Consider the following 59,685-nt stretch of genomic DNA (forward strand, 5'->3'; position numbering starts at 1 on the left):
TTACGCTGCGTCAGAAGCACGCATTGAATGCTGCGATTGATATTAAAGGACATGCAATAAGATGCAGTACCTAGCGTTGGCCGGCTTAATGGCACAGTTCTGTCGGTCGAAAGCGATATGATATTATTTAGCAATTCTACAGCAGGATATAAAAGAGCTTACAGCAAATGCAACGCATGCGAAACACACCATTTGTATTACTTCACCTTTGCACGTTTTGAGAACCGCTCGAACTAAAAACGCCGGCGCTTAACAGCAACTTTATTTCAATGCACTGGACGAGAGTTATATGCGCGATATGCGTTTTGCAGTGGACATCGCTATGAGTCGCTACTGATGCCGTCGAGAATGCCTTCGTCTCTCGACCAGAAGAAGCTGTGCTGTTAATGTGTGTGTGCCATGGTAAATTTTTGACAACCGGAAACATGTTCCGCATTTGACGTTTCCATACAGAAATTCGAGCAGGCTCCCTAATCCTGCAAACCGTACTGACAATGCTGAAGCATTAGGGTGACTGCACCATAAATATCTTGGAATATGGATACAACAAATTTTTGAGCAAAAAAGAAAAAAAGGAAATACTATGAAATAAATCCCTGTCCTGACCTATTTTGAGTACATTTTCGATTGTATCTTGTCCTATCTTCGCTATAGCAAATTTGGGTCTTGATGTCGTGAATGGTTGCTGATTTGTATGCGCAACATTTATGTTTCACCACCGTCCAATGATAATAGTGTCAATGGTGTCGAATCGCACCTTCTTGGCCAATTCACAACACCATTTCCGCTGATTATTAGCTTTTTGAAGATGCGGCGCAAATGTCAGCTAAGTTCTCAGCTACAATTTCGACGGTTAGGGCGGCTCCTTCTTCGTTCGTACACACGGAGGCCGTTTAATTCTGCTTATTAACATAACCACCGATGTGAAAATGAGCTTAAATTAAATGAGCTTTTCAAATATCGTACCGTTTCAGTTGAAGACCTACAACTGTCAAAAATTTGTCATAATTCCCAATTTTCTGCAACCAAAATTGTTTTTCATACATAAATGTCATGAATGATCCTTTCAAATTAATATTCAACCATCGAAAAATCTTCAGCCATTTTTGTTATAACGAAATGAAAAAAACAAATATTATATGAACCACCCTTTATCAATGTAACTGGAAATGTTGGCAGAAAAGGTGAATTACCTTTACAATCGAGCTAAATCGAGCAAACCCTTCTAATGTTACACAAAAAGGTAAAAACTCATCCAGCACCATCCCTCACATTCCAAACAATTCAAAAACGCGTGCTATGCGATGGATAGTAGTGTCAAAAGCCAAGCCAGCACTGGCTGGCTTGGCTTTTTGAACTGGCTGATGAATTCTTTAAAAAATCAAATTATTCGAAATTGTGTCATTTAGTTCCAGCATTTACAATCCATTTGGCGCTTCTTCGAACATTCGATTCGATTGAGCATTAGCAAAACAAGGCAAATGAAAACAAAAATTGCAAACCTAGCATATTTGAAACTTTTCGTTCTCTTTTATTTTCTTTTACGGGTAAAACTTTTATATGCTCACATACATATACATAGATGGATAATTGATGTTTTTTTTATTCTCTGCGATTTCCATTTCGCTACACAATATTTTAATTTTTATCATTGCAGTTTGACGACGACACTAATGATCTCGTTTTCATCCTGCGTCATGCTACCTTGTTTTTAATTTTGTTCATTCAAATTCCTATTTTCCAACCAATACTGCTCCAGTAGTCTCACATTTTGCACCATTTTTCAATTTTCAACCACTAATATTTTAATATAATGTGTGTGTTTGTTGCCAGTTTATTTTTTTACCAAATTGGATAATTAATAGCAAGGATTTGACAAGCACGGTATACCGGAAAACTAAAACAAATTACGGAGCGATCACTCAACAAAATAAGTGCAAACTGAGTCACTAGTTGAACATAATTATTTTGGTTTTTCAATATTGAACAAGGTATACGAGATAGTTATTAATAGATATTTGAAAAAGTTCAAAACATCAATTTCAATTTGATGTTGACGTTAAACAAAAAGTTTACGAACGTAGTATGGATGTTTTTAAATTGTCTCAATAGTAATCACAGATTAAGATTTCGTCACACATTTTCTTCCGCATCCTTGGACACAATTTCTTTTTTTGTTTCTAGTACATTTTTGTTGCGCCTTCCGCATTACTCTAACACATTCTATGTCCCACATCCCACATTGTTTTAGGAGCATGAATGTATTTTAGCCTCACCGTCCTATGACTCGTTATAAGAATTGTTGATATAAAGATTTTTTTCGTCTCACGATTCATTTTCACTCCATCATATTAATAAACCCTATCAATGTCATAGCTATTGTTTTACCCTCGTGTATAGCTAATATTTTTGTTATTATCTCTTTTATATGTATATTTAATTTTATGTCGATTACAGTAATGCAATCATTTTACTTTTGTCCCTTTCTTGATTCTTATTCCTTGTGTATCTGCTGAATGCTGAGGTAATTAAAAATGATTTGAATTGAAAATAAATAAATCCAATATGCTATATTTTTTTTCGCCATCGCTGTTGTATTATTTCGTTGTCACTTGATTCGTTTAAAAGTTTTATCTTTTTGATATTCACTGTATGTGACACATTATATACGATAGGCTGCAGTTGATTGATTTTTCCTAATATGCATGGCCTCGCGATGTAAACCTTGCATGCATATATTTTCTGTCTGATCGTTTGAGCTAACACATCATTACTACGTTCGCAGTCATCATCTCTGCTTGTAGTAAAAAACCTTGTAAAAACTGACTTCAAACATATGTGAAACATGAAATCAATTGAATACGCCGTGAAGCTAATAAAGAATTAATGAATATTTAAACTTCGACTGGAGCATTGGCTTGCCAACGAGGAAGAAACAAGGACAAATACATACATATTTAATAACAGAAAGGGTAAAGTAGGAATAAGTGAATATGTGTGAGAGGCGAACATTAGTGACTAAGGTAGCTGTTCTGTTAAGCCTAGTATTATTGGTCACTTTGCTCATGCTTCCAGCAACACACATTTACTGCTGAATGGTGTCGTTCAAACTGTATGTGGCTTTGCACGATCACTGCACTTATCGCTTGACTTAATACTTACGAATAAAATGTATCAACTAACAGCACTGATAACGAAAGTGTTTGTGACGCAACCACAAAATATGTAACCGGTACAAGAAATGTGCCCCGTAGATATTTGTTATTTTGGGGATCCCAAGAAACGGGATTTGTAATTTTTGTAAAAAAAATGTTTCCTTAACGCTTTTTGCTCCGAAATTAGGAATTCAAATTAATGGTGTTAAAGGTTTTTTTTGTTTTGCTGTTTTGCTTTTGCTTGAAGATGGAAAAGCAGAGTATCTATGTAAAGCTAACAATTCTATTTCCTTTGTTGGTAGCTAAAATAGGTGTCGATGATAGGTGTATTTACAGCTCTCTTGCAAGATCTTTTTTGTTCTCTTGCTATTTTCATCTTTTCCTTGCTTTATTCGCTTTTCACTGACGTTTTTTTATTTTCACGAGTTTTCTTCTAAAACAAGGCTAATTTCTACTCATCGCAATACTTCGCACAATCAAACAATACCAAAAATAATATTTATATTTGGATTAAATTATTTTTTTGATGGTCATCACACAAATTTCCCACATTTTCGCCGTTTCTATAACTCGCCGAATGGATTAGTGATTTTGAACAAATCTAGCGATGTGGCTATGCGCTCGTCGAAACTATAAGTTGACACGGAGATTTTGCTTTCATTAATCTTACACATAAGAACCGCATTCATCTTTTGCATGTTTCTCGATCAATTGTTTTCTACGTTGACTATTACAAGCAACGGGTCCCTTTTTGTTTTGTTTTGTCTAAAGCTATTATTTCCTTTTATATTTTCTAGAATATGCTTTCAATCAGCGCCCCCACGTTTGATTGGCATCGCAATGGATGCTCTTACGTTATTCTGTTTTTGGCGGTGTACTGCACGATTACAGCTAGTTACTGAGGGTAAATGGTTAGCAAAGCCCTGCCTTGTTGTCGCTATCGATCAGCAATACACCAATTAAGACTTTTTGTTGTTCTTCACAATCTTTAACGGATGCTGAAATTACGCTTTAGCACCATCACTTATGTTTTTTACAGTATACATCTCCACTGGTTATATACAACAATTGTCACAGCTTATGCATTCTCAATCATTTCTATTCACATGTTCTTGGACTATAAGCTACTCGCAACGATGGTCGGCTAACGAATAGTGCACCTTATTGTGAGATTGTTTTGCTTATAATAAATTCGACCGACCGGTTTCTCGAGATGCATTTCGTGACATTGCTTCTTGCCTTTGTTTGTTATACAGTATCACTATTGAATTATGTGTTTTCAACCATTTTATTTACAGTTGTTCGGGTGTTGTTTCTAGCTATTCGGTGTGTCGCAGTTTTACTTTGTTCTTTAGTGTATGTCTGTGTTCAAACCATATTCAACCCTTCTTACAGAATATAAACGTGCGTTTCCTCGATTTAAGTATAAATCAAATTTGTCTCGTTCGTTCCTTAATTTCATGAATTCGTCTAGCAATTTCACAAATTGATATCGATTAATTAACCAAAGACGGACGAGTGTTTATTTGGTTTTACATTACGATCGTCCGTCACAAGAACATACTATGCAGATTAACGTAGTTTAAGAGAAAGCAAGGGCGTTATCTTCCTTTAAACTATCCACAATACTCAAATACTCAAACATCCGTTAAAATGTAGTAATTTAAAATGAAACAAAAGTGTAGTTCAATTAACTTTTTTTTCATTTCAACGGAGTTTCAACAGTTACGTTAAACTGGGGTAAATAATCATGTGACAATATGTGGGTACTAAAAGTTCAGAATTGATTTATTTTGCATTCATCAAATTGGTTAACGATTTCGTTATTATTATTCAACCATTTCGTAAAAAAACGTAGAAATATGGAAACAATCTTGCGAAACGAATAAAACACGAAAAATATGTGAAACCTTCATAAAAGCCATTTGCTGGCGGTCTGAATCTCTGTCACGGCACGCTCGATTAGTAATTGAATTTCCATCCATACCATTACAGCATAGTTCGATGTGAAACGTTGACAGTTTGTCCTTAAATTGGCTATTAGTACATTACCGAAGGAATCATACTGCAAGAGCGAGCCGCACGGTTTGCTGCATTTATTCAAAGACTCTTACACTCTTCGGCTGAGGTGGAATGCCACTAATCACCAGGATGCTCAGGACAACTGCGATTGACTTCGAACCATTTGTCGATGCATCTAAATATCAATGAAAAGACAACGTTTGTTATAACATTTTGACGAATGTTTAGCTAATGGAATTGTGGTTAATTGATGGACAAAAGCTCGCAGCTTTCTGTTGACGTTTATTCTTCATTATATTTTAAATAAAGTCAGTTGCCTACTAGCAGTTATGTTAGTGATGGCGAAGGCAATTGTTGACATCATAAATTGTACTATAACTATTTCAGTCGCCCCGACTAAGTTGCCGGTACTTTATGTAGGCAAGATGCGACGGTACTAACTAGCAAATAACTTTATTTCACAATACTTACCCTTTGTGATAGATACACAAACACGGTAGTCTAGCAATGATATCACCAGGACACAGATCTTCTAGGCAAATAACACATTCACCTTTCGCATCCGCTAAGCAATCCTCTGGAGAATTATTGGTAGACCAAAAACGAAAAAAGCAATAGTTAATGGTTTAGGTGATACTCAGTTTTAAGTGCATTCATCCAACATTACTGACCATTATACGATAAACGGGGCTTTGTTAGGCACATTACTAGGTGACATTCAATGTCGTCAGGCATCACGAATTTGCTACATACTGGACACTTTATACCTGCAGATTGAGAAAAAACAAAAAATAGAACAAAATATTGTAATAACACTAGAGATAAGCGTTCAAGTCGCTTATGAAACTGGCAACACATTTTTATAGCGATAGAACTTCTGTCTGAATAATTCGAATTAGCTATTGTTCGATTTTTATTCGTTTATAATATCTAATAGTTGTATATAAAAATTCGAAGCCAGTACCGCTCGGCAGTTGTCATAAGCGAAAAAAATTACGTGATCTGATCGGGAAATTAATTACGCCTGACGCTCAGGCGTCTAGAACAGTCTTCGTCGTTCTCATCTTCTCGGACCTCTGACAAAAATGTGTACTACCGATTAAAGGTTACTTCGGCTCAAAGGAACTTCATCAATTGGCACAGTTGACATTTTGAAAGCGCTCGTGCACTTAATTTCGTTTTTCCCTTAAAATTTGTTTAAACAATCAATCAATTTTTTTAAACACGTAAAAATCGGAGACAAGCCAAACTACATATTATCGCCCGTGGGGTGGTGCCTATAGGCTTGCGATGGCGAAGCTGCGCGGCCCGAGTGTCCCTCGTGAGAGGTGCCCGGATCGGCTGCGGGTGATACTGGCCGAGCTGTTCCCGCAACACGAGCGGACGATCTGGCCGCGCAGCTTCGCCATCGCAAGCCTATAGAAAATCAACTAAATAAATACGTAACACATTATACGCATTCGTGCAGCAAGCATTACTTGTTTAGAAAAGCAAAATCATTTATTTATTTAGGCAGCTAATTTAAGAAATAGGCGAAAATTAGTCAAAATCCGCCAATGCAAAGATGCACATCCAAGGGTACCAGTGTTTGTTTATAATAGGATAAATGTGTTCATGATATTCATCAATGGCTGGCTTTGTATTCAAAAGCACATTGTCTTCTAATTCTAGCTGAGAAAAGGATGATCAATTACAATATGTCACGGAATGCTAGCTAAGCAATGCGGTGTTAGCATCTTTCCAAGCTACCTAAGCAATCGATACTGTTTCAAAAGACAAAAGCCTAGAAAATAGTAAAAATAGCCAAGTTAAACGAAACATGAGCAACCGAAATAAATCATCATGGGTCTGTCATCCGTTTGCTTTATTCATTCATTGCCACACATTTGTTGTTACTAAATGTAAAAACTCACCGTTTAATGACCATATGTGAGTAGGTAGTGATGTGGCATACACTCTGCCCAAAGCAAGTGAAGCGCTAGCGGCGGCATTCTCTTCTGCCGAGCTACTATCGGGATCGGGACTAGCTGACGATATTTCGTATGGCGCACCTACAAATGACAAACGGATAAGAGCCATGTCAATTAGTGACGAAGCGTGGAATAAGAGGCAATATAGCGAGGACGATAAACTTGATGTTTAAGAAGATGACTAAGGGCGATTGAAGGTTTTTTTTTTAATTCAGAAGAACGGACCGGGCCGTATTTATGATTGAAGGGGTTGACGGTGAATAAAATGCCGGAAACATTTGGGGAATAGTGCTAACGAAGAAATAACAATTGAAGGTAAAGTTGTGATCCGCAAATTTATAAGAGATAACTGCGGAAGGCTTATCGGTCACTGAGATTCCATTGTAAACGCACCTGTAGAGCCGGATACCACCTCACTGCTGCTGCTGGTGGAGAAGGTACGAGTTCTAGGACTCTGTTGCCCTCCATTCGCGGTGCTCGCCTTTATTCCCATCGCCTCTATTCATTCAAAGCTTCCCGCAGCACCTTCTTTCTACGATATGGACACGTGACGATCGGTATACACTTCCGTCAACCACAATTGTTTGCTCTATTCAAAGCAGTAGGTGTAGCGCACCACAGTTTGTTTCTGCTACAAAAAAATAAAGAACCAAACCCTAATTAATTGTTGGATGTTATTGATAAAGCGCTGAAAATGTCTGGCTCACCATAGGTGCGGTGCTGGCTCGTTTTGGATGCGTTACATTTTCTCGATCGTCGACTTTCCGATGCGGTTTTGTTTCTATTTATTTGTAGGTTGATGTAGGAGCAGATACTGGAATCACCGCTGTATCGTGTGATGTTTTTGGAGTTTATTGCTTGTTGTATGGTGGTTTTATAGTGTTTTGATTGCTCCTTTGCCTATCGTTTACTCTGCTTTGGTGTACAAGATTGTTTGTTTTTTTGGTTTTACTTACCACCACTGAAAACAACTTCTACCAACTTCGGCTGAACCAGACGATGATAACAACGAACTAGCACGGGGCTATTACCGTAAGCCACAAACAACACTGAGATAGAGCTGGAAACCGAAACGGACAGAAGAAAAAAACACTAGCCTACTGCTAGAGCAGTGCACAAACACTGTATGTCGACAGCTGGTTTCGCTGTTAGTAAATCGAACGTAATTTTCCTTTCACGCTGTGCGCTTCGGCCACGATGAATCCTTACTACCGTCTTCCTCTACCTACTTCCTAATGTCGTCCACTTCTTTCGTCTCCTGAGCGGCGTTGGCTTTAGTTTTGGTTTTTGATCACCATTTCTCGCTGGACTACAATGGAACATACACTTGTCTCCGCCACTGACCACGATGACTGCCAATATGATAGTAGTGACTTACGGCGGTATCTTCCGGGCACTGTAGTTGTCTTCTGTAAGTCGTCGATTGTTTTTACACGCGCATTTATACACAGTCTACAGAAGAACGTATAGGCTGACGATCGCAGAACACCAGATGCAACAGCTATGGCAACGGCACCAATGCATCTTCCACCTCTTTAAGAGGAAATGTTCTTTCGGATGCTGGCGGTAGAGATCGTTGAACGGATTCGTCCCGATTTGTAACGTGATTACACACACACACAGATACACCTAACGACGAAAAACCGACGTACCACGGTTGCACAAGACGCACAATCACTTACAACACTCGAGTGTGACGAGACTTTGTGGAAAGAACACGGTACGGCTAAACACAAGCGCCGTGTTGGTTGACACACACAAAAAAACAATGATGAAGACACAGCCTACAACAGCGTACGGTGATCCTTACTGCGACTTTCGTGACCTAGCCGGGTCGGGTCGGTTCTACCTTCATTCAAGGTGATGACGACATAATCTCAATTTTCATCCGTGTTGCAGGCACTTTACGTATTTTCGTACCACATTCACCACTGCACCCTGTGTTTCAATCCTTGGGTTCTAATATGTGTACACTTCACGGAGGATGCAGCGCAATACTACACTGGGAACAGCGAGGGAAATACGCTCTTCACCACACCATGGGCGCAAGCCAAACTTTCCTCCATCGGGTTCGGTGGGCAAACGAGAACGCCAGAAAAAAAGTTAACTTGCTTTCATTTCTGCATCTGCTAATTAGCGAAATGTCCACGGTGCGATGTTTCCTACAGGCAGCGCTTTATTGGTAGAGCACAATTAGGTGGTGATGGGCCGGCCGGCATACTGCCATGTACACTGCCAACGATGGTTTCGACTACTGACCTCGCTGCAGAAATCTGTGACTTCTAGATGCTGGTGCTACTGTGGGAAGAAAGTCGGAAGCAGTTCATGCAGTATTAAGTGGAGTTACGCACAAGAATTTCGAAGCGCGTTTTATGCACAATCGGTGGAAGAATTTTTCCAATTGAATAATCGTACGGCATGGATACACACATCAGCAGCATACTTCTGACAAGTGCAAGAAATAACCATGAATCTGTTTATGGTTCAGCGCCTATACCAACAATTTGCTTCTGTCATAAAGCTCTGTGCCGCAACTAATTCGTTTGTTTTTTCTCATATATTCCGCACTGCAACCGACTACACTGCTCAACAGACGGCAAAGTTCTGTAAATAAAAACGCACTACTGTGGCAGGTCCCGCACTGTCTTCAAGTCGACAGCTATCAATTTTCGTCGCTTAATCGAACACAGCTGTTTGCTCGTCATTAGTGTGCAAGCAAGAGTGTCGTCATGCAAAGAAATATGCGAGACCGCGTTGGTGTGTGTGTGTTTGTGTTTCCGATTGGCTTTTATGCTTGATTTGAACCACCCAGTTTCGAACCTTCTTCGATAGTAATTGCTTGGATAGTAGGCACCTGCCGATATCGCGACGTTGATCTTTGAATGAGATTAAGATTGGCAATATGGGTTTGAAAACGGCGCATCACATAGCGGGCTACGCAATGAAAACTATTCTTCCGTGGTCGAATTCTTTGTCTGTAATTTCCGTATTGTCGTCACCGTCTGATGGCTGGTGCAGTAGTGTGTATGGCCGTCGTCGCAGTGATAGCGACAATGATTACACAGCTCGGAAACGCAAACGTTACCTCTCAAAACACGGTCATTTGTCCAGTTTCCACTCTACTCTTCAAAACAAGCGAATCATGCCCTAATATTGAACCTTCTTTGTAACAATTAAAGTCAGTTGCCTGCTAAAACCGTCACTGTTGAGCTACATAAAGTCCTGGCGAATACTCTAGTGCATTAAAATCACAACACAACGCTAACTTTACACGCGTTGTCATTTTGCACAGCTTAATTTTTTAACACTTCGTTTCTACTGACAACCACCACCATGCTGGTTATGTTGGTGGTGGCGAAGGCAGGCAAAAGTTTGTCTACTGCAACACCAAAGTGGTCCTAATAGTGGTTCTATTGGGACAAGCGCCATCATCCCCATCTGCCTTGGTGATGTCTGTTTCCTCTGTTTGCTGTCGTCGAATTATTCTATTTCTTGCCAATTTCCGTGTAAGCCGGACGAAAAACAACCCAAGCGGAACAGTAAAGGCCTGAGACACTGCTTTTGCTGGCTTGGTCTGCTTACGAGGACATCTTTGGATCAAGCATCAAGCAACCGACCGCTCTGGCGACCAACAACGAGAGGAAAAGCAGTGCGCAAATAATTCCATCGCCAGTTAGCAGTATGCTTGTCGGTGCACAGCGTTGAACCTAGAGGTTCTTTAATCTTGCTAAATTGTACATTAGAGATGTTTACAAACGCTACAACAATAAACCACCTGTTTCCTTCTGCCCAAGCAGTGATTTGTTTAGCCGGACTCGGAGAGGTTGAAGATTTTTCTTCAAGCTACGTTTTAATGCTCGTTCTCGTTTCTTCATGCATCCTCCCATCCTTTGTATACATATTTGTTCGTAAGATGAATGTTTGGCAAGAAAGAACGAAATGCCAACGAACGAAGGCTTTGCGTTTGATCAACAATCTTCGCTACGGAAGCACACACACAACACGGACACACGAGTACTTCACTACGAGAATCCACTAAGAGATAACGAAAAACAAGAGCTGCCGAGAAGCTATCTCCGATCTCGAAGACCTCTACTGACCTGATCCGTTACATGTCAACAGGATCGTCTGCTGGTGGTACTTAGGTTCCGAACCATGTAGGATCCTGTATGCTCATCGCTTTACTAGCGTACGGCACGGTATCGCATTACCGCTACTATACTACTGCCGTTGCCTACTGTTCTGCTACTTCTGTGTAAAGCCAGTTGCTTGCTAGTACCGTCGCACCCTGGGTCCATAAAGCCAGAGTGATGCCGGGAACGGGAGCAGCCCTGTTCGTCAAAAACACACATTAAGAACGCTGTCATTGTCCGTAGCTTCATTTCGCAAACAAAGTCGCCATGCAGTTATATTGGCTATGGCAGAGGCTGTTGTTCACGTTCCCTAAGTGCGTTTAGCAAATAGAGTAACCCCGACTTGGTATTATCAGGACTTTATGTGCGCAAGGTGCGGTGGAGCTAGGTAGGCGACTGACTTTAATCGGAGATAGAGGCTGGGCTTTTTGCGGGCTCGGTCGGGCCAGCAATCGCTGTTTTAGAGAAACCTGAATGGTAAAACGTGGTAAAATGACAACACATCGAACACTCTATTGCGTTTCTTCTCAGCCCGCTAGAAGGCTAGAGGCAGTAGACAGTGTGTTGTACAAGAGCGAAAACAGTGATAGAAGTATGACGGATAGGTGGATGAATTTGTGTGTTTATATATGTACGTGTGCCTTTGCGCATGTATGAGTGCATCTGTGCGTGCGATGATGTTCGTTGTTGCGACGTACGGAATGCATGGGTGATGATGATGATGAACATCGCCACACTTACCTTGTTCTGCCCTTGTACGTAAGATAGCAACCATCGAAGAAATAAGAGTGGTTCCGTTTTTCCCTTTCTTCACATCTGAAGCACTGTATTGCTAACACGATTCCGCCGAAAACCCGGTAGTACGATGGACAACTGCAAATGCACTGCCTATAGCTATTGAATTGATTACCTTTCCAGTTTGCTTTGCTTTTCAGTCTCGGCGACGTTCTGCACTGACAGCGGCTGACAGTATGTCAATAACAGAAGACCCAGCGTAGGGCAGGATGCACAGGCTACGCGGCCTTCGATTTACAACGTTCCCGATTGACAATAGCGAAGCAGTGATTTCATCCAAAGCTGATTTCTATCAAGTCAGAGCAATACTTTGTATGGCGCTACTTTCGTTCGTTAAATCAAAACTATTAAGGATGCTAACGATAAGCCGACTTTAATTTCACCTAAAGTCGGTGGATTACTATTTAAGTAAATGTAACTGGAGGGCCGAAGCGAAGCGAAAATAAACGATTTGACATTAATCTTTTACGTCCAATCGTTTATGAGTCTGCGGATTCGAATCTCATCATATACGATTTGACATAAGCGCGATCGATTTGACATTTTTACGTCCGGATTTACGCTTCGTCTGGCCCCCCACGGGTTCCAAATGACCCACGTGGTCTCCGTGTAGAGATTCTTTCGTGAGTACCTACTCGCGAACGGGATTAAACGATCTCCTGATTGCACCTGGTGCCCTGGATATCCGAAGTCAGCGGTTCACACCATGTTCTGCTGCAAAAAACGTGATGGTGCGTGTTATGTGTAGGGGCGGGTTATCAGAAGGTTTACCCGAATCGGGAGCTACACTGAATACAAAACAACAGCGACATTATGACTGAATAAACTAAAAATGGGGCTCATGTTTATCGAAAAACAAAAGAGCATACTTAAATCTGTTCGGATCTAAGCGTAAGTTGGTTTGTTTGTTAAGCATTCACATCTAGGTATCCTGTTTAAAGTCGTACGCAGAGCATGTGTTTATATTTCATGTTTCGTTTCCTGTATGCCTACCATTTCGCTTCCCTGGGTAAAAGTCACTTCCCTAATAGCACTGGCACATCTCGGCAACATAAAGTCTAACAGCAATAGACTGCTGAAGTAACACGTTAAACCAACACGTTAAGGATGCAAATAAGTTGACTGATGACGAGTTGCTTACTTCCTTAAATGTTTTACCCATTTTACCCTTCATCTACTTTTTCTGACTCCATGGAGGCGAGATGCGGCGGTGTTGCTAGTAGACAACTGCCTTTAGTGTTTGCTGTGGGGGTTTTTTGTTTGCCTTCCCCCTGTTGTATACGTTTACGCTTGCTACGAAACTGTCCCTGAGAACGAGTAGGATGCAAACATTTCGTTCAAGCTTTCCGACAGTGTCCCGGGATCTGCTAAACTGGTTTCCGGGCCATATGGGTAAGGGCATGAAGCAAATGCAGCAAAAGTTAAAGCTGGTAGACTGCGTGATAGAGGTACATGATGCACGAATTCCACTGACTGGACGTAACAGAGAGTTCCACTACACAATCAGCGGCATCAAACCACACATATTGGTGCTTAACAAAAAGGATCTTATTGAGCGTCGAATGGAGGGCCCAATTCGCGACCGGCTCCGGCAGCAAGACGGCGAAGCAATGCACATTCTATTCACAAACTGCAAGAATCAGTAAGTTAGGGCTAAAGTAGCCCCATACCCAGTCAAGCGGTCAACGTTGTTATGCATCTTTCTCTTCTCTTTCCCACCATCAGGAGTTGCAGTGGATTACGCAAATTGATGCCATTAGCCAAACAACTGATCTGCGGCTCGGACCGATTCAATCGCGCCACCCAGCAGGACTTCTGCATCATGATTATAGGAGTGCCAAACGTAGGAAAGTCATCTTTGATTAACGTGCTACGAAATCGACATCTGAACAAGAAAGGAGCAAGTCAGGTTGGAGCAATTGCCGGCGTTACACGTAGCGTGCTTAATCGTATCAAGATTTGCGAAGATCCTCCGATTTATCTGCTGGACACACCGGGAATTCTAGAGCCCAACATCGTCGATACCGAGACGGGTCTGCGATTGGCATTGGTTTCCAGTTTGCAGGACCATCTTGTCGGTGAAGAGTTGATCGCCGATTACCTGCTGTATTCTCTAAACAAGCAAGGCAACTTCAGCTACGTCGAGCAGCTGGGACTATGCGAGCCAACCGATTCGATCGCGGAAACACTGGTAGCTTGCGCGTTGCACCACGGTCAGCGCATCCGTTCCCGACAGCTGGACGGCCAGGAGGTCCTGCGTCCCGATATACTAATGGCTGCGAAGCACATGATTAAGTCCTTCCGGATCGGTGCCTTCGGCAAGGTGTCGTTGGATTACGATAAAATCGACTCTCTCTGAGGAGTGATCCAAGTGATGTGTAGTATAAAACATTTAATAAACAGAGAAGATAAAACAGTTAAGAGATAAACAGTTAAGAGATTTTGGTAACCGGTGATTACAGCCTGAGTCTTGACTCAATTCTACAACCATCGACAATACCAAATTATACCAAAGTAAGGTTCCCCCACTATTGCCTTTCCTTGAAAGTTTGAACGAAAGAATAACGGCAGCATTGTTAAGCAAATTGGAAGGATGCTTCAAATGATCGCCCTCGGTCACTTCTGTTGTCCACCGGTTCATCCTTTTCCCTTATATGCGCATAAAACCATTAACAACCATTGTGTGAGCATAAAGCATTATTTTAATTTAAATAGAGATTTGTTTAGCGCCAACCACACAACCTTGTGCAGTGTTTTCTTTCACGCGATACTTCGTGGCCGTGGTTCACAACCGTGGTGGTTTACTGACGCAAGCCTGACCATCATTAATGTCGAATTTGCAAATTCATCATTCACAGTTCATATAATTATATTTGTACCCCTTTCAGCCCGAACTAAAGCAAATGTGTCGCTCTGTTTGGGGGCGAAATATTTGCTTGTTCACTTCGAATTTAAAATACGCAACACCATTACAGGCGCCCTTGGTTTCGAGGAGGCGGACCGCACGCACGCATAGTGCAACAGGACGCGCAAACCGCGAAATGCAACCTGTCATTCCGTGTCCGGTATCATTTTACTGCCCTTAAGATAAACAACTCTCGCGTTCGGTGCGCTGCTCCGCACCCCCCCCCCCCCCACCCCTTCCTCCCTTCTTCCAAGGGGAAGTGAACGAATAACAGAAAATGCTGACAAAGTATACACAGGCGTGGAAGCGTGGTTTGGTGGTTATATGCTCTCGAAGAGCTGCGCAGCGCGCGCGCCCACCCTTATAAGTATGGGTGAGGGCCTCCACATGTGTGTGTGTGTGTATGTAGGTGGGTGGGTGGGTGTGTGTGGAAATTGCGCTGCGTGAACACAGTCCTCGTCAGTAGGCGGTGAAACGCACAGCGCGTGGTCCCATGTACCATCGTGGTTCAGGCGCTTGGTGGAGCGGCGGGTGATTTTCGCCATTCAGCATGAGCCTGTAGGAGAAAGTGTGTGACAAAGTGCGAGTTCAGTGCGGCGACTGGTACACGGGTCGTGGCCGCGCAGTTGCCCAGGGCACGGCGTTGTTGTTGTTATTTTATCATCGAGTTACTATACTTGGGACGGCGTTGCACGACAACACCTCGACGACGCAGTGGCAGCAGCTCTGTGGATACAACAAGGCGAACACAACGACGCCCACCGTCGGCCGGGTGTTTTATCTGCCATTTTTCGGTGCCACATCGGTGGTGGCCGTGGGCCAGGGCCATTTGCTTACGACCGCTTCCATCCGCGTCCACCGGACCAGGACTGCGGTGCCCGCGTGTGTGTGGGGGGTGGGGGCGCGTTTTACAGTGCACAGTGCAGTGAGTAAAGTCCTCCGGTGCCCGGGCGCTTTCCATTCGGGAGCGTTTTTCTTTTCCGTGCCCTGGTACGTGTTCGTTGGTTGGTTCGTTCGTTCAAAGCCAAGCAAATGGCGAACGTGGCGCGTGGCGCCTTCGATCTGCGGGGCCTTGATCCGGTCGACAAAGCACTGGCACCGCCAGTGGACCGACGCCTCGCCGCATCGTCCAGGACGCCTCAGCCTGCTGCCAGCGATCAAGACAATCAACCGGCCGTAATACACTACGTTAACCCGTTCGTTCACAAACTCGTATGGGACGACCCGATTGACAAACTGAAGGTAAGAGGGACCTGTAAAGAAAACCGACCACCGTCGTCCTGCGTTCTCTGCTTCTCTGTGCTGTTCGGGAATGTGAGCGTACGCTCCGAAAAAACAGTCACAAAACTGTGTAGAGTTTGAGATCGAACCAGGCGCCAGGTTGACAGTTTGAACCACCGAGAGTCGTAAATAAACCGAGAGGTAAATAAATACCACCGAACCTCCCGCACCCGAGGCGTTCCGGCTCACTGTAGAGTTTGACGGGTTCATTTTTCGCAATCGCGCCATGCGTTTCCGCAATTACACTGCGCGCTACCAGTAGTTTACAACAGCTGATGTCCTTAGATGTTTTTTTTGTTTTTAATAATGACAGAGAGATAAACAAACAGAGGAAGAGAGCGAACGAGGTACACAATAAGAAAGACAGAGATTGGCGGAGAGAGGAGGACTAGCCAAATGATTGAATCCCAACACTGGCAGAACGGGGGGGTCCTGTGTAGAATAGAGTGAGATACTTTTCTAACCTCCACAGTGTCAATTCTCTTGGTGGTGGCAAGAATTTTGGTGTCGCTATTTTTAGTTCACCCGAGGTAGTGCGCGATTGTATACACCTACGACTGTGCTTACCGAGTATATCCGCTACCATCATTTGGACAGCTTGCAGCTTTCGATAGTGTCGAACAATGTGTAAGTCACAGCGCGGAATCTCAACACTTTCCCTTCCGTTTGCTTTTTCTTCGTTCCCACAGACTGCCCTGCTCACTGTTTTCCTGCTACCCTTCCGGGTGATGCTGATTCTGGTATGCCTTTCCATGGCCTGGACACTAGCGCACATCGGTCTGTTCGGACTTTCGGCGGAAGACCTGCGGACGAAGCCGCTGCGCGGTTGGCGCCGGTAAGTAATCGACAGCCAGTGGTACTCCGCTGGAGAACTGTCTATCTGCGAATCTGTCGTCCGTGTCCGTGTCCGTGATCGTATTCGGCTGCATGAATCTTTTACCCAGATACACTTCGTTGCACGGGTAACGTGGACAGGTTTTCGACATCTGACGGCGGTCGGCGACCAACGACCCATCGTAGAAGTTTGAGCGACTCGAGGGCGCCGGTGCCACCAGCTAGAAACCCACCCTGCAGCTAAGCATCAGCGCCCGCTGGCAATTTTTCCCCCATTTTTTTCGGCAAGTGATTGCTGGGAACATATGGACCGGACCATCCGGACCATCGCACATCCGTTCCCGTCTACGCGAGGCCGCCGGTCAATGTTTCAGGAGCAAGTTTTCATCCTATCCGGCGGCAACTACAACCGTCCGAGCGGTCCGAGGCCCGTGCAACAGAAAATGCCTCCACCGCTCGCTAAGCCGGTCCCGGTCCGTACCATACGGACGCCACATGCGGCGGGCGGGGCGGCAAAAATCAATCTGTCAGACAGCGTCCGTGTCTCGGATGCGTGTGTGTGTGTGAACTGGGATCGGGAAACAGCATCTGGCGACTGTAGAACGGCTGGTTGGCTGCTACCACTGAATTTTCTCTGTTGCGTCATTACTAGCAGCTAGCCTTTGACCCTGGTGAAGCTCGAAACGAGGTGGAACTTTTGGGCCACCTAGTAGTACGCGTCAGTAGGTCGGTGGCAGAGATAAATTTGTATCTGTCAGAGGAGCTTCCGGTTACTCGTTACGGTAGTCTATCGCCATCACTGTGTAAAATTGTCCCTTTCGGTTCGTATCGCACTCTGATTTTGCTCACGTTCACGTAATCGTTGTTTCTCCCACAGCCGTTTCTTTTGCTTGTGAAGTTTTTGCTCTGCTTTCCTGAGCTCTTGACATTGGCTTAGACTATCCCGCGTTCTGTGTCCCATTGCTTCACGCGAAATGTTTTTTGTTTTGTTTTTCTCACATCTTTCCACACTTCGTCGAGCCAGCCCGATCTGGTCTTTCCCCGGATGCGCACCCAAGACACTTGTTGTTGAACACAGTTCTTAATGCACGTGTTTAGAGTGCTCCATCGTTCGCTTTTCGCATTTCCGGATGAGAAATCTCGTTCTGCTGGTCTGGTAGAGTCTGCCTACCGCACAGATGTACCACGGTTAATTTGTCGTCGATCGCCCTGCTTCGTCGTAGCTCCGTCGGAGCATAAGCATTCAGCATTTCACCTTACTCGTCTCATAGCACGTTGTCGAGGTTCTTTGACTTTCTACGAAAGTTAGCCGCAATGCTACAAAGACGAGTGATCGATTGTTTTCTACCACATAGTTTTACTATTGTATTAGCCATGATAAAAGTATCAATAAACTCATCGTGGATAATTATCATCATCATGATAGACGAAACCGAAGGAGCTCGATTGCTTGCTTCCGGCTTGATAGCGGTTGAAAGCCATTTATGTTTAGTGTAGTTAAAACACCCAGCTCTAGGGATATAAGAAATAAGAAAAAAAAGGGGAACAAAGCAAAGGTGGAAAGTGATGACCATATGTCAAAATCGTCCAATTTGTTTGTAAACAGTTTTCCGACATGCCGACATGAACTGGCGGTGTTTCTAAAGTAACACCAGCGGAACGAGCGTATACGTCGTGCGCTGTGTACGCTCGTCTTGAAGACAAATTCCACTTAACGATCCAATGCGATACGCTTTCACCATTTGCTAGCCCGTCGGCCGCCCGATCGAATTGCAACGTCAAACTTTCCCGCGTATGAATTGTAGTTTTCCCTCAAGTGGGGCATAGAGCGAACCGTGGGCCAGCATCTTGCCAGCAATAATAAAACCCTGTGATACTGAAACCATTAAAGAACAATGAGGAATGCATACAACTACCTTCGCCATCATCACCCTAACCTATTGAAGAGCATATTGTTGCAACAGGCCAATGAGCCAGACAATGTATCGAAAGACATGAGGTACAGTCAGAGCCACACGGTACTCTGATCCTTTGGAGGTCACCCGAGTAGCAATCGTGCAGCAGCATATTCCGGTGTTCCGGTTGTGTCTTCGTTTCGGAAATGGCAGAAACTCTCACCAAATAAGTGCATTCTAGTTCGTCCAACATAGCAAGCAGATTGACGCGTCCAGCAAGTTTGGGGCCACTAGGTGTTGATTTCTCTCATTTCTTTCTGTTACCGTTTCATGCTCGCCTGGTCGTACAACAAACCCCAAAAAAAAACCCTCACCAAAAATTCTGTTGTTTTCTTTGCTGCCCCACCCCGGAAACCCGCGTCCGGAACGCGTGCAGGCAGCTGCGCCACATTACCGCCCTGGTGATGCGCGCCTTGTTCCTGTGCGGTTCGTTCAACTTCATCCGGTACAAGGGAGCGCGGGCGTCCCCCAAGGAGGCACCGGTGATCTGTGTGGCCCCCCACACCTCCTTCTGTGATTCGATCGCTGTCATCGTCTGCGGTCCGTCGGCCGTCGTCGCGAAGTACGAGACAGCGTCACTACCATTCTTCGGAAGTAGGTGCCCCTCCTCTCAGCAATGGACATGTGTGAATGTCCAGGTGGAAGGATTTGGGTTTTTCGGTGATTTTTGGTTTGTTTAAAGACAGTTAACAGTTGCTCCAGCCCTGCACCGGGCCTGGGTTGGTTTACGGGTTTGTGGAATAGTGCAGCGAGGCCGCGAATATATGCTAGTGACATAGCCACATACACGCGCGCGCACACATACACAGGAACAGGCAGGCAGAGTAAGGCACACAAGGCCGTGGGTTGCCGTGGGTGTGTCCACAGAGCAAAACTTTCACTGAAATACTTATTCACCTATTCGGCGTTGGATGGCTGTTATCCTGCGAGAAAGTCCTTTAGAAAGTAACGACCAGCGTACGGTCTTTTGCAACAAGTCGGAATACTCCTCACTGAGGCGTACCGTTCTGCCTTTTAGTCGGTGAGAACGACGGTTTCCACCTTCAATTTGCCGCAATTGAAAGATGCGGAAGTTGGCTCCAAAGAGCCCTTGAGGCTTCCGAAGAACCGTACCCTTTTTCATCGGGCTCTCCTCTCCTTAAAGACATGTGTGTTCCATCGACTCTCGGCTCCATCGACGACTGACGAACGTTCGCGCGCTGTTCATTCCATTCACATCACTCATTCCATGTTCCATCACCTTACTCAGTAAACCTCCATCACCCGTTACATCGCATCGGAAAGTGCAACATAGTACATTCTCTACTTCTGTCGCTCTCTTTCTCTCTCTTTCTTTATGGTTCTGTCTCTGCTTCTTGGTTCCTTGCATTTTTTATTTGTTTCCATTCGTGTCTATTCAATCCCACCCCGGGTTGACTATCTCCGGGAAAGAAAACTAAAAAGGAATCCAATGAAAAACGTGGCAAAGCACATCGAACTAGACTGTGTGCTCATAATTAGGAGAACTGGCCCTGCTGCTACGGTTCACTGGACACTGTTATTACTAGACGTTAAGCATCATTTGGCAAATAATTTCTCAACTCTTGAATTGAACTTTTACTAACACTCCATTCCCCCAAAACGCTATGTTGGCAAAACCCCCCCCGCACGATATGCACACAAGAAAAACTAAAACGCACTCCCCAAATGCTCCCAAAGTTACGGTGGTGCGGCATTGTTGCCGAAGTTGCAGGTTCATGTTTTTGCCAGTGCCAGTTGTCGATGAGGACAGAAATGCTGTTTGCTGCAACTATTTCCTTCCGTACTAACCCACTGTAGTACTTCCAATTCCAATACCGCAGCGGGTCATTCTTCGCCAGGACTGTGTGCTGGCGCCATTGCTGCGGCATGAGAATAACGTATGTTTCTTGTTTTGTGTGGTTTACTTGTCTTTGCTGAACTTAAAAACATTACACACACACACAAACAGAGAGAAAAATGAAGCAAGGCGCCCCTTCCTCCCTTTGGACCGGGAAGACACGGTCACAGCAAAAATATATATGATGAGCTATTGATTTTGCAACGAACGGTGCTTGGCTAGAAATTTATGATCGGCCCCGGCTATCCACAAACACAACAACCAATCCACCAAACGTTGACTAGCATAACCGAAAACAGTAATGTTGGCATTTGCACATAATTTTTTAAATTTAAAATAGGAAAAGAAGCTTCCGACTTCCGACCAAAACCGCAAAACAAGGAAACATTTACCTTTGGTCGTTTCGTAGTTAATTGTAGTTTTTGGTGCGATTAGGTGCGATTTAATAAAACACAAACAAACACAAACAGGTATAAGAAGAAACATTGCAATTATTGTTGGGCTGGCTCACGAAATATCTCGCTTCCCACAATCTCATGTCAATCTGCATTTTCATTTGGCGAACTTTGTTGTTTTTTGTTTTTGCGCCTGGCACAATTACTACGTAATTACGTAACCCCCAAGTACGTACGTAATCGAGTAGTTCGAACTGATGATCGTCGCTTTTTGCATCATTTTCCCCTTTTAAATAGAGAGACTAAATGTGGGATAATAATTTCTTTGTTTTGCATCACACTCCCTTGGCAAAGGCTATCCCTTTTCTTTGTCCCCTTCATTTATCTCTCTCTCTTTCTCTCTTTCTCTTTCTTTCTTTCTCTCTCTCTCTCTCTCTCTCTCTCTCTCTCTCTCTCTCTCTGTTTTTTCTTCTACCTTTTCTCTTGTTATTGTGTCAAACATGTTGGTGAAACAATTCATACTCGTATGAGACTGTCTGTGATTCCACCTGTGGGTGCTTTGCCGTTTCTGTTTCTGGTTATCGTTTCGGCTTCCCGCTTTCGGCTTCGGGTCGGATTTCGAATAATTAAACTTATGTTCCTCTATTGTTTCGATTGCATGTTCGCTCTAACAATACCCATCTGCGTTCTCCTGAACCGCGCCTCATTTCATGCCGTCGCGGTCGTCGCACGGTCGCGGCAAATGCGTGACCATCATCATCACCCCACGACCTCACATGCACCACCGACCGACAACAACACCACCACGCCAACAACGATCACCATCCACGAACCACCAACCAACCAACCAACCAACCAAAAATTCCGCAACTTCGGGGGGTCCCCATCCGGCTGTCGTATTCGCAAAACACAAAAAACTCCCTGACTAACCGCGGGACCCGAACGATGACGATGAACGTGGGACGACCCCTGGACCCCCCTGGACCCCCCTTGGACGAACCCTGCGACCCTTAACCTCGACCTCTCCGCGGCAGACGGCTGAAGCTGCTGCTGAGTGAGTTCGCCGTCCTGATGTACACCTGCGCCGGGCTCGGTATCACGGTCCGTGGGCGGCAGGTGGCGCGCCGCGAGGCGCCGGTGCTGGTTGTGTCCCCGCACAGCTCCTTCCTCGACGCGGTCATCATCTACTTGACCGGGTTGTCCAGTCCGTTGGTGCGGAACGCCGACCGTAACCTCGGCAGTAAGTGTATCTTCATCACCCCTTCAAAAGCTAATCCTCCTCCTTGTTTAATCATCCCCGCCACCCCGCCCTCTGTCACCGACTGCCGCTGACGGCACCTGCCCCTGTCCCGCGACCCATTCCTTACTCCTGCTGCCATTAAACATCCATCCTTTCTGCCATCCTCCTTGCAAACACAGGACTTTGGACTTGGTTGAGGTTCTAGTGTGAGCTGATCGTTTCAACAATGATGCTTACTCTGTGCTGTAGGCTGTTCTCCTGATCCTTTTTGCGAGTCGCGTGTGCGCGTGTGTGTGTGCTTCGCCATACGCAACTGTTGAGCCTTTGTAGAGAGAGAGCGAGCGAGAAAGAGAGCGGAAGAGTAAGTAAGGAAGGGTGAGACAGTGGAGAAGGGTGGTGAGGTACTAGGAAGGGAAGAAATAGACAGTGAGAGCAACAGAGAGAAAAAAGAGAGATAGAGAGAAAGAGAGAAAGAGAAGCGAGAGAGAGAGAGAGAGAGAGAGAGAGAGAGAGAGAGAGAGAGAGAGAGAGAGAGAGAGAGAGAGAGAGGGAAAGAATATCATAAGTTCGGGCTTACTATTTATTCAGATAACATAAAATTTTCTTCTCTCCCTTTCCCATCCCTTCTGCTGCTTCACTCGGTGGCCTCGGTGGGCTACACGGGGTGGGTGGCGCTTTGGTGGTGGACCCTTTTTGCTTACTGATGGACACCAGAGTTGATCGATTACGCGCAGCCGATCTACGTTTGCCGCGAGGATGCGCACTCGCGCCAGACCACGATCCAGGAGATCATCCAGCGGGCCAACTCGCCGGAGGACTGGCCGCAGATACTAATCTTCCCCGAGGGCACCTGCACCAACCGCACGTCGCTGATCCAGTTCAAGCCGGGTGCGTTCTACCCCGGCGTACCGATCCAGCCCGTTCTGATGCGCTACCCGAACAAAATCGACACCGTCACTTGGACCTGGGAGGGCCCGGATGCGTAAGTGGGGCCTGGGCCAGCCCCCCGGGGCTGGTTTGGTGTAGTATTTCTAAATGATAGCGTCTACGTCTCGTACACACAACAGATTGCAGCTCCTGTGGCGCACTCTGACCCAGTTTCATACGTTCTGCGAGATCGAGTTTCTACCGGTGTACCATCCGACCGAGGCGGAGAAGGCGGACCCGAAGCTGTACGCGCGGAACGTGCGCAACCTGATGGCCCGGGCGCTCGATATACCGATCTCGAATTACACGTTCGACGACTGCAAGCTGATGACGTTCGTGAAGAATGTACGCATGCCGTACGCGGCGTCGAGTGCCGACATAAGTAAGCTGCGCAGAACGCTACGGTAAGCCACACCACCGAAAGTCGCGCACTCGAGTTCACGCACATCCCCTTTTTCGCCCCCACTAGTCTGGACGAACGAAATCCCGAGCTGGCAATCGTGCGCCAGGAGCGAGAGTTTAGCGGCCAAAACAGTTTCGTTGCACTGGCGACGTTCGCCCAGCGGCTGGCGATACCTGCGAAAGATGAATCGACGATTGGACTTTTTAAAGTCTTCCTCAAGGTGCGTGCGGCCACTGCTACTTATGAACGCCAGCTTTGGTCACTAAAAAACCCGGTATTTTTTCTCTCTTTCTCTACCAGACCTCAGATAGCAGCGTTATTGACTTCAGGGAATATCTGTTGCTTGCGCTGTTTCTGATCACACTGTACACCCCGAAGGTGGCATTCGTAGAAGGGCTGTTTCACGTACGTTACGGCCCTAGAGCCGCGTTCGATTGTCTCATCTTCAATATCTCAACCTACATCCCGTCTGCTTTCTGTAGCTGTATGGTGTCGATGGGCGCGTCAATCGCGATCAGCTGTACGATACGCTGAAGTATCTCGTGCGAATCTCACGCCAGGAAGTGGACAACATTTTTATCGCCAGTGACTCGACAAACTCGGGATCGATCGGTTTCGGTATGTGATTGCTGCTGTGTAGAGAGACGGATTCCCGTTTTATTCACCACCTTCGTTTTCTATCCCACAGGCGAGTTTTGCGCGACAGTAGAGCGCATGGCGCCGCTACACAGTAAGCTGCAGAAGAACAATGATCCCAACAACCTGCACTTGGGATAGGAAGACAGCAGAATTGGGAACGTGTTGGACCATTATCACCATTAACTCGCAGAACCATCAACCCACGTCCGCAGTTCGTCGCGTACACTGGCACTAACATTCCTTATTGATTGCGTGTTGCCATTGTTTTTGCGCGTTTTCCTCGTTTGGCCGTTTGGCGCTCATTGTTTTCCACGTTCCCCGCCCTCGCGCATTCAATCGGTAGCGGTTTTGGCGCGTAGTGTTAGGCAAAGATATTTGGTAATCTCCCGACAAGTCGGTAATCTCTTTGCTGCGCAGCGGTCGTTTGATTGTATTCTAGGTTCTCGGCCATAACGTTAAGAGCATATAAACAGCTGGTTCCTACCGCTGCTTCATTTTTCAGCTGGCTTGTATCAAGACTCTGGCGGCTCTGGCGGCCCACCCGGGATCTGGCGAGCAGTATTCGCTACACGATAGTAAGACCGGGACACGGGACCAACAATCATTCTGCTCATCCTTCTCTCGGACTCGACTAAGAGGGTTTCGTCAGCTTTGGCTAGAGTCCATGTCGCAGAGGCGTATGTGAGTACTAGGGCTGTACAAGTGCTGGATAACCCCAGCTTCGACCGTCTCGACACGAGATGCGAGCGAAATAGTTTCCTTAGACTGTTGGCTGCTAGCACTCTAGCGTGAATCTCCTATGTTGTGTCGTTGTCAATGCTAACCTTTTATGCTAGATTGGAGAAGCAAAGCCAGCACATGGTTTAGAAGCCAAAACCGCCCCTTATGCACCTTGCAAACTGCTGACCTTCTAGAAATGGTCAAGTTGTAATTGTAATTTGGCCGTTTAAAAAAAACGGGCTGACTGAAATTGGTTTTCATTCTATTTAAAGTTCAATTTTAACACTTCTGTTTATTATTCGTCTAATACTCGGATGTCGATATTTACTGTCTATGAACCGGAGATAGTGGGTTCGAGCATTTCATAAAAGTCTTACACCCTCCGCCAGACTGCTTCCCATTGTGTGTTCTGGGTGTATATGCTTGCGTTGTAAACAGCTTGCAGTCGAAGCTATTCAGACCCGACCGGAGCAGGGGTCGCTGCGGGTTTTGTAAAAGTTTAAGTTATTTAAGTTGTAAGTTATTTTCATTTAGAAATGAGAGCATATGTATGGTAAAATATACAACGATGGACAAGTCGGTTGTATGCCGGAAATTTTGCCGGACAGTTGTAGCCTGTGTTTAGCTAGTCGCCAGAGTGTGTTTCAGTTTGATTTAGTTCGTGCAGCTCGTGTTTATAGGCACACCCGGTGGTGAACTTATAATACACTGTTTACAATTAGTTTATTACAGGTCGACGTTGGGCAGACACAGTTTTTGTTGAGGTTTTCGCGCCTCTAGTTAACCGACGAATGGTGGGCACATCTAAAATCTGGCGATGTCCTATCACACGAAGAACTTACTAAACAACAAATGAAAATGGAAGCACAACAAAAAATATATTTGAAAAACTAGTGAAAGAAGACAATGGGTGTAAATTTGCGGTGCAAAACATAGCGAATAGCGTTGAATTCTGCTTGGGGTTTCAACATATACGTAAAATTGTTCTTTATTTTACCGTTTTTTAAATAGTTTTTCAATTTTTTTTTATTTAGTTTTATTTAGCTTGTTTTTGCAGGGGTTTTCATCAGAATGTACGAACGCATGTTTTTCAATGTGTGTCTGTGTGCGTGTATTTGTTGGATTGTGTATGTCTGTATGGCCGATGGCTGGGGCACAAGGCTGCTAGTTCGTCCGTGAAAAATGCTCAATCGGAAACGGAAGGTGGCGATGGAGAAGTGGGCCGAAAAATAAAAAAATAAAAACAATGCTAGTAACGGTAAAAGGATCACTTGTTAAAGAAGGAATTTATTCACCTAAGTACGCATTGATGAAAGTGTGCGCAGAATTAATGTCGGCAGTCGTAAGTCAAGGAACTCCACTCGCACGCTCCACGTTTCGGGCAAGTATTTATTTTATTAGTTAACTCCGGATTAACTATCGACCGCTGGTTCCATCACCTGCACCGCAATTCACGCTGCGCCATACGCTGATAGGTTGGTGAAGTGGGTGAAAACAAAATGCAGACCCTTGCAGACGGAGGTTCTTTGCTCCACACGCGACGGATAAACACCGGTGGACCCGGAATGGACTGGCCCTTTAGCAGTATAGGATCCAGCAGGCCCCAGGCATCATGGCACACCTCGGTCGATAGCTTAGTGTTAAGGTACAAGTTTAATACAGACAGCCCAGCGGCGTGGTCGTTGGGATGGAAAAAAGACTAGACATGTTGGCGGTCGGACACTTAGCTGGTGACGCGTCGTTGGTGTTTGCGTGCCGCTGTATCGTACACGGCCACGTCGCACTCTTCGATGCGGCAAACGAGCGGTACGTCGATCAGGCGGGGCACGTGGCGCGGCTCGTGTATCGCCACGAAGTCGTCCACCAGCTGGCTACGGTACCGGTGCCAGGCGAGGCCGGTCACGAACCGGCGGAACAGTCGCTCCCGCGACGGTTGCCGCTGCTCAAGGAAGATGCGGATCCGGTTCCAGATATTGCCGCGGTTCTGCGGCTTTTCCAGCAGCCAGTAGCGCGGTATCAGCAGACACTGGACGCGGCTGCGCGCGAACACTACCCGTTCCAGCATTTGCTCCCCGATACCGAACACCGAGCCGCAGCTGTACGAGGCAATGTCGATGAAGTGGTACTCACCGGTGGTTCCGCTGGGGACCGAGCTGCAACGAAACAATGAGAGGCTGGGGTGTTCCAGAAGAACTTGACTATAACTCGACCGAGGGACCTACCGTAACTCATCGACATCCGGGGCGGGTGGCGCTGCGTTACTGCGCCCGTCGCCCTGCGCCGCTCGTCGCCGGTGGAAGCGCGTTATTTCGTCGTCGATCGGACGGCCCTTCGCCAGCCGGTAGCGCACGGTGTCGGTACGGTGGTCGGTGCGCCGCAGTAACCGCAAGCACTGCAGCAGCCCACACTCACCGCTCAGCACGAAGTGCGCATAGTTGACCGTAGCCTGGCCCTCGACGAACACCTGCTGGCCGCCACGGAACTGGCGGATGTGTGCGAGATTGCAGCAGGCCCGCCGCTGCTCCTCCGACCAGCGGTCGAAGTACGCGAAACGTGCGAGCGCATTCAACAGGTTCTGCCGCTCGGGAGTCAGTGTGGTCAGACTGGTGCGGGCCCGGATTCCGGATTCCGCCGAATGCCGGGTTCCACTCGTTCCACGGCAGCAGTTTTCCCGCGACCACCTCGTTCGGCCAGCGCGTCAGTAGGTACTGGTTGGTCAGGGACCGTGGCCCCACCGGGAGGCCCACCACGGCCGACGGCATTGCGACAAAAGCTATCGAACGATTCAATAATGGCATTGACAAGACCGCGAAACATCGCGTGCATGGCTGTCTGTAGTGTAAGCACTCATGCGTGGTGGTGGTGGGTAGCAGCGGCACGCCGATGGCTGATTCCGCTTTGTGGAGCATAATGCTCCGGGCTGTTCCTTAGGCGCCGCTTTTTGGAGGCTGGCTTCGGACCAGGCTGTGGAGGGTTTGATGGCTGATCCTTCCGACGTTAGGTCACGCGATTGAACATCGTGGGTAAGCGATACACAGAAGGGTCACAGGGAGACCGGGAAAGGAGACCGGGTGTTGGTGGTGCCATCAATTCGCTCGCCGATTGGCGGATACGGAACCTTGTGCGAATCTGGTTCAACAACCACAACAACAACAACAACAACATGGTAGCACAGTGTACCTCGTGTACCGGGTTGTTCAATAAGTTTTACGCTTCAATAACAGAGGCCGCTGCTAGAGTAACCAAAATTTTCTCTGTTACATACTTTTCATACGTAGCGTACACTCTTCATATGCACGTATGTCAAGTTTCATTTAAATCTGTCAATTAGTTCTTTGTTTAGAAGCCATCCAGCCATCGACGTGTTACAGTATTTTTTACAATCCAAAAAATCTAATGCAGTGATGACAAAGAACATTTATGAACGAATGAACGACTTTTTGCCTTGAAGACGATCCACGTCAAGGACGTAACTAACAACAGCCACAACACAGCAACCTCTCCGAACCTGGTTCCGAACCTGGTTCTGGTGTTCTCAAAAAGAATGTGCACGAATACCGGGGCGGAGAAACGTATTGTAACGTACTATCGTTTATTAAAGAGCAGCACCTCCCCCCTCCCCATCCGGTGGAGTACACCGATGGGCCCGATTGACAGTGTCGGAGTAAATCTAATTTAATATTCTCTAACAGGAGCCCACCAACACACACACACACACACACGCTCCTACGGGTGTGTAAGCGTCCCTGTATGTGCGTCCGGTTTTGCGTCGCGGCGTACCCTACATACCTTACCTTAAGCCACCGTATATTCGACAGTTTCGACACCGAAACCGACCCACACCGCGACCAGGTCAGCCAACTCCCGCTGTGAAGGTGCGGGTACGGGCAGGCCAAATGAAACCCGTTGGCGTTGGCCCGCGACCGAGACTGCCGAGAGTGCGGCAAGCAAGGGCGGATGGATGAAAGGTTGAACCCGGGGAACCTGACTGAAACGCCACGTGTGCAGTGTCAGGAGGTGATAATAAATATGGCAGAATCGAGGAGGATATGGGTCGCAGCAAAGTCGCCAGTCGTCGCCAGAGTCTGACAGTCTCACTTCCGGAACAGTAGCTGTCGCTGCTGGTCCGGGCTCAGTTTGGCGAACATGCGCTGCGACGAAGCCTCCGGGATGCCGTGGTTCAGGGCGAGCACCTTGGTGATGATGTTGAAGTCCTCGGCCGAGCGCGCCGTGATGCCGGACTGGAACAGCAGGTGCTGCAGGTTCTGGCTGTCGCTCACCAGGGGCTGCGAAGACCAGGTGAAGGCGGCCTGCGGTGGCGGTAGCCCCGGGCTCGGTCCAAAGTTGCCGGTCGGTGGCTCCTGGCGGAACACACGGTGGCGCTGCTGGAGCGGCAGTAGCTGCTGGTCGAACGGACTGGGACCGCTACCTGCGAGCGGGGGCAGGAACGCACCGGGTGCGTGCTGCGGATGCAGCACCGGGAGCAGGTGGAATGGTTGGAACGGCTTGAGCGGCAGTGCCTGATCGCGGGACAGATGTGGTTGTTGCTGCTGCTGGATGGTGACAGACTTCACCTGTTCGACGGAGGTGGTCGGTTTGGGTCCTGGTCCGCCCTGGTGTGGCACTGGTTGGAAGTCGACGGCCTCCTTGAACGGGAGTTGCTGCTCCACCGAGACCGGGATCGGTTTCCCTCCCGGCAGGCTAACGCTCGGGATGAACTGCACGGCCGGGATCGGTCTGGGTAGCTCCTGTATGAAGGTTGGCTGCGGGGCCGCCTGCAGTGGCTGCGGTAGCTGTGGTAGCTGCTGCTGCTTTTGTAGCGCCAGCGGTAGCGGCTGTGGCTTGAAGGCCAGTTGCTGGAACTGTGCTTGCTGTTGCTGTTGCTGCTGCTGTTGCTGTTGTTGCTGGCGAAAAAGGCGTTGATCTTGCTCGAAGCGCAGGAGTTGCAGACGCGTTTCGTCCTCGAGACGTTGCTTCTGGTGCTGCAGCAGCTGCTGCTGCTGGATGATGGCCTGCTCCTGGCCCTGGATCTTGGCCCGCAGCAGCTGCTCCTGGGCGCGCTGCTGTTTCTGCAGCGCGATCAGCTGCTGCTCGAGCAGCCGCGTCTTCTCCTCGAGCGCCCGCGTGCTGAGGGGGGGAGCCACCAGTGGCTGGTTCGTCGGCGGCTGCACTGGCGCCACCACCAGCGTGGACTTGAAGCCACCGCCCTGGACGCCGGGCTGTGCGCTGTGAAAAAAAAAGTCGTCCGCCAAGTGGCGTCCGGTGTCAGTACTTGGAAATCTGGTGCCATTTTGCTTCGGTGTTAGTGGATATTAGCACCTACTTGAACGGCTGAGCGGTTCCACTGGCCGGCGGCAGCGACCCACTCTCGGTCGGTCGGGGCGGCGGGCTCTGCAGCAGTAACGGTATGACGTTCCGTGGGACGCCCAGCCCGTCTTGCTGGACGGTGAAGGCTGCGACGAGCGGTGCCTGCTGGATCTTCACGTCCTCGGACTTGACCTGCTCGATGTTTTCGCCGTCCTCGTTGTGGGTGGGAGCCTCCGTGCTGGGGACGCTCGAGGTCGTCGGCGCCGGTTGGTCAGGTCCGGCGGAGCTCCGGCTGGCAACGCTGGTGCCGGCGACCGGTACCGGTACCGGGGTCCCGGGGGCCTCGGTTATGAGGGCCGCTACCGGCACGATCTCGTTGTCGGCGTCCTGCTTGGCCGGCCCGACCGTCGTCTTCGGTTTAGCGATGATGATCGTTTTGATGATCTCGTTCGCGTCTCGGTTGTCGGTGCTCGGTGCCACATCGTCCTGTGTCTCGCCGCCGTCATCGCTACTACCGTCCGTCGGGGTCGCCGATGCCGCCGCCGCCGCCGCCGCCGCCGCTGACGCCGACGCGACATACGTGTGGTAGTTGACGGTGTTCGGTCGGCCGCTCTCGTCGGCCGCCGTGCTTTCCTCGAGCAGCTCGTCCAGGATGGTGGTCGCGTAGTTCTCCTCGGTCGTGTTAGCGTCCCCGAGCAGCTCCTGCTCCTGGCGCTCCTCCTCCTGGCGCTCCTTCAAGTGGCGCAGGGCCCGCAGGAGCGCATTGCGCAGCGCGGGATCGATGTTCAGCTTGCGTTCGGTGCCCTCCCTGCCTGCTGTCGCAGCCGTCACCACTAGGACGGTGCCCAGCAGGGCCATCAGCCACACGCCCATCATCTGTAAAAAGGGTACGGTCAAGATTAGCACGCACATCACGCATTCTACGTTACGCTACTCTGCTTTCTTCTATCCACTTGCTTCGGCTCGGCCAGAGCTGCCTAACCGTCCCCCGTAAACCAAATGTCAAAGTTTTTGCTAAATGTTTACAAATGTTCCGAATTTGGGGTACAAATTCCCGGGATTCGAATCCAGTCAAGTAATCGGTAGTTAACAATCGAAACACTAGATGGACCAGCCTATGCTACGACTACTACTGCTACTACTACGTCGTTACTTCGAATCCGGAGGGTCCATCGAAATCCTAGAAAGATCTTCCTGAAACGGGGGCGGCAGACCAGAGTCTCATTACCCCCACCCTCCAACACCTGGAACCTGTGTGACGTGACAGTCACCACTCGAATCTTGTTCGCCTGTTGCTGTTGTGGCTTCAGCGTAGAGTCAGGGTGCCCTCCGCAATTATCGGCTGGCCACGTGGTTCGCGCATTAGCTCCCGGACCACCACATAGTTTGACACATTCGGCGGCAGACGGGCGGGGTTCAGTGATTGCACGATTGTTCGCTTCAGCTCCCAATCATTAGCATCACTGACAAAAAAGGGGGGGCCAGATCATCAGAGGTCCCAAGTCGGATGTCGGGAATCGGAAGGTCGTAACCATTAGGGGGGAAGGCGTGCTGGGGAGAGACGGCGGGTTGGCTCAAGCAATTCGCGCTTCGGTACCATTACAGCATCACACCGTCTCGCAAGGAGACGATCGTGACGCGAAGGTGCGATGGCGCAACCACACGTCCATTATGATGGGACTGACCCTCTGCCACGCGCCTGTGTCGAGTCGGCCAGGCAGATGATGCCAGATGCTTTGTCGGCTCTGCTGACTCTGTTGACCTCCCCGCCCCGCCAGGGTCAGATCCGGCGTCGGTCGATTGATCCGCCAGCGGGGAGTGCTCACTCCACAGCTCCGTGACGATGATGATGGGTCGGCCCTTGTTACGTGTCGTTGGACGTGGCCTGGGGCTGGGCTGTGCCGCAAACGCTCCATGTCTACGCCTTGTTTTCGTTTCGTTCAGACCAGGGCAGGGAATTGGGGAACACCGGGGAGGACTGTGTTCCATAAATTTTATAGCCCCATCCTGGTTTCCCCCCGGGCTTCTTCGCACCCCGTTTCCTCGCCTCGGCTGGAAGGAGGAAGTCACCGTTGAATGCACACCTCTCGCGTAAGCCGAAACGTTTCCGGCGCACTCTCGGCACCGCCGCCGCCGCCGCCGCTAATCAAGACGTAGCATGTCATGGCGCCCGGTAAGCGGGCCGCTTCACCGTTCGCCGCCTCGGTGAAGCAATTAATCAAACAACATCCCTCATCAACAGAGTGAAAAGAGTGGCTAAGCGCCGCTAGCGCCTAGGGAAATAAATCCTACCGATCTCTCTCGCTCTCTTGCTCGTCAGCTTTTGGGGGATCTCTCGGGGATGGGACGCACAGTGCAGTGCAGTGTTGGGAGTATCGCTCGATTGGCTACAAAGCCAAAAAACAAGGAGACTATGGCTAGGCACAGACACTACACCCATTACCTAATCCGTGAAAGGTCAAGCCGTCGCTCGGATATTCGATTTGCTACCCAATTATCCAAATATTATTTATACCCTGCCTGAGAGGACTACCTGGCTGGCTTGCTGTTTTTTGGCTTTGGCAAGGAGGATATAGTGAGCTCCACTTATAGCTTTCACACAACGAAGTTTTTATCGCAAAAAAAACACATGGATTGAAAAGAAAGACAGAAGGATGATCAATTCATTTAGTTTCGTCATTGTTTTGATTGACTTGTGACTTGACGGTGCGTTTGCTTGGTGAAACAACATTTTTTTCTTTGCCATAAACCATTTTTTTACCCCTTCAAGAAGCAGTGTAACATTAAAACACGAAATTGTGTTTGATCCGTTTTGATCAATGTGTTTTGATCTTCTCTGACTGACAGTTGAGCTTCCATGCGGAGTTGTTGTTGTTACCCTGCGTCCACACTTACAGCAAATGGGGAAAAATGTATGTAGGCCCAGCAAAATTCACTCATTTTTGTTGGACATCCGTGAGCTACTTTGAGTTGCCGTTGAGTTCCTCTTGCTTATCGGTTATTTGTACCGATTCGGGTTGAGAGGCCATATTTTTCAATTTGACAGTTGGTACGGGCAACTTTTTTCGCTGTCCAAATTTTTGGACAGCATTTCGAGAGCGGATCATATTATGACAAAAATGGCAATAGGAAGAGAAGGAAAACATCATTTGTTATTATTTGTAAACGTAGTTTGGTGTCAGCTGTTGTTTACGTTGATTGCAAGTTTGTGAATTTGAGAAATAAGTGCAAATTGTTCTCGGGAAAGATATGTGCGAAATGCGGAAAATAATTTTAAGAACAATTTGGTGAACAAGAAAAAGTCGTTGTTCATGTTATCCGCAGAAAAGAATGGCGAACCATAACGGAATTGTTGAGGAACCACTGCCCAGCTATAGCTACCAATGGAAGCGGTGCGCCAAAAATCTGTTGCGGTCATTCGGGTGAAATTCCGGAACCCTATTCCATCGTTCAGCTGGTCGGTTAAATGTAATCCGTGGTGTGAAGCCTCCGCGAAGAGCTCTCGCGTCCAACAACATCGTGATACAAGCTTAGCATCCAAATACTGAGCGTATGCAACAAGCACAGACGCACCAACTAAACACATTTTTCGCGATTTAGATTTGTTTTTATTATTTTTAAAAGACATTTTAATATTCGAAGAAGCCTATTCGGTGCAAAACTGCAATTGGCAACAGAATGAAATGATAAACTGCCAAATTAAAAACATAAACAAACGAACTGTCATTTCACTCACTGGAGCTCACAGATTTGACGTCTAGAAATTGCTAGTGTGACAGCAAAAAGTTGGCCCAACTTGCTGCAAGTGTGGACGCAGGGTTATTCTCATCATCAGAGATTTCGAGCTTGAAGCTTCTTTCATCTTTTCCCCACTCAAATGTGTATTTTATTTAAGTCGCTTCGATCTCTCTCTCTCTCTTTCTCTAGATAGGCATACGGGATGGTGAATTTGCTGCTTGATACCGGATTTTGCTGGATTGGATTAGCTGGTACCGTACGCCGCCGGCCGTTGTGTAACAATGTACACACCGGCAAATGTCAAACAGCGCATTCAATTAAACATCAATTCAGCATCCACCCTTCCGCGGTTCTGAGCGGTTTGGCTGATCACTCCTAGGCTCCGCCCCGAGCGGCGTTGCCTGCGACGACAGCGTCCATAAAACACGTCCAGCTCAACAGCATCATCATCACCATCATCATCATCATCATCATCATCACCATCGTCGTCGTAATCATTGTTATTGCAGGCCGTGACGGGTTTGTCTGCGGGTTTGTTTCTCATGACTGATCATTACCATAATTCACAGGTCTGTCGGCGTGGCGTGGACCGGGTAACACTTCGCACCGTATCGTACCGCACCGCTTCTTAAACCAAAGCCGCAGCCGGCAGCGGTGCACAAGATGAGAAAGTTTCTCTCCCTACGCTCGCTACGATTCGGTGTCGATTGACTGCTGTACACGTCAGCTTGCTCACGTCCGTGTCAGCGACAGAGCGTCCGCCGGTCGCATCCACCCCAAAAACACTCGAGCGGTCAAACGAGAGCAACGTAGCATTCTCTTTCTCTCTCTCGCGGATCGCTGTAACTGTTTTTTATGGGCTGTTTATGATCCGGTACCTCAGGATCGCTGGTTAGCAGCGTGTGGGTGTGTGGCGCTTTTTCGCGCTTGTCCGGACGGATGATCCATCACGGATCCACCCGATACGACGCCGTGCGTGGTATGCTGTGTGTGTGTCGCGTCTGGCGCAGGTCACAGGTCGCAGTGCATCACTGTGGCCGTCGCACGTCACGAGGTGGTTACGTTCAGCGGACCAGGTGTTGATGTTGAATAAATTTAATACGTTTCCTCTTTTGGTTTTCGGTCAGCGGCTTGAACTGGATACATGCACCGGAACCACAAGGCTCCACGAATAGTGGTACGTTGGATGCCAGAAACGGCCCATTACGTGTTGGCTTGACTATCTTTGGTTTATGGGCGCCCACCACGATCATCCTATCCCTGTTGAGACAACGTGCGATAAAAGTCGGAGCCTCAGAGATCGGCCAGCTCCAATCGAAATACCTCTCGGACCTCGGCAGCAGCTACACACCGGCGATCGGCGTTTGCATTGCAGTCCGAAGGATGGTCCGATCAATCTGCCGATATGGCCTAGCCGTACGCCCTGAAGCCCCCTCCTGAAGTAGGTTCTCAGTAGCGCCGCATTCGATTAACTGCCAGACCCGGGGCGCTTGCGCTTCTACTGAGGTAGCGCCCCGAGATGCCCCGAGAGAAGGCTGACCCCCGAGGGCTATCCAAAGGCAACTCCAAAGCCGACGTCGGAATCGTGCGCAGCGCATCTTTAACGTCCATTTTGGGTTGAAGTCACCAAACGGCGTTCCTTTCTGGCTGAGCGGAGGATCGTTCAGGCACCGTGTGACCTTTGCGGTCGGCCGCATCCGGCCACTAGACTTGAGCCTGGGACAACGTGAAACACAATAAATGGAAAGGGACCCGACGATGGGATGTCCAAGTGGCCATGTTGTTCAGGTGCAGGAGCACGCAACGGTGGCCGGGAGGGGTGGGAACCGGGAGGACAGCAAACAAATCGAATGATTCGTATACGGCTCGCGTGGGCTTGCCAGCGCGGGCCAGCCATCTCCAATTACGAATCGACTAACGAATCGAATTCCCGGCGAACGTTCGTTCGAGTCTCTCATCTTTCGAACCTCGGGAACCCGGATCTTGGCACCCCGCCCCCTCTCCCCCCGGCCAGCGTGGCTTACCGCCCAGGTGACAGTGCGACAGAGCAGGCAGAGTGGCAGAGACGATCGATGCAACTTTCTCTCGGGATGAGTTGTGTGCGGTGATGCGTAACGTAATCATTTACTTTGTGAGCAGTGTCCCAGCCCGCCTGCCACGAGGTGCCTGCGTGTCGGGACCACCTGGATGCCACTTTCTGCAGCATCCCTGCTTTGCTTTTGATCAATATTTACATCGCTAATTTCGCCGGGCGAGGTATCGCCGGGCATTTGCGAGCCACTTCAGTGCTGTACGGGTCCAGCGTCATCAGCCAGCGAAAGCCTAGTCGGGGGTCTTCCCTTGGAACCACTCAGCGCCCGTATCCGTCACCCTCCTAGCCAACGCCTTCCCAGGTGTCGGTGACTTTCGATTCCTCGACTTCTTCGACTTCTTCCCCGACACGGGCTACTATTCTTAAAACGCGCCGGCAGTCTCTGGAATGCTCTGTGTCTGGGCGCCACGTCCCGAGCTTTCCCGAGCCTGTCGCTCAAGAGATGAAACCTCTGGGTCCAGGTTTCGGGGGGAGGCCCAGACCGTTCTGGAATGCGGACGCCAACGGCCTGGCTTGGAGTGGCCTTCGGCAACTCAGCTACGAAGGGGGCGAAGGGGTCAACAACAGACCATCATCGGCGGTCGTTGACATCGACCGCAAAGGGTTTCATTCTACCAACCACCGCAGGGCAGCGCAGGGCCTTCAAAGCCCGAACACATTCCGATGCAGGATTGTTTCGGATCTAGAGCTAAGCCCATTACCGCAGCACCCCGCGCCGACCACTCTATTCGGGTGCCGGGTGGTACTTGTCGCGCGTCTCCGTTTTGTGCAGTACAGTGGTCGCGTGTGTGTGTATGGATGAATATTATTGATTTTTCTCGAACTCCGAGCTCACTCACTTTCACCTTTTGGGGCATCAACCTGCCTCTGTTGGGTGTTTTGCCTCGCTGCAACCATTTTCTCCGTGTCCATCTTCGTTTACCCCGCGTGTGTGTGTGTGTGTGTGTGGCCGTAACCGTTTTCTCTTTCGCTTGCTTGTTTCGTTTCGCTTTCAACTACTTTTCGGTGGCCCATCCTTGCCGGCGGGTAGGTGGCCGGGGGGGCGACAATCAAGGGTGTCTCAGGGGTAGCAGTGGTTGACCTTGGGGCCCGTTCTGAGCGACCCCCACGACCACCCGACAGTTCCAACACACTCTATTGATCTAACAATTACCACCACATGCGCCCTCAGAGCCTGCAGGCCTCGAGACTCTGACTCTGTGTGTTGGTGTGTGGTAGTGGTTGAACCTCTTGTCGGTGGCCTCCGGCAGAGGCCGGTTCTACTCAGAACGGATTCGGAAACTTCTCCCCCCCCCCCTCTCTCTCTCTGTCTCTCTCGCTGTGTTTCTTTCTTCCATCCACTATCGTACAATGCGCTGTTTTGGCTGCGTGGGACCCGTTTGTTTATTTCTAGAATAAAAGAACGTCTGTGTAAGTTCGTGTTCCCAAAGCTAGTCGCGTCTGCATTGCCTGCCAATCGCCGCTGGAGTCGTCATTTGCGATGCCCTTGCGGACTACTAGCAGGCGATGGAACGTTGCGTAACTCTCTTCTATCAACTGACGGGGTGACTCCGAGCTGCTAGGTAGGACGGAGATGGTATTTATTAATTCGGTTTCCTGTTCGATCAAACTCACAGCTTTGCCATCCATAACGCCAATCGACTCGAAACGAGTGTCAGTGCCAAACCAGCCCCGGTACCCGGGATACGTAAACAAACGCGTTCGGTTCGCACTTCGATAGACAAATAAACCAAAACAAACAGCTGTCAGATGCTGTGTTGTGTTGCGGAGATGCGGGCGGACGGACAAGCCGTTCGTAATAAGCGCGCACTCCGTGCAGCCTACCACCACCACCCCCGGACCACCACATTCGCCATTGGGAGGCAAAAATGAGAACAATATCAAACCAGGACCAGCGGCAGCGGCAACGGCAGAGGGCAACAACAGCAGCCACATAATCGCCATCATCTCGTCATCCACCGCGCTGCGTAATGATCTCTCGGGCCCGGGCCCAGGCCCGGCACGCAACAGCACGCCGTGCGCGCGAGGGTCGCGAAATGAAATAGTAATGTTGGGAGCACAACATCAAAAAAAAAAACGACGACGGCCGACCAGCCTCAATTGGGAAAAAGGAAGAAAGAAAGAAAAAAAACACAAGCGACGAACCCACCCGGGCGGGCGGGCTCGGGTGGCAATTATTGGTGGCTTGGCGCGCGCTGCTGGTGCGTGCGAAGCGTTACGCCACGCTGTTCACATGCTGTTTTCACTGACCTTTCGCACCATCGCCGAACGAGCGAGCGAGCGCGAGCGCAGGGGTGCGAGCGGGCGAAAGAGCGAGAGACCACGGGATTGAAGCGGGATTTGGCGGGCCTGAAGATGAGCCGAGATTATGAGATGTTGGCGTTTTTCTCCCGGATTTTTAACGCACAGACGCGCATCTGTTCCGGTATGTGCGTGTGCGTGTGCGTGTGTGTGTGGGAGGGTATGTGTGTGTGTGTGTCTAAGATTTTCGGGCACGGTTCACGGATGTTTTGGATTCGCGCGTTTCAACGTTTGTCACGCACCAGGAAACCTTCAGTTCTAGTGTGAAAAAGACTCCAAGGACTTACTAACCTACGCTTTGCCTAAGGTTCTAAACCAGAGCCAAACAAAAGGATCCGGTTATGCGCGGCTGAAGGTACTTGTCGCGCTGTTTCCGGGGATCCACGATCAACGGGATCCCGATCTCGTTGGGTTGGGTAATGCCAATGAAGCCGTAGCTCGTAGTAATTGAAACCCAAACGCCAACGGTGAGCCGGCAGAGGGTTAAAGGCTCGGCTTCCGCCGCGGTTTGCCGGGTAGCCGGGGGCCCATGAAAAGGCGCTTCGATTGTTCGCTTTCGGCTGGACCTTTAAACGCCAGCTTCCTCTTTTCTCTTTCTCTCTGAGAGATTGGATCGTCTTGGATGGCGACAATATTTCGGTGGTGCCAATGGTGATTAAACTGCGATCAGATCTCTGCGATCAGATCTCTTTGGTTGCGTTTTCCGCTTTCGGCGATTACACGGCGATTATTCAACAGAAAACGCGAGTTGGCGGTTGCTGGCGCGGTTGCTTGCTTACTTTCCCCGCCGCTACTGCGTACGCCCCGCTAATCCCTGTTACTTCCCCGATGCTTCCCCGTTTCGTGGTTTCGTTTTACGGTTTTTTTTCTCTGTTCCCTGTCGATGATTCACCGACAGTTTAATTGGCAATCGAGCGGGCCCAAATCTTGTTCCGAACCTGTGTAGAAATCGCGCCGTTCGAAGCCGTCCGTGCTAAGTTGTGACGGCTAGTTGTGGCTGCGTTACACGGTTCGTCCCAAAATGTCAGCGGCATCCCTCTCCGGCAAATTCCGGTAATGGGCAACATTTGAGCGCGCGCGCCCGTGGTCACGGCGCACAGCGGACAGCATGCCCTGTTGCCTTGCCTTGCCTTGTTTTGCGCCGGGCGCCGGTGCTTCTTCAACGGCGACAGTGGGGTCCGAAAGACAACATTAAATACCGATCCCCGCCCCCCACGCCATGGTCCCGGATCCCGCGCACAAAAACGTCAACCGAAGTCGTGCTCGCGACAGATGCCCCCCTTCCGCCCCCTGGGTGAGCGTGTTTTGTTTTTCCTGCCTCGTCGGGGGGGTACATTAAAATGCGAAAGCGACGGGAAGGAAAGCCCAATCGGCTGGGAGAGAAAATTTGACTCTCGAAATCCTCATCCCATTAGGGAGGGGGGGGGGGGGGGGGAATTGAACGCACCGTTCTGTGAAATCGATTTCGCTATGGTGGCGCAGGCGGTAAGGTAAGGGGCAGGGATGTGGCGCAATTGCGGATTGCGGCTTTGGAAATAGGCAACACCCCGACGGTACCGACCATGCGGCGGCTCTACCACCAAACAGGAAGGAGGAAACTTACATTTTCTTGATTACTAGGTGAGGGGGAGGGGAGGGGGGGCGAGCGAAGGACACACACACATACACACAAAGGGCAGTCTGTGTTAGGCACGAAAACAAAAAACTGGTAAACAAAACCATCATTTACATTTTCGGGTTCGTCGCTTCGACGAAGAGTCTTTCGTTTTATTGCCCGAATTGGAACGCGGAAGCAACCGAACCAACTACTACTCGTTCTGTGTGTGTTGTGGAGTGGAGATTTGTGGAGCACAAGCAGCAACACGCACGACTTCTTGCGTCGACTTACCAACTTCATGGTTCTGGTTCTGGTGTGGTGCCTGCGCCTGTTGTTGCGCGTTGACACGGCAACGGGTTGATGAGGATGTTTATATTGTTGATCACGCTGTGCGTGTGTGGCAGTGTGCTACGTAATGGAATGTGATCGTTGTCGAGGTTCTTGTAGTTTTTCCCTCCTTACAATTTTCCGCCGAACACCGACCGCCAAGTCTACTGCATTCACACGCAAGGCACACAAGGTATACTGGTACGCACGCACAAATGCTCGACACACCGCTAGCACTCGCCGGATACAAGGATCGTGTTCCCCTGGTCCTTTGTCGCTTTTCGCGCGACACTTTGAGACGGTTCCACAATGTTAGCGTGGTGTTTCACGTGGTGACCGCGCCTGATGGAACCCCACAAAGCGAAGGGACTTGTGGGACAGGCACCCGTGGGGACACTTTCTCGCGTGACGCGCATCAACCGCGGCCCGACGCAGAATGAATCCCGGCCAACAAATGCTACACACCGCACCGCACCACGGGGAAGGCAGACTAATGGTACTTGGAACGCGGAAGGTTCGTCGGCGGTTCGGTTTGCTTCGCGTTGCTTGCACGGCGAGCGTCGCAGGCGGACTAAAACCGGAGCCCAGGTTGGAGCGAGATTTTGTTGCTCTCGCACGCCACGAGGCCCGCGCAACCACCTTCCCCCACACCGCCCTCCGCCAACCACGTGCCTATCGACTTGCGCAGCATCCCGCGCGCGCGCGCGCGCCGCAGCATGATTCGTTTATCCGATGTTGCGCATCCGTGCTTCGTTTTTTTTTTGTGGTTCCATCATTTTTCGGGTGCCGGTCTTCGGGCCAGTGGGTGCGTGGGCCTGCGAGAGCGTCGCTCCGGTTGCCCCCCTCCCCACCCACACCGCCGACCACATTTTGTAACTCCCAGGCAACGGAAGAATCATCAGGTTGATTATTTCAATCAAAACATTCACAGACCGTTCGGTGGAATGATGTGGGTTGTGGCGGGTGGGCAGTGGATCCAGATTAGCTTAGCGTCGATGGCCGTCGGTTACGAATGATCGACTCTCCAGGCACACACACACGCAAAACAACACTTCAAGTCAAGTACACAAAGCCCCAGCTGGAGTGACATGGATAGCACTGGCGAGCCTTCCGAGACATTTCTCCCATTCCGGAGGGTGCGGAACCTAATCACGTCCTCTCCAATTGCTGGTCCGACCAGCCACCGAAACGAAACGGTTGTGGGGTTTAATCCAGCCAATGGTTAACGGCACCACAAAGCTCCGCCACGTTTCATCACCTTTAAGTATAGTACGCCGGCTGGAATTGGGCATTTGAAAATTATTGGGTGGATTTCTTGTACCTACGTTCAGTGCACTAGTTGTCTGCCAATTCAGTGTGTTGTCACACTGCCGCTCATAGTTGTGGTGTCACCTGAAGCCCATTTCGTCGAGTTTTGGAACGAATTCTTTGGTTGAGAGATTGCTTCTTTGCAGTTTCTTGGACGGCATCATTCAAAATGTTGCTTAAGGGCTACGATGGCTCATACACATCATACCTGCTGCCGAAAGCCATTATTTTGACCAAACATTCAACTGGAAAAGTCGAACGAACACGCACTGCTTCCATCATATACTGTACCCTGTGGCTTTTCTCTGATTCTCTCAACTTTCCCCAGGTGAAATTGGTCCACCAGTAACCAAGATTCACTAATGTGGATCACTGCTGTAGCTCACAAAAATCCTATGAAAGGGGCAAAAATGGTTGATGAAAAATTAAATTTAGATTTTTTTGAAACTCCAACTTGATTTGTAACGGGATAAGACGCTTCTCGCAGGTACCGTAGACTCTCCTTTTACCACTGTTCCCAAACATGCTTCCAAGCTTTAGAGAGCGGTAACACGCTTTCCGAATGTCCGAATGTTTAGGTGTCGGGGCTCACGAAACGTCTTGGGCGGATGCCTAACGTAGCCCAGCGATCATCGGCTTCAGGCCGATCAAACGTAAATGCCTCGGGATGAGTTCCCTATAGAATCGATCACGTGTGGATTGATCGCCGACGTCAGGATAGAGGGGCAACATCGACCCAGACCACTACCTGGGGCGGAAACGCAGACTCGCTTCGATGCCTGAATCCCTCAAACAAAAACGGATGCAAGAGTTCTACAAACATTCCATCAAACGGGCGGTCGCTGCAACCAGACGTCAACTTTGAAATGTGATCAGTAACTAACGAGCGATAAATCCACGGTCCTGTCCGTTCGTCTGAAATCTGAGAAAAAACAAAACCAATTAGAGGTTCTTTCGGGGACACAGACGCCCATTTGCCAGATACAAACGTCTCAAGTCAGACATTATCTGCCTTCAAGTCCAGCTAGATCATGGCTTTTGGTGACATTGACACTATACTGGGTTGTTCAATCAGGTTTGCGACCATTTAGAGCGTTTTCGATAGGATAAAATGGATTTTGTGCGTCGATTCATCACTATGGATGAGACTTGGGTCTATCACTGTGCTCCTGAAACAAAACAAGAGGCTAAGGAGTGGTGTGAACCTGGTTCTTCGGCTCCGAAATGAGTTCGTGTCACCGAACCTCTTTCATCAGTAAGCAACGCACCCGGTTACAAGAGCATTTTGAAAATGGCAAAAATCCATGAATTTAAGTTCGAATTGTTGGAGCACCCACCGTATTCGCCAGATTTGGCTCCTAGCGACATCCAGACCCAAAAAAAAAATCATGCGTGGAAAGCGTTTTTCACCAAATGATGACGTCACAACAGCGGTGGACGCGTATTTTGAAGCTTTTTCAATTTCTCACTTCAGGGATGGAATTTATGAATGGGAAAACAACTGTATTGATGTTCGGGAAGGCCATACTGAATAATAAAGTGTATTTCAAACGATAAAAAATGAGTTTTCTTATCGAATCGCAAAACATATTAAACAACCCAGTACTACCTACTGGGTTGTCTCTGAGTTCACGCTAACAAACGAATGGAGCAGGCTGATCAAGAACAAGATCAAATTCTTCACCGTCACCCAGCTATGAGCTAGTCTAAGGAAACATCTCTTTCGCTTACCATCTCGTGTCCGGACGGCCGAAGCTGAAGGTATAAGCGACTTTCATAATGCCTTTCTTCTCGAAACTTTCTTGGTGGCATCCGACAGGATGATGGTCAGATTGGAGAAGCTGTGGGTACGCCGCTGTGCCGCTCCTTGCGAGTGAGAGCTGCGGCCAGCCTGCGGTACTTGACACGCGTCGAGTGGGCCATGTTTGAGGCCACGTTTGGCCAGCATGTGACCCTGCCACGCCCCGCCCGGCTGGCACAGCGTTGCGTGATGCACTGCTGATGCCAACTGCGCGAAGCCGGGCCCAAGGGACCGTGAGAAATATGTAACTGAATTTGGAATCTTCCACCGAAAGCGAAAACGTTTATTTACGGCCTTTTACGGCCCGCCGCAGCATAAAATCATCGCTCATAAATCGATTGCCAGCAGCCATTGGCAAGGAAGGAGGGATGGGATGTTGGCGACGGCGGCTTGCTGCGCACGATTATGCCATGGTGTTGGTGGTGGTGGTGTCGGTTATGTTATCGTGCTGCCGGCCGCGACGTTTGATAATGATGGGGCGTGAAGTGTTTCATTTCGGAGCTTAGTATTTCTTCAGCCGCGGCTTCGCTCGGCTACGTTGCTGGTGACTGCTGCTGCTGTCCGTTGTCTGGGTGGTCGCGATGTTGCTCCTCGTCGGCTATTTCTCCAAAAACCGAACAATCTGAGCGGTCTACACCAGTTCCAGCGACCTTGGAAATTTTTCGGATCTTGTGTTCTGTCTGTATTTTGTTTTTATGTTTTGGTACCGTCGGAAATTCGGAATGGCTCGAAGTGGATTGAACGAAAACGGAGAGATAGAGAGAGATAAACCGATAATGTTTATAACCTCTTGAGCTGTTTTGGGTAGCTGAGGTCAGTTGACGCGAAGAAAATGAAAAAACGGAAGGAGCTATTGCAGAATTCCTGCTGGAATATTTCTCGGTCCGTCACTTAGTTCACTTTCGTGCACAGCCATTGTTTGTTTGTTTTGTCTTCGCGGCGCGCTGTTCCACTGCTTCCTTTGGTTCAATTTATTCTTTCTTTGATACTTTTGTTCTCATCACTTTCCTTCTTTCGTTTTCGTTTCGCTCTTCCTTCTACCTTTTCCTCGTTCATCACTTCGTATCTTTGTTTCTTTCTTGATCCTTTTCTCGCGCTTTTTCATCATTCTTCACACAATTGATAGGTTTTGCGGTCGTTTGAACGTTTTAAATCGTATCGCTCAGAATCTATTACTCTGTTGACTTTTATATGTTATTTCAATGAGAGTCAGTTTTTGTCGGGTACTGTAACAGTGATTGCTTGTTGCCAACGGTTCGTCAGCACAGAGCACTTTTTTCGTGTTTACTTGTTTAGCAAGAAGACTATATTATTGCTATACTTTTACCCATGTGCTCGGGTATTGATTACTCACGCCCTCGCCCAGCATTGATATAACTAAATCTAATTTGGAGGTTGCTTTGAGAGGTGAGATTGAATCAACACGTAATTGAATCGACCGACATAGTTTTAGCACAAGACGGCCATCAAAGCTAGCATTCATTAATTCAAAACAGCGAATAAAACAGTATAAACAGAAAATAGGTTTCAAGGTTTGCTTAAATGTTCAATTGTCTGTGCAAATGTTCAAATAAACGTCGTTTTGCGACCCTCGGTAGCATTACTGTGTGTGTGTGTGTCGATGCACGTCGATCTGCTATTGCACCTGACCCTGTAACGAGTTTGTTCATGGTCGAGCAATTCCGTCGGCATTTCAGTTTCTTATGGCTTTTTCAGCAGTTTTGTCACACCCTGTTCTGTTACAGGTTCCACTTGTTTCACTTACTTAGTGCTTACAATGTGGCTTTGCAATGTATTTTGAAGATTTAAAAGAGTTTTGGGTGTGAACCGCGAAATCATCGTCCTGCCGAAAGCAAGAAAGGGAAATAATCTCAGGCTTGGCATTTACCAAGATAAGCGTCCGCGAGGAACAACATTTTCTACCCAAATCTAACTACGGCGCGCTGCAGAAGGGGGCCCACCGGCACGGGCTGTTCTGTGGAACTTTCACTGGTCCGTTCCCCGATCCCGTGTTCACGCCACGTGTTTTCCGATAAATTAATTTCTGGACCTCAAAACGGCCCGGGGCATACTAGCCGAAAAAGTGGACGCCGGTGCGACAGGAGTTTTGGGGGAGGGGGGGGGGGGGGGGGTGGCGTCTATGGGGTGCGTTTCTCCGGGCAAGGAAGAGTGACGAGAACCAAAAACCGAGAGTCGGTGATGATGAAACGGATTGGAATTTACATTTACATATCGTACGCACTGCCAGCTTGGAGCCTAGAGGCCGGACCGGAGTAATGGGAAACCTGGGCCGGCCCCGCCGCCCCGACGGCCATGGGAATTTCTCCCAAAAAAAGGTCGCACCACGACGACCCTCAGCTCTCACTCGCACGATCCATCTTCACGCGGCTCGCACTCGAATGGCACCCATCGCGTGCGTGGGGAGGTCGTCCTCAACGGAGTGGACCAGCCAGGCCAGCCAGGCGTCGAACTTTGGCCCGCTCCGTTCAATCGACCCGCTTCCAACCCGGTTAGGTGCGGAGCAACGGCCGCGGCCGCTGGCTTTCCCGTGTGCCAGTTTGACAGTTCGCTTCACTCATCGAAAGTACGAAAAACCATGTCGTCGCTATCGCTGGGCGTTTACATATTTAATTTCATTCGAAAGTTGGCGGCCCATACTTAACTCGTGTGATTTACCAGGACTTCCCCCACATAAATATTTTGAAGTTTGAAGGCTGGAGCGATGATTATTCGTTAAAGAAATGTCAATCGTGGCAGGTATCAGGATAAAACCTAGGAAATGATTGGTTCACCCACGGTCAGTGGTATGTGGCCTGAGTTGGAAGCCCGTCCGATTTGTTTGTATACCTAGAAACACTTCATCGAATGCCAACGAAAAGAACGGTATGGTTTTCCTGATAAGCGTTCATGCTCCATGGAGCCAATAGAAACTACCCAATTCGGATTAAATGCCCTCCTTTTCCCCGAATCCCTCGAGGCGAAATCTGAAGTTCCTTGCATAGTAATAGTAGTAGACTACTTCCAGAACGCTCGTACCGGGCATAGCTAGGTATCAATAAACATGATATGATGCATTGTTTATCGTCAAATAACTCTTCGGTGTTTATTGTTGTTGGGCCAAACGCTTATTTGCAACAACGATTAGCTCCGAGAATAATGTGTTTTCGATACACTCCCGGTCTAATACACTACACGTACACTTTATTCTAGAGTTGGAAAATTGGGAAAAAATTCTTGAATTGTCGTGCAGAGTCTAGTCGACGTCGCCCCTGCTGATCGTAGCACAATTGGTACAAACAGTTGCGTTTATTGACAAACACAGCGAACCGAGGGGCACCGATTGTGAAGGCCGTAAGCAATTACCAATCATAGGTCGTGTGAATGGAACCGAGTTCCGAGCGTCGTAAGCGTTGTGTCTTTCACGCGCCCAATTGTGCACACACTTGCGTGTGTGGTATGATAATTTATCTCATTTCTACACTCCCGTTGATATGTTGTTGCGTTGCTAAATTAATTCATCATTCACGCGATTGGCGAAGTTCTAGTACCATTTCAGCAACAGTCAGCTCATTCGGCGTTCTTCACGACCACACGGACCACGGATTGCGATTTACGTGCCAGTTCCCAGCCCCATGGGGTAGTTCCCAGGTCACTCACAGGTACTTTGTAGGGCAGCTCGGTACAATTGGCCAACGCTTGTCGAAAGTACACCCTATCCAAGACCCAAGTCGAGAGCGCCCAGGTCCAGCACGGGTCCGAGTAGATCTGGAGTGGACTTGGCGAGCTCTCCGTGATGGGCTTGAGATGGAGTGATCTGAGAGCATTCAGATCACTCCATCACCAGTGTGTACTTCAGCTGGAACTGTCAGTGACTGTTGGGTGCGGTATTGGTTTTTCGGTAGCGGCACCGGAAGCCTGGCCGGCATGTGTCTTCGTTGTCGATGCAACTGATGCCGGACCGGTAGCCGGAGCCCAGGCAAGTTTTGCGCAATTAACTAGACCTGTCACCTGTGCCGTACCTGTTGCGAAACGCCTGATTATGCCGGCACTCATCCTGTTTGTGGTCTCCAAGTCTGTTCCAACTCTTTTGGACTGTACGATTTGATTGACAGTACGACACAGTTAGGTCCGTCCGTAGTCCGAAGGAGCAATATCGGGGGAATCCGGCCGGTGGGGTAACAGTTTTTATCTGACATTTTCGAGACAGGTTTTGCGGTGTGTGGTCTCGAGCCCGGTGTCATGTTGAAAAATCAGCTGTCAAAAGCTGTAATACCTGCAACGACCATTTTGACGATGACACACCATCCGATAAACCTTAATCGACCTTCTCCGGTTCCGGAGTACGGACAAAAGAAATTGCCGAAAAGCGGGAACCCCATTCTTCAGCAACATGCAAGAGGCGGACGTGACAGAATGGTTGGCGCAAAGACTCGTTTCAAAAGACGGGCGATCAAATATAGCGGCTGACGGTTGACAATTTTATTGAACTTTCGGTTCGGACGGTTTGGAGTGAGTTAGAAAACCAGAAAAGCTACTCGCACGAGAACCCTAACTGCCAGGACTCGGTTGGCATTCGGATTCTACGACTTCTACAGGCGCTACGGAAGCTACTACTAGGTACTCGTTCTACGTTCTTAAAGCTCTCGGATCGAACTCGGCTCGGCTCGGCTCGGTTTAACCAAAAACGCGGCGCGCCGGTAAAACGCGGATAATAAATCACAAAAAACGGTGGCTCAACAGGCGCCCAACACTCTGGCAATGGCAACTAGGCAACAATAAGGATCATAACGATAACACTAGCTCGGGCTCGGGCTTAACAGTAAACAGGTGCAAGCGGTGGCGTTAGTAGCCACCATGTGGGAATGTAACAAGGATCATTATGTACAGCGCATGATACCAGATAGCGAGGCAGTGCCTTCGTCCTTTTTTCTGTTTTGTTTTCCTTGGCGAAGCCGACGCAGCAACTTTGCAATCCACTTGCGCTCGTTCGACAAGTGAAGAAAATTGCTCCACGTTTTCCCTTCCGGATTCGGATTCGAGTAGTGGGGTTCTGCACCGTGCGCGTAACGGCGGTTCGGGTCTCGGCTAAATGTGCGCCGCGGCGCCAAAAGCGAAGATTAGAACCGCAGCGCAGTTGCGCAGGGGTTCCGGAGGCGGCGGCTTGCCAGCGGCACACACACACACACAGAGGCACACACACAGGCACACGACACGGTACCACAGGTACAGGTTCTGCTTTAGCGCGGGCGCGGCTTGTAAAGCAGACTGTCCAGGTTGAGCTTGTTCTTGTTGGGCAGGGGCGCCCCGTGCCCCGGCCGGCCCCAGAAGGTGCTCCAGGTCTCGAAGTGCTGCCGGCTGGTCTCGAACTCCCGGGCGCGCCACGTGTCGACCCGGCGCTGCTTCTGGTGCATCTGGGCGCACAGGTCGGTCAGGTAGCCGTCGTCGTGGCGCCGCGCCAGACTGCTACTGAGCGCGCGTCCCCGTTGGTCCGCCCGCGACGCCCGCGGCCCGCGAGATAGACAGACAGACAGAAAGAGAGAGAGAGAGAGAGAGACAAGAAGAGGTACATGGTTTGGGTTCAAGCGCAGGGTCATCCGATCTGAACAGGGTTTGGCGGTGCTGGGGCATGCTTGCTTGCTTGCTTGCTGGGGGGTGCTGGGGGGGAGCGCTGGCCACTATTACCCGTTTGCGGTGTACTTGTCGATCTTGGTGACGTCGGTCGTGCCGAGGCTGATCGGCCGTGGCTGCGAGCGGCGCTTGGCAAGCAGCGGCACCAGCTCGACCCCGCCCGTGATCATGCAGTTCCGCGTCGGTGCCACGCCCGCTCCGCGTCCCGCCCCGTTCCGCCGCCCGCCCCCCGTGGAGGCTCCTCCGGAGCCCTTGCTTCCCGGTCCGGGCTTGGTCCCAGGTAGTGGTGGCTGTCCTTGGGCTACCGGTGACTGGTAGTGGCACAGCCGCGGAACACGCACCGTCCCACCAGGAAGCGGAGGAGGAGGAGGAGGTGGACCCGGGGCTGTGGCGGGTGGCGATGGGTAGTTTCGCAGCAGAGCGTCCGGCGCGGCCGCTAGGCGTCGGGCGGACCCCGACCTTGCTGGTCCCGGTCCAGTTCCAGGTCCGGAGCTGCGCTCGAGGCTCTGGCTGACACACTGGCAGACGCAGCGCGAGCAGCAGTTGGAGAAGCCCTTCAGGAAGCGGTTCTCTTCCTCCAGCTGGCGCTGCATCCGGCTGACCAGCTCCAGGTCCAGGTCCTGCAGGGTTTCCTTGTTGGTCCACCCGAGTGACTTCATGAAGTTGTGGCCGACGTTTTTGGGCGGGCGCCACGGTTTACCGCCCGGGCCCGGCTTTCCCCATGGGCCTGCGCCGCCGCCGCCGCCTGTGCCGCCTGCGCCACCACCGTGCGGCTTCGCCTGCTCCCGGTCCGAGCAGCGCAGCTTGCGGGCCCGGTTCTCCTTCTCCGCCACGATCCGGTCCAGCTCGGCCCGGTAGTGTTGCTGCTGGGCGGGCGACGTCTTGTAGCGCAGCTCGTTGTCCACGTGGTACCGGTTGGCGTCGTTGAAGCTGATCAGCGGGTCGTCCGTCAGCCCGGTCACGATCTGGCCCGACGCGCTCCGTATCGGTGCTCCGCCGCCTCCGGCCGTGACCCCGATGGTCGGCGGTGCCCGGTGGCCCCCCACCGGCAGCGGGTTGCGCAGATCCTGCACGCACGACGAGTTGGCAGAGCTTGAGTTATTCCCGGAGCTTCCCGAAACCCGGCTTTTCCCCGGGGGGGGAAAACTACTTACATTCTTCGTCTCCGGGTAGAGGCCCTGCTGCTGGATGTTCCGCATGCGCACCGTGTCGTTCGGGGCTCCGCCTCCTTTCCGGCCCCAGGGTGAGTAGCGCTCCATCACTTCCCGGTACTGAAAGAGGGGAAACTTGTGGATGCATTTTTATTCTGGTGGGGAAACGCAGTGCAGCAGTTCAGCAGTGAGAAAGCTCAGCGGCTCTCCGGATGCAGTGGCTCTCTGTGGAACCTCGGGAGCTGGCAGGGTTGTCAGGTCTTCGTTCCGGTCTCGACGAACCCTCAACGAAGTCTACCGCCCCATCGCATCGTGCCAGGATTCCCTATTCCCTGGAGAAGAAGACCGAAGTTCCATGTGCTCCCAGGCTCCAAGCAATAGTTTTGGGTGCCTCTGGGAGCTCTTGAGCAAGGTCCTTGACTTAGGACATGACCTATTATTCTCTCTGGAAGATATATCAGATCTTCGTTCCGGTCACGAGTACTACAATGGTCATCCACCAATGGAGAAGAATACCGGAGTTCCACGGGAGTTTCCCGACTCCAGGTAGCAGATTTGGGTGCCTCCAGGAGCTCTTGAGGAAGGTCCTTGACATAGGACATAGGACCTATCATTCTCTCTGGAAGAAGATAACAAGTCTTCGTTCCGGTCACGAGTGCTACGAATGGTCAACCACAAATGGAGAAAAAGACCGAAGTGCCATGTACTCCCAGGCTCCAGGCAACAGCTTTGGGAGCCTCTGGTAGCTCTTGAGGAAGGTCCTTGACCGTAGGTTCCATAATTTACACACGCACGCAACCCAAATTCACCAGATATTCACCTGAGCACTAGTTCTGCACTAGCGACTTGCTGGCCGCTGACTCCAGACACACTATCTCAACCCGGCTCTACCCAGCGAACCTCAGCGATACCGATCCGGAATCGCAGATCTGCGCTCCTGCGGTGCAGGATACGACCAGCCACCGACTAAATGGCGTGTGCCGTCAAGCCGAGTTTCGCAACAACCGAGTCCCGCATTACAGCATTACATTCCACGGTATGGGTTCTGGGGCGGCAGTTCTGGTGTTCTGGGATGGGCGGCACAGGGTACAATAAAACTGTGAGCAACGCGTGACGCCACCGTTCCTTGGCCGAGCCGACATCGAGCGAAAGATGTCGCCGCGTCACGCAGTCGCAGCCCAAAGGGAACATGGCAAAGGAACTACTTGCGGAACCTTGGGCAACCTCCTTCCAGCCCACCAGCCGCAAACCCGGAACGATGACGATGTACCCCTAATTTGTGTCATTCTGTAATATCATTTCACCCACTTCCTCCCTCCCTCTTTCTCTCTCTCTCTCTCTCTTTATCTTTCTGGGACTATTATTATGTGTCTGTTGCTGCCTCAGTCACGAAGGTAAAGTTGGCGGAAAGGCGTGGACCATCCGATCCAACGAGGTTGACAATAATTTGTTTGTTTACGAGTAACCTGCTTTTTCCGGAAGCCGATCGGCGGCGGCTAAACGGAGTGTGGCTGCTTCGCGAAGGTTGTTACATTCCCGTTTCCAGAACGCTTTTCCCCTTCTTCACCCGGTCCAACAGTCAAACGACACGCATAACCCAAATTTTGTGACTAATGTGAGATCCAATATAGAGGTCTGAAGGGTGGAGGGTGGTGGTGCGCTACTATCACAGTTCTAAGGTCTGCGTTAGTAGGTCCGGAACTGGATTTCGCATTTCCGATGACACTAGCTTTCAACTTAGCGCGATTTATTGGCCACATTACGCTAGTTTTGACATGTGGCCAAAGATTGTGGCCAACCTCAAGTGTTGGTCTTCAACTGACGTTTGCGGTTGGCTGGTTTGAACACTTTCGACTTTTGCTGAAAGGTTCAAAGTTTTTTTTACCTATACTTTGTAGAACACGGGAGGTCGAAGTCCGCCGACGGAGTTACGGAGGACACGAGGAACTGCAAAACCCTTTGGGACGCAAAATTGGACTCCCAAGCACCCGTACCGGTGGCATACCGGGGGTAGTTATGTTTGCTTTATTGTTTATTGATTTAATTGACCTGGACCATCGCACATCGCACCGATTGGTTACTCAAACCAGGTCTTAGGACCACGCCTGTTCAATCACTTTTGAGCTTCAACAACAGAGGGTGCTGCTGCTAACTTAAATTATTCTTTTGTTATTATGGTGCACTCTTCATATGAACGTATGTGAAGTTTCCATCCATCACTTCATTATTTGTGTCGTACGAAGTGATGGAATTTTTATTTTTGGAAAGTTTAGAACCAAAGGAAATTTGTGAGCGAATGTTGAAAGTATATAAGCAGTACAAGCCTTGAAGGCGATCATACGTCATGGACGTGTAACTATCACCATCCTGATCCGGAATCAAAACAACAGGCTAAAAAGTGATGTGAACCTGGTTCTTCGGCTCCGAAACGAGTTCGTGTCCAGCAATTGGCCAAGAATCCATGGATCAAAGTTCGAACCGTGGGAGCATCCACCGTATTCACCAGATTTGGACCTTAGCGACTTCCATCTGTTTCCAGACCTACAAAAAAATGCATGCTTGGAAAGCGTTTTTTATCACCGTCATCATAGAACGTGGAAACGTATTTTGTAGCCTTTCCAGATTTGCTTCTTCAGGGATGGAATTCATCAATTGAAATCTCCTTCGAACACGGTGTGTTCAGGGAGACCATACTGTATAATAAAGTTGAAATACCCACGCTGAAGCATAAAATTGCGTTTTTCTGCTTCTCGAACCGCAAAACTTTTTGAACAACCCAGTATTATCCAGGGACTACCGCAAATCGAGTTCAGTTCCATGTTGAAGCCGGGGTTCTCGCGTCTCGTTGTTTGTCTCATGTTGGAACATAAAGTGCAAAAGTGTACTGAAACATGGTTGATTGATGGGTTGATGGTTGATTGCTTTAAATTGAGACGCCCTCGGTGCACCAACCATTTGCTAACCATAAATGGCCGCTAGATCAAGTGAACGAGTGTAAAACGGCCGAAGACTACTGTAGGCTGCTTGGCTGATAGAACAAGGAATAGACTGAACGATCTCATGCATGTGGCAGGTCAAATCCAGTTCAACCAACGGTTTTGAAGTAAGGAAGACCGGCAATGAATTCTTGAAGACGCGAGTATCGAATCCGAAGTTTGTGAATCCAAGCATGGTTGACACAAAAACAGTTTACAGTCAGACCAGTTCAGTTTGATGAAAGAACCAAACTTGAGGCAAGTTGAACAAAACGTTTCAGCTGAAAGAATTAAACTTTTTGTACGCGGTCCAAACTGTCCAGCACACTTTTAGTCCACCAGATCGACTGAATCTAACTTGGACCAAACACAAAGCAGGACAATCCTGCACGACGATTGAGGAAAGAATTGAGTTATCTCGAATCCCACCGGAACACACCGGACGGAACCCTGCTTGTGAGGATGCTGTGGTATAGCAGCATTCTTGGAACTTGGAGCAGAAAACAACCTTACTTGGGAGAGGCTCAACGTTAAAGACCCAAAACGGGTCAAGAAGCTGTGGCATAGTCCCGTGACAATCGTGACCGTGACAATCGTGGGAAGTCAGGAAGGTCAGGAAGGTCCGAAGGTTGTTAACAGGAGGACGGAGGTTGCTTGCTAGCAGAGACTAATACGGTGTGTAATGCGGTGTGTAATGCGGTTACGTGCTTACGTGGGCTTGCTCCTTGGCCCGTGACCTGCGTTCGATCAGCTTCCGGTTTTTCCAGTCACGCAAGCTCTCATCGGCGATGCGCTTCCGTTCCAGACGCTTCAGCTCGGCGCACCAGAAGATCGGATGGTCGCTCGGGTTGCATGAACCCATCCACCCGAGGAGCGAGAAGCCCGGAACCTCTGCGTGGGTTGGGATACCCAGTGAAGATCCAGATGAGGGATCAGGACGGCTGCTGCTGCTGCTGCTACTCCTGTAGTTGCTACTACTACAGTTCGTCAGTGGTCATTCCGAGCACGATCCGCGATGTGCGTCCTCTCATCGTTCCTCACACCACCACCAGCATGCAGCAAGTGTATGTGTACAAGCACACACACAGACGCACACACACACACACCGGCAGGGAATCGAAACCGATGGCTGCCAATATGGGCGGATGGGCGGAGAAGTCGAAAGGGATTACTTGGTTATTGGTCCCCACAAGCACACACACACACACGCGCACGTAATCGCACACACACACACACACCGATACAGGGTGGTGTTTACCTGTCGGCGGAGCTCCCCGGTTTGGGTTTGGGGTGGGGAGTGCACGCACTGGCCACAGGATTTGCTGCTGCGCTGCGCTGGAAGTTCCGGTCGCGCCCACCGTCGGTGCCGAACTGTTCGTCCGGCCAGCCGCCAGAGCCAGCAGCCACAGGAAAACGCGCGCCGAAATGGGGGCATGGGCTTCGGCTTTGTTTTCGCCTTCGTTTGTCGCACCGCACCGCGTTATCCTTGTTGTTGGTTGTTGCAGCGTGATAAAAAGCAGTGTCCGAGGGGCCCGAGGAAGGGATGCGCGTATTTTTGCACAAACTACGACTGTATCAACGGCAGGTGGGGAGGCGGGGAGGGGGGGATTTTGCGGAGCTCCATCGTGTAGTAGTGCTGGAAACGTGTTCTTCGATCCAACAGCGCGCCCCTCGAAGCGGTCGGCGGATTAAACGCGGCGGGTTGCGATTCAAGGTGGTGCAACAAACCCCCGGCCGCGCCGGGCCCGCCCCCCGCTGGTTAATGGGAAGCCGAGGCGGAGGAGTCGAGGCCGCGTCCAAGGATACTCGCTCAAGGATGGGAGCGCTTCCTAGACCCGAGCGGCTGCACACGTGGCGGCGTGGCCCTGTTTTGGAGTTTCGAGTTTTTCAGCGAATTCAGCGAGCATTTTCGGGAGTAAGGGGGCGGCCTAGTTCCGTGGCGGGAAGTGCTGGAGGCCAACCCACTTTTTTTAGGGGGGGGGGCCACACCACACCCGACGGAAAACTTGAACCTCTGGGTTCCGCGCGACGCTCGTAAGCCAAAACCCATCCCAGCGCATGCCGGAGGGTCCTGCAGCTCACCGAGCTTCAGTGTCACGTGTACTACCGAAAGTTTTTGGTCCACAGATAACCGGAGAGTTGTCAATCGGAACTCGGAACTGGAGCTCGGAACAACAATCGGAAGCGCGGTGCTCGAAATATCGATTGTCGCGCCGCTGTATGGCACGTAGCCCACCGTCCTGTTGCAACGAAATGTCGCCCAAGGTTTCAGCTGAGCCCCAAATACTTCCATAAAAATGTAAATTCAATTACATGAGCGGTTCAAAGTACGTACTGCTGAGCGAGGAATCGGTAGATTAAACTCCTTGAAACACCCTTGAAGGATCACCCTACACAAGCCAAAGGACCACAATAACAAAAATCATAGAACAGAGAGAGCGATCCTTGTTTGTTTATATAGAATCATATATATTTAAATAGTACGAAAAACAATGGGCATAAAAAGGTCACGAGAATCGTCCTAGCGCAGCGCACGCCTGTTATACCGAAAGGGCCCCCCGCACCACGCGCCCCCACAGCTACTGCTCCTTCTCCTTCTGCCTGTCTGCTGACGTGACCTGACTAACTGCTGTTGCCGTGTTGCTGTTGCCGCTTCTTGTTGCTGCTTCTGCTGCTGCTGCTACTGCTGGCGCGGCGCGCGCTCGAATGACAATTTAATTTCCCGCTTCAGGCTTCAACCCTGCACCGGCTTCGATTGCACGATTGCGCCTCCTGTTCTGATATATTTTCGCGGTTCCGCGGCGTGTTTCATGGGTTTTGTATAAGAGACGCGCAAAACGGGAGGATTAAAGGCAGTTGCTCCAGGCCATTTCGGCCTCTTCGTTCGTGGCGGGGGGGGGCTCGTGTTTTATATGTTTGTTTGCTTGTTTGTTTGTTTCTTTGCTTTTATATTGTTTCGCTTTCGCTCGTTTTTGGCTCATCTAACTGCTACCTCATCGCACTACTGCGTTTTGTTGCGTGGTTTTTTTTCGTATCTCTCGTGACATTTGTTTGAAACGTACTAGTTGCGTACAGTTCAGAAAGACTTTATAGCACGTTCCCTGCGTTTTCCCTTTTTTTTGTTCCCATTTCCTTTGCCATTTTTCATTGTATTGCCTTTCAATAGTGCTATATCTCCAAAAGGTGTATGTGTTTTGTTTTTTTTCTTCTTTGCGTTTTGCGTTTTACTACCTGCTTGCCCGGTGAAGCCACCCGTTTCTTCAATCACGCTATCAATCGTTTTCCGTGCGTGGAAAAGGGAAGGAAAACGGAACGCTCGATTCGCTTCTCCATGCCGTGATTCATTCGATAGCAAACCAGTGAAGGGAAAGTTTTGCAGCAAAGGAAGTCCTTGTTATCAGTAACTATTTACAGTTTGGAGCCTTCCAAACACAATTTTTGTTTCTCGACACGCACGCCTCCAGCGCAGGCGCTGGGTTTAGAACCCCGCATTGAAACGAGGCGGCGGTAAAAGAAGAAGAAGAAGAACAAACCAGTTATACAATAATTGAGCAGAGGCAAGTTACTTATACTACACAAACAGAGCAAAAAAAAAACAAAACGATCAAGGTCAAAAAAGGGCCGTACGTGTAATGTAAACCCTCCGCTCCATTAGTGTGGGACGATTCGTCTTATTGGTGTGCGCGTTACGGTGGACCTGTTGAAGAATGTTGCCAATGTCCGCACGCATCTGTAACACCACGGCTGCACAAATTCTTCGTCCTTGTGACGCTTCTATCGCTACCATTACCTCGTTATCATACTACTACCGTCACCCGCTAAACGATCCTACTAATCGAGTACTAAAGCCGTTTGCCTACTAACGCACCGCCGCACCTTGCGTACGTAACGTCCAAACCCCGACCCGATACCCGCAGTCGGGGTTGCTCTGTTCGTGAAAATGAAACTCCGCAAAGCAAGTTGTGTGAGCGTACACCGAAGAGGGGGTTATCGCTGTCTTGTTGGTCATCCTCAGGCGTTTTCAACGAACAGCGCAGCCAGGACTAGGAGGCAGCCGGGCAGGGTTCTGTAGGCAAGGCAAGGTGCGATCTGACTTGATCGAAGCTACTAGCTAGCCCAACCCGCTCGGAAGCGTTGCAAGTAGTAGCACTAGCCCCTTACACCTATACGTCACAACACGCCGTGTCGTGATCGTCGTCCTTCGTCGTCATTGTGTGCTACACGCGTGCTTTTCCTGATGATTTGTGCTAACATTTGACAACTGGTTCAATTGCCTACAAATCGAACACTGCGCGTTCACGTGTGCTGTCTTTCCCGGCTATTTACAGGAAGAACGCGATCAAACGCGGAGCTGTGACCTGTTTACCTAGCTAACGCTAACGCTATTTACTTACACACAATACAAACACCCACGCGTACACCCTTGTCGCAGTGATCGGTGCGAATATAAAGCAGCTTCGCTTCGCTGTTTAGTGTTGGATTGGAGGTGGCAACTACCGCACCAGGTCCTTGCGAAACCCCTACCGAACGAGCGCACGCGTTGCTGTGTGTTTCGGTTAGTATTTCTAGCTACTCGCTGCTACCCTCTGTTTTGTTTCTAGCCACCCTTCGCCCCGAACGGATTCCATGGAAAGTGAATAAATAACTGGGAAACGGGTCACAAAGCAATAATCTTTTTGGTAATGATAGGCTACTACCGGTGTGGGCATTGGCTAACCCTGTAGGTGTGTGTGTGCGAACTTCGCGTACTAGAACGGTACTCTGTACTGGGCAAAGGGGCTTAACTTAAAGAGCAAACCGCGGCAGCGGCAGATCGGGCCGGTGAAGGGGATGCATCCTTTTTCCCTTATCCTATACATTCGGATCCAACTCGTCGTGGTCCTTTACAATAACTTCCGGGCTTGTATCGCCAGCTTTTCTCTGCCCGCCGTCTAAGAAATCATTGCACGTAGTTACTATCTGTTGTACGTTCACTAGAATAACGTTCTCTCTCTCTCTCTCTCGCGCTCTTTTCTTTTCTCTCTTTCTCTCTCTCTCTCGCTCTTTTCTTTTCTCTCTTTCTCTCTCTCTCTCGCTCTCTCTCTCTCTCTCTTTCGCTGCCTCTCATTCATTCGCAGGAGGCTGACAAAGCTACAGTTAAAAAGAAATACACATCAGCAGGCACGCACACCCGACACTCGATAAAATGAATTAGTAACTGTCAGAAAAGAGTAATAAACGAACAAAAAAAAAAAAACAAATACACTCACAAACACACTGCTGGTTATAAAACGCAAGAATTATATCTTAGTCACCTTCACCCTTGTTCGCTTGTTCGGCAAACACTTCCTCTCACATACAATATTCTCACCCACAACACGCAACATACACATACGCTTGATCCTCCCTGTGCCTTCTCGCTGTGTTCCTATTAGTTTCGTTCTAATCAGTTCCACGCGTCTCACTCACTGCGAATACCGCTCTGTACCTGCAAGTCGGTAGTAAATTAATGTTTTGTTTTTTTCCACCCCTCAGCTTACAGCTGTACTTGTTGCATGTTTCTGTCTGTCTTCTATGTGCTCTATGCTATGGTTTTACTAATTTTGCAGTACCGGCAGCATTCGACACACCGCATCCGGTCCAAAACCGACCAATATCGAATCTATATTAACGAAGCTACGAAGAACCGTAATGCACAAAACGAAAAATGTAATAACGAAAATTGAATCAAGAGAAAGAAGTGTGGACAGTAGAAAGTAGCTTCAAGCGCCATTCAAAAATCCGTTCTTTTTCTCTCTTTTTTGTCGTTGGGATAGTTGGGATAGTACATATCCCAACTTTTTTTTTGTTTCATCTCATCATGCAGAAAGAAGAAGCTGAAGCAACTCGCCTCTCGGCTGCTTCAGGGGCTGAAGTAAACCGATCGCTCGCTGCCTGCTATTGCGTAGCGTGATACCTTACATCTTAAATTAATAATGCTAGAAGCTAGCCAACCGTACAGTAATTCCAATTTCCCAAGATCGCTTTCGCTTGCGATGTTTAATATGCGCTGTGGCCGCCATTCTCGATCAAACCACTCAGGAAAGCAAGCTCTGCACCTGCTGGCGCTTGGGCACGTTATCCTTGGTCAACAAATCATGTACAAATATATCAACCTTTCTCCAAGCCGCTCTCATTGGCAAACAAAACTAATGACACGATTTGAAAAAAAAAGCAAGCGACCTCCAGCAAATTTCGATGCACATAAAA

General features: G+C 49.2%; 6 protein-coding genes across 11 annotated transcripts; 2 read left to right on the top strand and 4 right to left on the bottom strand.

Moving 5' to 3' along the window:
* Window positions 1-1,528: 1,528 nt before the first annotated feature.
* Window positions 1,529-12,294, bottom strand: LOC128273879 (E3 ubiquitin-protein ligase ZNRF2-like). Of its 6 annotated transcripts, none has more exons than XM_053011974.1 (8): window positions 12,022-12,294; window positions 8,526-9,445; window positions 7,855-8,456; window positions 7,541-7,778; window positions 7,091-7,228; window positions 5,849-5,944; window positions 5,649-5,754; window positions 1,529-5,352 (listed from the first exon to the last, which is right to left on the bottom strand). In XM_053011974.1, the coding sequence occupies exons 4-8, from the start codon at window positions 7,638-7,640 to the stop codon at window positions 5,295-5,297; spliced, it is 498 nt and encodes a 165-aa protein (XP_052867934.1). In that variant the 5' UTR covers window positions 7,641-7,778; window positions 7,855-8,456; window positions 8,526-9,445; window positions 12,022-12,294; the 3' UTR covers window positions 1,529-5,294. The 6 variants fall into 6 exon arrangements, with proteins under 6 accessions (XP_052867934.1, XP_052867926.1, XP_052867941.1 ...); XM_053011966.1 differs by having other exon boundaries at window positions 7,855-7,973; window positions 8,104-9,445; XM_053011981.1 differs by having other exon boundaries at window positions 7,541-7,775; window positions 7,855-9,445.
* Window positions 8,496-14,482, top strand: LOC128266970 (mitochondrial GTPase 1). The gene is made up of 3 exons (XM_053003763.1): window positions 8,496-8,545; window positions 13,313-13,717; window positions 13,801-14,482. The coding sequence occupies exons 1-3, from the start codon at window positions 8,496-8,498 to the stop codon at window positions 14,432-14,434; spliced, it is 1,089 nt and encodes a 362-aa protein (XP_052859723.1). The 3' UTR covers window positions 14,435-14,482.
* Window positions 14,483-15,517: 1,035 nt separating this feature from the next.
* LOC128273355 (lysophosphatidylcholine acyltransferase) lies at window positions 15,518-24,845 on the top strand. The gene is made up of 9 exons (XM_053011301.1): window positions 15,518-16,222; window positions 16,951-17,096; window positions 19,427-19,644; window positions 23,258-23,525; window positions 23,611-23,874; window positions 23,940-24,093; window positions 24,174-24,278; window positions 24,356-24,491; window positions 24,562-24,845. The coding sequence occupies exons 1-9, from the start codon at window positions 16,013-16,015 to the stop codon at window positions 24,648-24,650; spliced, it is 1,590 nt and encodes a 529-aa protein (XP_052867261.1). The 5' UTR covers window positions 15,518-16,012; the 3' UTR covers window positions 24,651-24,845.
* Window positions 24,846-26,955: 2,110 nt separating this feature from the next.
* On the bottom strand, window positions 26,956-27,994 carry LOC128266980 (uncharacterized). The gene is made up of 3 exons (XM_053003774.1): window positions 27,942-27,994; window positions 27,512-27,835; window positions 26,956-27,430 (listed from the first exon to the last, which is right to left on the bottom strand). The coding sequence occupies exons 1-3, from the start codon at window positions 27,992-27,994 to the stop codon at window positions 26,956-26,958; spliced, it is 852 nt and encodes a 283-aa protein (XP_052859734.1).
* An 871-nt stretch (window positions 27,995-28,865) lies between these two features.
* LOC128273334 (putative mediator of RNA polymerase II transcription subunit 12) lies at window positions 28,866-40,666 on the bottom strand. The gene is made up of 3 exons (XM_053011279.1): window positions 40,559-40,666; window positions 30,562-31,415; window positions 28,866-30,458 (listed from the first exon to the last, which is right to left on the bottom strand). The coding sequence occupies exons 1-3, from the start codon at window positions 40,565-40,567 to the stop codon at window positions 29,327-29,329; spliced, it is 1,995 nt and encodes a 664-aa protein (XP_052867239.1). The 5' UTR covers window positions 40,568-40,666; the 3' UTR covers window positions 28,866-29,326.
* Window positions 40,667-48,940: 8,274 nt separating this feature from the next.
* On the bottom strand, window positions 48,941-54,319 carry LOC128266991 (uncharacterized). The gene is made up of 4 exons (XM_053003785.1): window positions 54,170-54,319; window positions 50,486-50,602; window positions 49,386-50,398; window positions 48,941-49,166 (listed from the first exon to the last, which is right to left on the bottom strand). The coding sequence occupies exons 1-4, from the start codon at window positions 54,317-54,319 to the stop codon at window positions 48,941-48,943; spliced, it is 1,506 nt and encodes a 501-aa protein (XP_052859745.1).
* Between the last annotated feature and the right edge of the window lie 5,366 nt (window positions 54,320-59,685).

Source organism: Anopheles cruzii, chromosome X (genome assembly GCF_943734635.1).
Source record: "Anopheles cruzii chromosome X, idAnoCruzAS_RS32_06, whole genome shotgun sequence".
In the NCBI taxonomy this organism is placed as follows: domain Eukaryota; kingdom Metazoa; phylum Arthropoda; class Insecta; order Diptera; family Culicidae; genus Anopheles; species Anopheles cruzii.

Excerpts from the sequence above, each read along its gene's own strand:
- LOC128273879 (XM_053011974.1), bottom strand. The coding sequence starts at position 7,640 with ATGGGAATAAAGGCGAGCACCGCGAATGGAGGGCAACAGAGTCCTAGA. Across the intron at positions 5,945-7,090 it reads TCACATATGGTCATTAAACG|GTATAAAGTGTCCAGTATGT; the intron begins GTGAGTTTTTAC and ends CTCAATCTGCAG. Across the intron at positions 5,755-5,848 it reads GCCCCGTTTATCGTATAATG|AGGATTGCTTAGCGGATGCG; the intron begins GTCAGTAATGTT and ends ATAATTCTCCAG.
- LOC128266970 (XM_053003763.1), top strand. The coding sequence starts at position 8,496 with ATGACTGCCAATATGATAGTAGTGACTTACGGCGGTATCTTCCGGGCA. Across the intron at positions 8,546-13,312 it reads GGCGGTATCTTCCGGGCACT|TGTTTGCTGTGGGGGTTTTT; the intron begins GTAGTTGTCTTC and ends AACTGCCTTTAG. Across the intron at positions 13,718-13,800 it reads TTCACAAACTGCAAGAATCA|GAGTTGCAGTGGATTACGCA; the intron begins GTAAGTTAGGGC and ends TCCCACCATCAG.
- LOC128273355 (XM_053011301.1), top strand. The coding sequence starts at position 16,013 with ATGGCGAACGTGGCGCGTGGCGCCTTCGATCTGCGGGGCCTTGATCCG. Across the intron at positions 17,097-19,426 it reads CCGCTGCGCGGTTGGCGCCG|GCAGCTGCGCCACATTACCG; the intron begins GTAAGTAATCGA and ends GAACGCGTGCAG. Across the intron at positions 24,279-24,355 it reads TCGTAGAAGGGCTGTTTCAC|CTGTATGGTGTCGATGGGCG; the intron begins GTACGTTACGGC and ends TGCTTTCTGTAG.
- LOC128266980 (XM_053003774.1), bottom strand. The coding sequence starts at position 27,994 with ATGCCGTCGGCCGTGGTGGGCCTCCCGGTGGGGCCACGGTCCCTGACC. Across the intron at positions 27,836-27,941 it reads CCACGGTCCCTGACCAACCA|TCTGACCACACTGACTCCCG; the intron begins GTACCTACTGAC and ends GGCCCGCACCAG. Across the intron at positions 27,431-27,511 it reads TTCCACCGGCGACGAGCGGC|TCAAGTTCTTCTGGAACACC; the intron begins GCAGGGCGACGG and ends GTCGAGTTATAG.
- LOC128273334 (XM_053011279.1), bottom strand. Across the intron at positions 30,459-30,561 it reads GCCAGTGGAACCGCTCAGCC|CGCACAGCCCGGCGTCCAGG; the intron begins GTTCAAGTAGGT and ends TTTTTTTCACAG.
- LOC128266991 (XM_053003785.1), bottom strand. The coding sequence starts at position 54,319 with ATGGGTTCATGCAACCCGAGCGACCATCCGATCTTCTGGTGCGCCGAG. Across the intron at positions 50,603-54,169 it reads GGGCCAAGGAGCAAGCCCAC|TACCGGGAAGTGATGGAGCG; the intron begins GTAAGCACGTAA and ends CCCCTCTTTCAG. Across the intron at positions 49,167-49,385 it reads GACAAGTACACCGCAAACGG|CAGTCTGGCGCGGCGCCACG; the intron begins GTAATAGTGGCC and ends CGCGCTCAGTAG.